General features: G+C 34.8%; 2 protein-coding genes and 2 non-coding genes across 8 annotated transcripts; 1 reads left to right on the forward strand and 3 right to left on the reverse strand.

The window, feature by feature from the left end:
- The first annotated feature begins 12,256 nt into the window (after positions 1-12,256).
- LOC103490198 (PHD finger protein EHD3) lies at positions 12,257-28,139 on the forward strand. Its single transcript, XM_017044993.2, has 8 exons — positions 12,257-12,369; positions 12,596-12,642; positions 12,839-13,000; positions 17,095-17,313; positions 17,416-17,748; positions 18,471-18,560; positions 18,742-18,786; positions 26,836-28,139. Exons 3-8 carry the CDS (start codon positions 12,860-12,862, stop codon positions 27,736-27,738), a joined length of 1,731 nt encoding a protein of 576 aa, XP_016900482.1. The 5' UTR covers positions 12,257-12,369; positions 12,596-12,642; positions 12,839-12,859; the 3' UTR covers positions 27,739-28,139.
- A 2,673-nt stretch (positions 28,140-30,812) lies between these two features.
- Positions 30,813-30,896, reverse strand: LOC127144335 (small nucleolar RNA Z159/U59). Its single transcript, XR_007815989.1, has one exon. It is a non-coding gene; the product is annotated as a small nucleolar RNA Z159/U59 (small nucleolar RNA).
- A 185-nt stretch (positions 30,897-31,081) lies between these two features.
- Positions 31,082-31,168, reverse strand: LOC127144334 (small nucleolar RNA Z159/U59). The gene has a single exon (XR_007815988.1). It is a non-coding gene; the product is annotated as a small nucleolar RNA Z159/U59 (small nucleolar RNA).
- A 15,982-nt stretch (positions 31,169-47,150) lies between these two features.
- On the reverse strand, positions 47,151-58,077 carry LOC103490200 (protein POLLEN DEFECTIVE IN GUIDANCE 1). Of its 5 annotated transcripts, none has more exons than XM_051089850.1 (12): positions 57,096-58,077; positions 54,384-54,535; positions 53,931-54,034; positions 53,181-53,269; positions 52,391-52,464; positions 51,652-51,802; positions 51,401-51,568; positions 51,104-51,201; positions 50,888-51,010; positions 50,695-50,763; positions 48,586-49,679; positions 47,151-47,505 (listed from the first exon to the last, which is right to left on the reverse strand). In XM_051089850.1, the coding sequence occupies exons 1-11, from the start codon at positions 57,784-57,786 to the stop codon at positions 49,473-49,475; spliced, it is 1,926 nt and encodes a 641-aa protein (XP_050945807.1). In that variant the 5' UTR covers positions 57,787-58,077; the 3' UTR covers positions 47,151-47,505; positions 48,586-49,472. The 5 variants fall into 5 exon arrangements, with proteins under 5 accessions (XP_050945807.1, XP_050945804.1, XP_008447821.1 ...); XM_051089847.1 differs by having other exon boundaries at positions 48,565-49,679; XM_008449599.3 differs by having other exon boundaries at positions 48,565-49,679; positions 54,384-54,520; positions 57,096-58,073.
- Positions 58,078-72,089: the final 14,012 nt, after the last annotated feature.

Below are 72,089 nucleotides of genomic sequence, written 5' to 3' on the forward strand. Positions count from 1 at the left end.
ATCAATCTAAGAAAACCTATCCATATTTGGAGTTTGGGGTGTTTCGAATCCTATAATACAACCCTCTAAAGAAAACGTTGCTCTAGGGCAAACAAGCAGACACATTATAGGAATCTCACAGTGCGACCTAATGTAAGAGGTCGTGGAATGTGTTGTCACATATCCCTCACCTACTTACTATGAACTAGTTCCCATATTCACCTTGATATTGATCCATGCAAACACTCTCCAAAGGGAGTTCACTCATATGCACGACAAAAAGTCTTGCATGGACCTCATGGTGTGAACTTTAAGGACGCTAAAGCTAAAAGTATGTACTTTTCTCACGATGAAGTGTTCTATGATGATTTTTTTAAGGGTATAATAAAATTAGGATCATATTTAGGCTAACTCATATATATCCTAAGTCTAGGAGAAACATCCGAGCATAACTATTATACCGGATTTTAACCTACGATGTCTAGGTGATATACCAATTTTATTACCTTACATCTCTTATGCATGCTCATAAAATTAGGTTAACCAGGCTCAAGAACGGATTACGATCTTCAAGTAGCAGATGTTCCGTTAAACCGTCAATTTAAGAACCTCCAACCTTAGTCATTTTATTTGACTTGTTGACAAGACCGAATGAGGTGAGCCTCTCGTAACCAGTTTTACAAGTTATTGACCTAATTTGACTAAAAATTGGTTGATATGATTTTAGCCTAGTCGAGCATGCAACTTATCTATGTTATAGATTTTAAATATCTAATTCATTTTATAACATTTATAAAAGAACTAGGCAATACTATAACATTAATCCAACATCCATTATATAACCATTATATAAAAAAATCAGTTAATATGGATCATAATTTATTTAACTTCTAAATAAATCATTTTAAATTAAATTAAATTAAATTAATCATTAATTAATTAAGAAAATTTTTCATAAATATAACAAACTGGTAAAATATTTACGGCACGTGTAACAAAGCCCATGAAGTTAGCTATTTTTTAAATATTCCAGGTTTGTCCTTCCCTGTTATCATCTTTCTTCTTCTCTTCGTCTACGATAGATTTTTTTCTTCCCATCGTTTTTCTTCTTTTCCTCTTCTTTTTTTCCAAATTGTTATCGTGTATCAAATATAAAAGATCTTTTTTTCAAACTATTATTTGGTTGTTCAAGATCGTGTACTAAATATAAAAAACTTGAAAAAATGTCATTTAGATTTAAGTAGCTAAATCTAAACGATCGTGTACAAAGAATACTAAAAAAAATCATTTAGATTGGGGTGCAAAATCTAAACGATCGTGTAAAAAAAATTAATTTGTAAACAAATCTAAACAACCGTGTACTAAAAGAATCTTAAAAAAAAATTGTTTAGCCAAATCTAAACGATTGTGTACCAAATAATCTTGAAAAAATAAACGATCGTGTACCACAAGAATCTTAAAAAAAATCGTTTAGCCAAATCTAGACGATCGTATACCAAATCTTAAAAAAATTGTTTAACCAAATCTAAACGATCGTGTAACCAAATTAAACGACTGTGTACCATATATATTACACACATTGTTGACGACGTGGTTGACGGGACATTTTTAGTATTTTTTTATGGTGGACCTGTGGGCTTTTTCCATTTTTGGAATTGTTCTATATAGTGTAAATATTTTTCCGCTTTGTTATATTTTTTAAAAGACCCCATTAATTAATTAATTTCATTAAATCATATTTAATCAATATTAATTTAATTAATTAAACATTTAATTAAGGGTTTTTTTCAAGAATAATAAAAAATACAAACTATTTATATTTTATCGCAATAAACCACTAGAAGACAAAACTCATTCCACTTGATTTTGTTATAAAGTGTAAATATTTTGTCTATTTTCTCATTTTTAACAATTCTCCATTAATTAACCTTATTAATTAATTAACATGCATATTATACCTTATAACCATTATAACATACTTTCAATACATGAACATGTTAACATATGGAGGGACTTTAAATCAAAATGACATACTTTATGCACATACAATTTTAATTTTAATTTAAACATACATCACATGCATAATTATAAAAAGATCCTAAATGGACTGATTTTGGCCCCTAAATTAAGCTAAATACTAAATTATTACATTAATAATTTGGTGTAGTACATAATTGTTCCCAAGCTACTTGAACCGACCCAAAATTAGGTGAATCGACCCAAAATTCACTAATTGTCTTTACTAGTCGTGTGGGTCACTAGAATGGGTTGAATCTAGTCATGGAGCAAAAACCGAGTGCGGACAAGTGGCAGATGACCATGTAAAGATAAGCGGCCATGATGTGGGCAAGAAGGTTGTGTGCAAGAAGGGTCTTGTGGTCATGTAAAGAGGTTAGCATGATGTTTTGGGTGTTTTGCTTGAGATTTGGGCATTTTGCTTGAATTAGGCGAGGTTGTAAGGCTTGTAGTTGACCTAGGCGAGTTGATTTAGTATTTTCCAGGTGACCACCGCATTCATAAGTCATTTTTATGGCAAGCAGGAGGTGTTAAGAGGGTTGCATGCATAACTCACTATAAATAGGTAACTTCAGCAGAGCAATGCTCACAATTTATGCGTGTGTTTTTCCTCAAACCGCTTGAAAAGGTTCATATTTTTAGTCTAGCTTTCAAATAAGGTTCTCAATCAAGTTTGAGGTGAGGAAGATTTAGTTTGAGTTAAAGAAAGAGAGAAAGGGCATTTTTAGAGCAAACTAAGTAATGTGCACACTTAGCAGAAGCCACCTAACACATCTCTTGCAGTTTTGAGCCGAAAGTTTTAGGTAAGTAAGTTAAGATAATTATGAGCAACTTTGTAGAAGAAAATGTTCTAAAAAAGTTATGGATTTTTAGTTATGAATTTTCAAAGTGAAGTTGAGTTTTTGGACAAAAAATCAATTCTGGGCAATACTGGAGGTTCCTTAAAAGTATTGGTTCAAGCATGATTGCTAAAAATTGTTTATGGCTTTCAAGGAGAAATGAGGTTGAAAAGACATGGTTATGGTTTATGGTTTGCTTTATGCAAAAGATTCTTTAACGTATTGAGATATTGTTTGCAAAGCTTATGATTTTAAAATATTTTGTCTAATCGAAATTATCTAAAAAATAATCCTATGGGGTAGATGGGTAGATCATGGGGCGCCATAGAGGTAAGGGCACTTATCATCGAGGAACATAGTTAGGGATGCGTAATTCTGAAGAATAGAGTTGGGAATGTCCTTCTTTGAGGTTTGGATTTGGTATTGATTAGCTCTGTCATCTCCCGAGGAGTAGATTCTTGGTCCTAGACAAGGAAAAACCAATACCTGCATATTGACTTCTAAAATGTTTGTCAAGCTAATGTATTTATGATATCGTTTATGATTAGTGTTTAAATATTTATGAAATGTTGTTTAAAAACTATCACTCACTGGGCTCGTTTAACTCATATTTTCAAAACTTTTTCCATTTTTCAGGTAGAGTTTGTGTTCTCAAAATTTGAATTCGTTGTTGTCTGTCTACTGAAGGGTTTTGTCTTTTCATTCATATGTGTCTATTGTTTTAAAATCATGTACATTTGGTCTTTTATGTATGCCGACTTAGGTTTGAGTCGGAGTTTATTTCCATGTAAATTTGGATATGTTAAATGTTTGTATAAGACTTATGTTGAAGTTTGTTTAATAAATGGGTTGCATTGCAGTTTTGTTTACTCATTGTGTCACTGGCGTCCTTTTGCATTTTGTTTAAAAGTTAGTGGTTAATAGTCAAATCGTGCCATTAAGGAGAGAAGAAATATCGGTTGATTTCATGTCGTCTCTCGAGTCAAGGGTATAACAAGAGCTCAAAATACTTTCTTCACTCAGAAGAAGTTAAACAATTGACATCAAAGGTGGCTTGAGTTAGTTAAGGACTATGATTGTGGAATCTTATACCACCCAAGTTTTGGATCTAGAATAGCACAACTATTTCATGTCTAATTTCTTTACCATAGCATGCATACACTTATTTTCTTTATATTTTATGCATATTATGAAACTAGGCCCGATACAAGAGCAATGTAATGAAAACTAGCTAAAACGAAACTCAAACAAAGGAAAGTAGGCAAATTGAAGATCAAGGGCAAACTTGTAAATAATTAAAAGGTTTGAATTACAGAAAATGTGTCCAAGGGTAGTTATGTGTCCAACCCAAGCCATGAGGTGTAGTAGAAGCATGCAACCAATTATAATGCTTGAGTAGAAGTCTATGCTTTTCAAATAAACTGTGTAATTAGTATACTTATAGCCAAAAGAAGAGTGACACATTCAATTAAAACCAAGCATGAGCCATCCATTGAAGCCATGAGTCCATTATACAGTCACACATAGGTGTGTTATGAAGCATAAAGGTGTTATATGCATCCAATTAAGCTATGCGTCCAAATGTGTTATGCACCCAACATTTCCTATGCGTTAACATTATTTAAACGTGGTAACTTTTGTGAAACCCCAAACTTTCTAAAGTCATTGGAATATTTTAAGAATTGCTAAAATTTAGGGAAATAAGTTTTTAAAGGAAAATGTTAGATTCCATGTAAAGAAGGAAAGGAATTGAGGAAAATTTGGCTAGCTATCAAAGAAGCTTAAGCTAGGCGGTTGGAGGTTAGCGTGGTGGTCAAAAACACATGAAAAAACCTCTAAATGACACTCATTATGCGGTCAAAGAGAAAGAAATAATCTGAAAAGAGGTTAGTGGAGGTTTAAGATTAAGCGAAGATACATTAGGTGTTAAGGACTCCTAAGGAGTGTCATGAGGTGTTTAAAGCATGTGCAAGGCATTTTGAGAGATATGCTAGGCGGTTAAGCATGGAAAATAACCTCCAAGGAAGTGTTGTGGCGTTTTGGTTGGCTTCGGCATGCTAGGCGAGATGAAGTCTTAGAAGTTAGCAAGGGTTGGTCTTGATGGCCATGTGCTAGACGAGAAGAATGACATGTGTAAGTGCTAAGCGAAAAAACATTGTGAGGTTAGCAAGCGTAGGGATTGGGCGGCCAAGGCTAGGTGAGAAGGAGTAAAGAGGTTATCTATACGAGAAGGCTTTAGAGGTTATCTTTGACAAGACTAGGCGTTTTGAGCAAGCAACGTGGCAAGGTAAGAGCATTTGGTTCTAATGCTACTTTAGGTGTCTTAAGTATATTACATACATTTTGTGGTCAAGGAGGTGCTGGAGTAGAAGTAGGAGACGTCTCAAGGAGAAATAAGGCTGGACTAAGCAAGGTATAGGTGTCAATTAATTTTCATGCAAGGCTTTCTATAAATAAGCAACTTTACACAAGGTTTTCTCACTACTCACTCATGAAATTCCTCTTAAATCACTTTTAAAAGTTCAATAATTGGGCCTAGATTTTTATAGAAGGCTGCTATTAAAATTGAAGGCGAGAAGCTAGGCGTTTTGGTCAAGAAAAGGCGAGAAGATCATTTTAGAATAAAATCTAAGCAAGGTGCACTTCAAGAAGGATATAGAGCACGTCTATTAGAATTTGGTTATAAAATTTTGAGTTAAGAAAGCTAAGATGTTTTAGAGTAATATTGTAGAAGGAAGTTTTTCCAAAAAAGATATAGATTTAAAGTTATAAGCGTTCAAAGAGTCATGTTTCTAGGTGAAAAACAATGTTTTAGGTAGTGGTCAAGTGACATATAGGTGTGGCCAAGATGGACGTGGCTTTTTGGTCATAGAGGTCAGTTGGCATGTGCAAAGCCATGGTACAGTCGAGTGGCAAGGCGTGCGTACAAGGGCATGTGACAAGCTCTGGTGTGCGGCCATGTGCGTGTGTTGTCCCTCACTGTGAGGTTAGCGTGCAGCGTGCGCCCCTCATTATGAGGTTAGCACATAAGGCTCCCAGACCAAGCGCGCACGCCAAGGCCCATCCACCATGTCAGTGAACACCGATGAGCTATTTTTTAGCTGTTTTTGTCTATTTTGGTTTTTTTTGGGAATTTAAAAGAAAGTTTTGGATATTTTCATAATCAAGGAATTAATTGAGGATAAAATATGGATTTTTCAAGTCAAGGAGGCTGAAAAGGAATTTTCCACCCAAGGATCCGTGCAAGTACAATGAGTAACACATTGTTTTAAAAACTATTTTTAACCATGATTTCAAGCTATTCAAGTTATTTCTAAGTTAGTGATCAAGAAATGCTTTATGATAAATGTTTATTGAACTGATTTCTCAAAGTTATGCTATATTGAATGATTTATTGACATGTTATGAAAGCAAAGAAAATGTTTCTATGATTTTAATTGTTTTCTCCTAGCTCAAATATTCCATTAGACCTATAATATACATGTGGTTAACTCCATACTGATGGTAGGATTGACGAGCCTATAGTTTATGCTCCTCAGGAAGGGTATATTTTTATGCTTTAAAGGAGAAGGATTACAGCGAAAGTTGTTTCCTATCAACTGTTCAATCTTCGGACGAAGAGGTTTAATGTTGCTTGTAGCTATGGAAGATTGTCTTACAAAAGCTATGGAAATGTTCAAATATCATGTTATGAAATGATTATTTATTGATAAATGTATTTAAGCTTCAGTTTTATGTAAACTATTTATGAAAACTAGTTTTATAAAACCGTTGCTCACTAAGTCTTTCCAACTTACCCTTTCAAAATGTTTTCCCTCTTTTCAAGTACAGATTGTAAACCTCTGTGTGCTGAGCATACTGTTACCAAACCACTTTAGTTTTCAATCATGAAAGGAATAGATTTGTTAAAAGTGTTTCTATGTTTATTTGAAAGTTTATATCTCCATGTTTATACATCTTACTTGATATTTATAAAAGGCGTTTTCAAATGGGTTACACTACAGTTTTAAAGTAGTTTCCGTTATTTTAAATATTAAAGACTTCAATTGGCAAAGGTTTCATGCTTTCATGTCAAAGGCTAGTTGGAATCATCTCAGAGGTGGATGGTTTTGGTTGACATCGTGCCACCTCTCAGATTGAAGTAGGTGATCTGGGAGGGGGTGTGACATCTTTTGAGGTTTTAGACTGTTTAAGTATAATTTAAGTTTAAGAGAACTAATTAAGGATCCATTGTTATATTTCGATCCAAATTGGACGAGTTTACAAACTCAATAAGACTTTTGTCATGCCCTACCCCAAAACACCTCATTCTTGTATTCCTAGGCGCGAACATGACTTGGGCTGTCCTAACACTCCTAAATGAAGTGTATGAACGTCCAAACTTAAACCTTAAACTCAAAACTTTAACTAAACATGCTACGTGATATGGACACAATACTTCAAGTTTTGTACTTTTATTCATTCCTTAACGCAACTTAGTACAAATACAAGACAAAACTTTAGAAATTTAAAGACTAAATTTAATGTTTAATGCCTTGTCCAACTCTTAAAGTCTATCACTATACAGTGGCAACCTTCAAATGGCGATCTCTGTTGGGTTTTATGTCCTAAAACTAGTAGATAGTAAATATAATTCATCGATCGTTATTAATAAAGTGTTATGATTATAATTTCAATAAGTGTTATTGATTATATTATTAGTTTTGTCTTAATAACCTAAATCCAATAAACTAACATCTAAGTTGTTTGATGAGTCTTGAACAGTATGTAGAGACATACAGAGATCAATGTTTGAGATACAACTTAAAGAGTCTATAGCATAGGGATAAGTTCGGGTACCGGTACCTTATCTTGGTAACACTATGGATACGGCTCACTTTGTATTTGATACAAACGCAATGATCAAACGCGTTCCTGTAGGTGACATACAAGTGAGGGTATCCTATGCAATGAGTTTAACCAAAACTGGACCACGAAATAGTAACCACTAGATGTAACTCCATCTTATTCCTGAGTGTATTATGAACTCTTATTCACGAGAGATTGTCTTTTGATTTGTACAAGTGAGAGTGGCCAGATTGCCGACTCAATATGCTTATTAGTTTAGGGACACGACCGAGTGGGGAGTTGAAAACATAATTACCCGAGATGGAATTTCCTTTAATGGTGTCTTCGGGACTTGAACAAAGGGCCCTACTCTTTTTATGGTACGAGAAGGGTTTCTGTTTAGTGGTTGGACCATAAACAGGTTGTTCATTAGATGAGCACTGATATTTAAGGACTATAAGTAACTTAAGGGTAAAACGGTAATTTGACCCAGTTGGTGTTACGAACACTTGTCAATGACTAACTTACTGGTATTGGTCTATATTTGTGGATACATAAATATATCTATAGTGCGAATAGTTTAGTTGTGAGTCTTTAGTGGCGTGTACACACAATTAACGAATATTGATTAATATGGTTAATGAGTTTAGCAATTAATCTTATATCGTTGTAACTTCTGATTTGTAGGTCCATTAGGTCCCCTTCCTAGCTCGTAAAGGATAATGAGATTTATTTATATTGGTTGTAATTTGAAATGTTCAAATTTACTTTGAGAATTAATATAATGTATGCATTATAATACAAAGTTTAAATTTTAATTAAACTTTATTATATAAATTTAATTTTAGATATGATTCAAAAATAATTTATGAGAGACAAAATATTTGAATGAGTTTAAATATTAATTTAATGTGAATTAGATTCATATTAAAACTAAATGTTAAAATTTAATATGTATATGATACACATTAAAACTATAGATTATGAGATAAATTTATATTTTTTAACTTGATTCAAATTTGGATTAAATTAAATATATATTTAATTTAGCAATTAATTTAATTAATAGTCTAGTTTAATTTAATTAATTATTATTAAATTACTAAGGAACGTGGGAAAGAACGTGAGTGGTTTTCTCACGTTCCCATTTTTCTCTCAACTTCTAAGAAGATAGAGATATTAGTGTAACATCTCAAAACAATTATGCGATTTTTTATGCGTACTGCAATTCTCTCCAAAAGAAATTCTCTTTAAAAAATTTTCTTTTCCAATTTTGGTTCCCACAAACCAAAATCTCAACCTAGAGAATAGGTTTCCCAGTGGTGGTGTCCCTAATTTGGCGTTTAGAATATTTGACTCATCAACGTGCGTAAATTTCATGTTTTATTTTCTCTATAATCTCTATATGTAATTTTTAGCATGCTTAGCCTTATAATAAGTAAATTAGTTTTTACCAATGTACTAGTATTTTTAGGTTTCTAAATTAATTTGAGTTATGGTCTCTGTTATTTATTTCGCTGTGTAGGGCTATTATCCCTTCAGCCTCAACACCTTGCTTACCTAGGGAAGGAAAAAACTAAAACATAAGCCTAAGGCTTAGTGGGTGACAATTTAAGCAAACCTTTGGGGAATTACAAATACATGCATACATTCATTTTGTAAGAACACTTCTTGTGCCTCATCATTCGCAAAAACACTAAACACACATTAGCCTCTACTTATTCCTTTCACTATGACATTGAATCATTTTCACTCATAGACTACTGTTGCGACTTGTATCGTCATCAACATCCCTTGGAGAAGTCTAGGTTTTATTCTTATTGCCCAAGTGGTCGGCTTGAATGCAAACATCTCAACACATCCAACCACCTTCTCATAACTATGTAGTCCTTTCACTGCATGGTTGCCTTGTCTTTTATGTGCCATAACAGCTAGCTCATGACATGAATAAAGCTAATAGTTTACTACATACAAGTATTTTTTACAAGCATCATAAAATTAAATACTTTAACTTGGAATATTTCAACTTGGAAAACATTCTTCAAAAAGTCCTACTTTTAAGATAAATCATAAGATTGCATCATCTAATATATTATATACAATATGACATGATTTGAAAGAAACTTAGGAAAACTTTATCCTTTTCTTTGAAGAGTCACTCACAAAATCTAAGCTCTTATTTCCTTTCTATTTTCCTCTTATCGCCTAACTTCAAGATCTCCTTTTCTTGCCTAATATTCCTTTTACAGAGTTTCAACACTTCAAATTTCTTATGGCTTTCTCTAAACTCTCAAGACCTACTTATACTGATCCTAAACTAGATTAGTCATCTTTAAGCTCTTCTTAGTTTGCCAGCCAACTTACACGTGTAGGTTTTATATTTTCTTTAAGCATGTTTAATTTTAACCTTACACGTAACTTATTAACTAACATGGATTAGTAAGTTCTCTTAATTTTTCTATCTCAATCACCTGGCCCTTCTTCACTTTACTCGAAATACAAACTTCCCTCGCATCACTTAGCTAGAATGCATAGTTCTTCCTCATAACGTGTCATTCTCATACACAATCATTTTAATTCCCTTTTTCCTTAGAACATTTCCATTGTGAGGAAGAACAAAATGATAACTGGAAGAGGAAGAAGAAACCATTAACATAGGAATAAAAAGAGAAGCTAAGGGGAGGAAGATATGAAGAGGAGTGCCTCCAGCTTCTCTCGTGCTGACCACTATGACTACCAAAATCGTCGCTCCGACCACCATGGCTACGGAAGGAAAGATCAACTGACCATGGAAAATCTGACTATCATAATAATTGGAACTTGGATTTTAAATCTCTAAGTTGTAGTCTTGATTCATGTTGTTTGAGATATGTTTTTCTTAGTTATTCTAATGTCAAAGGTCTGTTTAGTTTCAATATAATCTTAACAAAAATTTTAGGAGCAAATAGTTTTGGGTCTAGTTTCTATTAATACTAATAATAATTATTTGGGTGAATGTAGTGTGCTCAACGTAATTTTAACTAGGTGAATGTGGTTGAACTAATAATTACTTAGCACAGACTTTAAAAAAAGAGCGAAGGAATGTCCCTTTTAAGCAAGATAGTTATGAACTAAAAAAAACTTATCTTCTTTAAAACGAGAATAAGCATCACACTTAACTTTTTTTAGAACAAGCAACTTCTCAACGCCTAATGTCACACATATTCACATCTCTGGATATATATGTTGAAGTTAAAGTACTATTTTTTTATCTAAGTAAACACAAATCATGGGTTCATATTTCAATCTTTAGTTAAGACAAGTTACCACTTGGCGTCTTAATGTCACAAGCATTCTCATCTATAGGTATGCATGCTAAGGTTCAAACCAAATACTTAACTTTATTTTTAAAGGCAACTCTTTACTTGTTTCATGTGATCTAAGTCACTTGCTCTCTTGAGTAGTTGACTATCAATTTTTAATTCAATCTCTTGATTAGATTAAACATTTAATATTGAATATAGCACAAATTAAACAAGTTATTTTTCATATGCACTCTTTGAAGAAATCTCTTATCTTTTTACTTCATTTTTAAAACTTTAATAACTCACAATATAAAAAGTAAAGAGATGAAAGATGGATCATGAAGAGTGCTTCTATTCATATGATTTGTTAGTGTTTTGACCGTTGAGTTCAAAATACAAATAGAAACAAAATCAAAATACAAGTTGAAGAAAAGGAAGTTGCCTCGAGCTGCAAGATGCAATCTCTTGCATCCTTTGGCACCATTATAGTAAGTTCTAAGTGATATTAGGTGAATGAAATAGATGGACTTCATCTTTGTTTCCAAAGATAAACTAAGCTTTCACCTAGAATTTTAATGAAGCTAAAGAGGAAGGGGGATGGATTGACGAAGTGGCAGAGCTTCAACTTGGAAAAGTTTCTTCGATCTAAAGTTTGTGTATAACACTAAGCTCTTGTGGGTTATTTATAGATGTTGAACTAAAATATCCCTAGCAACTTCGTCTGATTTTGTTTAACACCAAGCTTAAATTTCATGCTTTGCTGCATTATTCATCTTGTCACAAATCCATTGGATCTGGCATAATCTAGATTTAGTGTCTACCAACTTATTGATTGGATGGTTACTAACCATACTTGTCGTCTTATGGTTTCATCTCATTGCTTGTTCATTTTGTGGTCTTGTAGTTCATCGTTTGATGTGTTGATCAAGTGAAAGTATTGATTAACGATTTTTCTTCATATTTCTTTTGACATTTCTAATCTCTTCGTCTTTTCTCTTCCTTGATCATATTCCTACATTCAAAATGTTAAAACTCATAATAAACAAACATTGTAATCTTTTATACACTTGTGTTGGCATAGTAAAAATTTTGATATAAATTCATCACATTTTAATGTTTTAAATCTCAATTTAGTTTCATTGGTGTTTAGTTTTGCTTGTGTAGATCGTAAGCACCCTCCATATCCGAACCGCTTAAAACGGTCTGGTCCGAAGAATAAACCGCGTCGTTGGCACAAAGAGGCTGAAAAATGAAGAATTTTTTGGAAAAAAAGGGACCAATTTAGACCGCTGGTGTAGCAACAAAAAAAGGCAAAAAAAAGGCCAAAAAAAAAAACCTTCTTCTACTGCCCTCCCGCCTCTTGGATTTTGGAGTTTCCATTTCGGTTGCATTTTCTCTACACCACATTTTCTTTCTTTGCTCAAGTATGTTTCTCTCTCTCTCTCTTAATCTCTTGTTTCTCTTCATTATGTTTATTCACTTTTAAATTCATTTTTCTTTGAAATCTGTTTGGTTGCTGAGAAAACTGTGCTGGGAAACTTAGAAGCATCGAGTGTTTTCGAATTCTGTAGTTCGTTTTCAGCATTTTGTTTAGGAACTACTGGATTGGTTTGAATTAACTGCTTATTTGTTTACTATGTTGAACTTAAGGTATTTATCAGACACCGGAAGTTGAAGAGAGGATTTTAGTTCCAGTGGTATATATTTTTTTGGTTTTTTTTTTTTAATTTTGTTTTTCTTATCAAATGGAACATACGTCTCCAAGTGAACATACTGTGCTTTTCGGTTCCTATCATTAGTTTTGAGAAGCTTGGGTGTGTGGATTTGACGAGAATTTTGCAGAATCTAGTAACACATGCCACCATCGGAACCCTAATTATATCCGGAATTTAGGGTTTTTATCGTGCCGGGCAGATGGTTATTGAAGACGGGAAAAGCAATGGCGATGGCTTTCGAACTTACAAGAGGCGGAAGCAAACTAGGTTGACTTCTGGGAGTGAATGCGATGAAGATAGAAAGACTCACGTTGAAGCTGCTGGTCAACTTGTGGTTCGGGTTTCTCTCTTCCTTTCAATTAATTATGTGCACCTATTCCATTTCTCTCCAAATTAGTTTATCCTTGTGTTTCTTTACTACTTTTTGTTGGATTTAAAGTTGGTCTCGTACTTGTACTAAATAGACTGTAAGTTCTATGAGATGTAACTAAACGTGAAACCTGTTAAATTCTTAAAAGTATCAAGGAAAAGTCGGAACTTGAAATTTTGGGTTCGGCATACAGAATTTAACCTTTGAACAACTTATAAAACTTAAGGACGTCTAAACCTACTTTAAGTGCATTTGTTCCAAAGGAATAATGAGGGTGGTTGGGGAAAGCTGTTCATCCACTTTCAAATTTTCATTGTCGTACGACTTCATACTAGGTAAAGAACTTTTAGGAACCAGGGTAGTTATGAGATGCCTTTATCCCACATTGGATAGAATGAGATGCCCAATATGGTACTTAAGTGGCTTGGCTCTCCCATCTCAATAGCTGACTTTTGAGATGTGGTTCTCCAAGGTGCTTAAGTACCTAACAATGGTATCAAAGTCGATTGTTGACGTTTTGGAGTGGAACCGGCAAAGTGTTTGGACTGGGTGTGGCCCCGAGTGAAGTACCATCGGAGTAGCCATTGGGATGTTGACTTTCGTGGATGGTATATTGTTAGGAACCAAGGTAGTTATGTTATGACATTTGGCCCACATTGGTTGAAATGTGATGACCAATGTGGTACCTAAGTGGCTTGCTCTTCCATCCTAATAGCTGACTTTTGGGGTGTGGTTCTCCAAGGTGCTTAAGTACCTAACAAATTATTGTCAGATGGTAGGATACTTGGAATGTAGAGTTGCTGAAACCATATTCGATATGATGACACCCTTCAAGATTTATGACATTCTTTTGCATTAGGAATTTGTAAGAAAGAATTAATGCATTGATTGTTTTTTAGTGGAAGGAAAGGTTTAGTTGTCATCTAGTTTCAAGTATACTAGGGATTGTACATATGTGGAGCCCTTGCTCTTATGTTTTTGTAGGTATTTGGTGGATTTTTTTTATCTAAGTCATTATAATTTTGTATTATATATATATATATATATATATATATATTGTTAGATGGTATATAATTAAATTCACCTTCACCCACTAGCTTTAGCTTTTGGGTTTATTGGTCACTAAAAATGATATTAGAGCAGGTGGTCTAGAGAGGTCCTATGTTCAAATCCCTATATTGTTGTTTCGTCTCCATTTAATATTGATTTCCAGTTGTTGGACCTTCTTCATATTTCAAGTTCACAAGTAAGGGTGAGCGTTAGATGATATATAATTAAATTTACCTTCACCCACTTGCTTAAGCTTTTGAGTTTTTTTTTTGGTGATTTAAGATATATATATTCCAATAAATCTTGCATCCTTCCTTTAGCTAGACGAACCCTCTTCCCCCTGAAGGTTAAGGGCTTTCTAGTTGTCCTCCCAAAGATTCCCAGAACTCTTTTTTTGTTTCTTCTGGAACGAGTCGGCTAATATATAGGATGAAAGTATGATATTCAAGTCATAAAAAGAAGACGAAGACAAGAACAACAAGAAGAAGATAAGATTGCTCCTACAGAGCCGGAGTGGTCCAAAATATAAGTCCTACGCCTTCTATGCGGTAAAGCTTCTTCTACTTATGCCTTTTTTCGTGCTTCTTCTTCTTGCCCAGCCTTGGAATAAATATAGAAAGAGAGCCTACCATCAAGTTGCCTTATAAAAGAGGGTAGATTGACAATATAGGATAAAGAAAAGAGATAGGGGGCAGAGGCAAGTGTATTCCATCGTCTTGCTCTAAGCATTGATTCCGGGCTAGCGGGAGAAGCTAGCTTACTAAGAAACTGTATGTTCAGCAATAAAATACAGTTGTGATGAGTTAAGCACTGAATATTTGTTTCTAATTGCCATTTACAAAGTGATTATGGAAGTTGAGTTTTGGGATAGGATCAAGTTGTTTGCCACTAGATTAGGCATGCCAAGATTTTTGTGGTTTTTTCTTTAGAATTTTATTTTGCTGAAATTTTTCCGCAAGTTTCTTCTTCATTTCCCAACGAAGTGAAAAGTTCACATTTGTGACGGTTGACTCATGGATTTTCTTCTGTAACATTTGATAAATAATTTCTCATAGGTTTTCTTTTCTCTTAAGTGACTCTGCATTTCTTTCTTTTGAAAAGGATACCGAAACTTTTCATGAAATTAATGAAAAGAGACCAATGCTCAAGAAATGAGATAGAAGAAGCTAAAAGCAGAAAAAGAAAAGAAAACATCAAACCTTAGAGGAAGTGAAAGTTGATTCAGTTCCTCAAAGTCCTAAAAGACAGCAAAGGGTTGCCTTCAATAATTTGTAATTCGGAGCATTGAGACCTTCTTATCTTTGTTGAAAGAAAACTTTGTCCTGAACATTCTGCAACCACTTCTTGAAATAAGACTTCAAAATTTTGAGTTTCGAGAAAAAGACAAAACCCGGCTGACCTCTCAAAATATCATTGAAAGAAAAAAAGATCAATCGATGACTTCTAGTCTCTCTTTAGAAGACCAAACATATAAAAATAAAATTTCCATCAATGCACCAAGAAACATCTTAATAGAAAGAATGTACCCTCCTTTTGAACTTCTGCGGTTGTTTTTTATCACCTTGTATTCTTGAGATGATTAACATTTCTTTCATGTTTGTTTGAAAAGCTAAGGGTCTATTTAGTATCTCATCAAGAGGCAATTTTGTTTTCTGACTCATAAACATCGAGTAAAATGAATTCATTGAACCTTGTTTGGTGGATTTATTCCTGAAAATGATATTTGAACTCTATGACTTAGAGAGTAGAAATTTTGAGAACTTCATTTATTTCTAGTATTGTCCGATACCGAATCTGCTACTAAAAAATAGAGTGATGGAATACAACTGTCTTCCATTATGTCTCTTATTTTCAATACCTCTATCAGCCTTGGGACTAAGCTCAAGTGTAGTATGTTCTTGTTAGTTTAAATCCCTTTATTTTCAAATTTATGTTGTTTTAGTCCCTAAATGAACGTGCCATAGGTTAGGTAGAAGTTCCATTGTTTTCTTCCTTGATGGTGTTTGGGAAAATTATTTCATTTATTGCATTCTAAGGAGAAAGCTTGCAATGGTGCTTCCAACTACCACAGTGTTATTTGTGAAGACGTGGCTAAGGATGTATTCTCTTCCATTATTTTGGAGCCTAGTTCTTTTAAAGTTTTGATGCTTATTGGGTGCATGCTAAGACCGAATTATTTCAACTTGTTGTTATTAGATACTTATGTTTAGGGTGGGATAGGAACATTGTTTAGATAGGAGTTCAGACATGCTTGACAATGAAATAGGAACCTATATGAATGACTTTAATTGACCGGCACATTATTGTAGGAAAATGAGGACCTTGTCAAACTGAAGGACATTAAAATAGAGTATTTTTTATTTATATATCTATAAGAAGATTTACACATGGTTTATATTCATTTATATATGACAGTGATTTTCTTAATGAGATTATCTGTTCGTCTTATTGCACCTATTTCCTAAACACTTCACTGCCGCTGTTGTTAGTATTCAAAAGCATTACAGTTTTTTGTTGTTTGAAGTTTTGGTTCTGGGCCCACTTTGTTTTGATATGGGGAGACTTTGCACGCCTCTATACTTGCTTCAGGGACGTCAAGAACTTTCCTTTATTAGATTTCCATTTGGAGGCTTGAACTAAAGACGTTGCTAACCTTTCTTAAACATCCCAAATTTTTGCTCATGGGTTTCCTCCTTGGCCTTGGGATTATTGTGCAGTTTATTACACATTCTTTAGGGGGTTCACAATTTGAGGACAGAAGAGAAGTTATTTCCTTTGTGATGTTTTTCTTATTTTATGGGAACTTGGGAAGTTTGATTGAAGATAAATAGATCAGTTTTCATACAGTTATTGTAATCATACAAATAAAACAAAGAACCATCTGCTTTACATAGATTCATCTGACGCAATGGACTAAAAACATATAATTTTTCTCTATATGCATGTATGTTTAGATGCTCTGGTGTAGAGTGTGTTGGTTTTCTCTCTTCTCAGTCTACTTACGTTTGTGGCAGGCTGTTGAAGAAACTTTACACACGCTAAGAGGCATTGGCTCATGTGAGCATGTCCATTCTCCAATGGTCAATTTAGATGAGTCCCCTGAGGACCTCTGGAGATCTGTTTGGTTACAGCAGATATGCCAGTCATCAGGTGTCATTGGTGGAAATGTACCAACGTGTGTCCAGGATGGCCTTGCTTCTCATTCAGGAACCAATGACCGCTCAAGATTTAGGGTTAGCTCCAAATATGTTTTCAAGTAGATCTTGTGATGGGATCTTCTTCTTTTGGTTCGGTTTTTAAATCACTCTTGGTCACCTCCTGTAATTGTTGTGCAGAAATTTGATGCTCAAGATGCAAACAGCAATAATGACCTTGCACATACTGGATCAGTGTCTAGCACAGTTCAGATGGCATCTCATAGAGAAAATGGTGATGTATCAAATGGATCATTAGAAAATTCAAACAGATGTAGTGTTAATGAGAGTTGCCGGCGAGCTTTCCGTAGTATTATCGATTCACAGAAGTTCGTCTCATTGTGTAAGCTTCTATCTGAAAATTTCCGGGGAATCAAGGCTGATAATGTTTTTGACTTTAGTCTTGTAAACTCGAGGATCAAAGAAGGGGCTTATGAAAATTCATCTGCGCTCTTCCTCTCTGACATACAACAGGCAATGTTTGATTATCTTGCTTCACTTTTTATTATTACTTTATTTTACATTTTTGCTGAAATTCTTGTGAAACATTTTATTAATCATAATTGCTTATAAAATGAATAGATATTAATTTCTAATGCGAATCAGCTTAATGTTTTTCTTCTCCCATTTTCTCATGGGTAATGCCTGCTTTTTTTTTTCCCTATTCCTGTCAGTCCCTAATATCTACTTCAGCAGACAATCAAGCATAGTGTTTCCTTCTTACTGTATTTTATTTGTTCATATTGAAAAAGCTTGTGTAAAGTTTCATTTTGGAGATGATGGTGGTGTATGGGGTGTCAACCTAGTTGAGATGTCCGGGTGCACCTCTTGATTCGTAGCTTTATGTTTGTTGTTTTCAATTGTACTTTGAGCTTTAGTTCATTTCATTATCTTGATGAAGAGGCTTGTTTCTTGTTGAAAAGAAAATATTGAAAAAACTTGTATAAAATTGTTTGTTTTCCTTATTGCACTTTTCTTTCTTCAGGACTCTCTTAGACTGTGTCTGGATTGTTGCTCAAAATATGCTATTTCCCATTTCCCATTTCCCATTTCCCATTTCCCATTTCCCATTTTCTAAACTTACGGAAGTTTGTATAGTATTTGTTGGTGTTGGAATTGTATTTTCGACTATAGCTGTACTTCATTACTTGTCTTGATTTGGCATTATATAACAGTTAATGTTTGATTTTCTTTAGATATGGAGAAAGTTTCAAGCAATTGGCACTGAACTGGTATCACTGGCAGAAAGCCTCTCAGACTTTTCCAGAACTACCTATCGGGAAAAGGTGAAAACAAGTTTCTTCAGCGGTTGATATGATGCTATATGAATTGTAGACTATATGTTTTAATCATCTCTATCCTATTTTCTTTTAAGAATGCTGAGTGGTCTGGTCTGCAATCTATTGTGGTTTCTATTAGTTTTCAACCCTTTCATCTTGGATTTTCTTATAGCTTCAAACCTTGCAGGTGGGAGTTTCAGGGCGCAATGTATTTGAAGATGGAAAGCACGAGGTAAAAAGAGTTTGTATTATGTCGCATTTTATATTATCCTATTAAATATTTGTACAAAAATTTATTAACTATGTTGCCTTATACCAATATGTGAGAAAAGGAGGATTAAAAGGTATCGACACCACATAGTCGGGTGTTGTTTAATTAGACCGTATTTAAATTTATAACTTTTTTTTATTCAAATTAAGTTCTGTAATTGTAGGTCAAATTTTAGACTGTTTGTACATTCGCCGAATTCTCCTTGGTTAGCTTCATCCTCAATAGTCACAACTGTCATTTACCACTTTTTTCAACTGTTCCAATACTCCACTATATGACATCTCATTTGGGTCTTGGGATCTTGGCTCTATAGGTCTCTACCTTTTTTTTTTTTTTTTTTTTATATATCCGTAAGTGTTCAAGCTTGCTTACATCCAATAATCTTACGAGGCAACCTACTTGATCCTATAACATTTGGGTCTTATAGATCTCTATCTTTTGAGTTATCGACCTCATCTATTTGGTGCTGTTTCATGCATGTATACTCTTTCGTGCTCATCCATGTTTTTTCTTTAAAGGGAAACAAGCCTCTTTTATTAGATAAAAATGAGACTAAAGCTCATAGTACAAAAGAGTTTTACAATGAGCAAAATAATCTAAGGACTACATATCCAATATAAAAAATATTGTTCTTGATCAGAAACATCCTTTTGATTTACAATATGTCTATCTTCCAAATGCCTAGACCAGTGGCATGATGTTTTATTATTATTATTATTATTATCATCAGGGCAAATTGCAAAAATCACCCCTAAAGTAAAGTATGATGGTAGTTGCATTTATACCCTTAAACTTTCAAAATTAAAAATTGAGACCTCAAATTTCTCCAAATTTAAAAATTGGACCTTCAAACTTGGGTATTTTATAAATTGTACTGATTATATAAGTTTTAGAATTCAATTTTTATCATTTTTAGGTCCAATTTTATAATTATTTTAAGCTTGAGGGTTCAATTTTAATTCTCTTATACATTTAGGGGCCTACTTGTTATTATTGATAGTTTGATGGTGTAATTGCAACCACCACTATACTCTAGGGTGGTTTTTGTAATTTTCTCTTATTATTTCTTTTTTTATAAGAAAGAGAGCATATATGGAGGGTTGAGGGGGACGAGGTCCCCTCCAGGAAGGCCAAAGGGCTACAAAAGGAGGCTCAAGTTGATGTTGTGTTAGATAGAAAAGTTAGACTTTTTGTTGGAATGCTACAAGAAAGGGAAGTTGGTTAATATATTTAACAAACAGCCATTACAACACTTGATAATAATGCACGGAAAACAAACGAGACTATCCTTGGTAGATAGAACTAATAAGACTGAAAAGTGACAACAAAAGCTAGCTAGAAAATCATCCAGCACCACTCCATAATTATGTTGAAGAAATAAAAGCACTCCAATTCTAGTTGAACTCTGAGATGCTGCAATTCCATAATTATGTTGAAGAATTAAAAGCACTCCAATTCAAGTTGAACTCTGAGATGCTGTAACTATGAAACTCCTTAGAGAGAATGCAGAGAGAATGCACCATGATGAAGCATTTCTGTGAGCAACTTTGAAATGATCTAGCAATTTGATAGATTTGTCATGAAAGACCCTTTAATTTCTTTCAAACCATAACTCCTGATTATCCTTGAGGTCTTATTAAGATAAGGACGTCCTAAAAACTGTCTTATAGTTTCTCTACAGTCCTCAATGAAAACCCAAGACATATTATAAGGCAGGTGTTCAACTTTACACTTCAAGCTTGCAGCCGTGGCAACTACTTCTCTTCCAAATTAATGCCACATAATGCCGATTTATCCCAATTAACCTTCTGACATGAGCACCATTTGTAAAATTCTCTGACATGAGCGCCATTTGTAAAATTCTCTGACCCGAGCACCATTTGTAAAATTCTACAACTTCCTTTAACTTTGTAAGCATGAGGCTGCCATACTTGCAAAATAAAAGCGTGTCATCTGTGAACTGATGAATGGAAACATGAATTTTTCTTTACCAACAAAAAATCCTTCTTAGAGCCCATTCTGATGAAGTCTATCAACTAGTGCTCCCAAATTCACTCACAGGGAGGAAAAAAATGGGGATAAAGGATCTCCTTGCTGAATACCCCTCGAAGCCAAAACTCTCCCTCTCGGCCTTCCATTGATGAAGATGGAATATCTTGGGTTCTTTACACAACCCATTTATGCTTACACTGTTTGCTTCACAAGATTTTTTCTAAGAAGTCCCAATCAACACGATCAAATGCTTTCTCAAGGTCTAGTTTAAGCATCCACCCTTTCTTCTTTTTAGCCCTATACTCCTTTACCACCTCGTTAGCAATAAGGATTGGATCCAAAATTTGTCTTCCTTCTAAGAATGAACTGTGAGTCTGAGTGATAATGGATAGCATTACCTTCTTGAATTTCTCAGCTAAATCCTTGGCAATTACCTTGTAAGACAAGGTAATTAAGCTGATGGGTCTATAATCCTTCACTGCTACTGCTACTTCCTTTTTTTGAATTAAACAAATGAAGTTCTCTTGGATGCATGCATTCAACCTTCCATACTTATAGAGCTCTTCGAAAAGAGATAAAAAGTTCGCCTTCAAGAGTCCCAAAATTTCTATAGGAACTCAGCTGTAAATCTGTTTGGGCCTCGGGCTTTACTTTTACCAAGCATCTTGATAACTGCCTTGATCTCCCATTCTGAAAATGAAGCAGTGAGAGCTAAATTCTGCCTTGGGGAAACGCCAGCCCATTCAAAATTCAATGGTAGGTGTCTCAAGTCCAGGCTTTTGGTGTAAAGATTTTCGTAAAAATTCAAAATTAAACCTTCAATTTCTCTAAATGATTTCGTTGACACACCCCGTTCATTAACCAATTCATTGATCAAGTTCTTCCTTTTTCTTGCCGCCAAGGATCTACGGAAAAGAGAGCTCGTGTTGGTTCAAAAAATTTAAGTCTCTTCAAACAATGTGAAACCTACGGTGTGAAATTTAGGAGAAAGCAACCATGAATTTAAAAAAAGTAGAAAACTAAAAACAAGATCAATAGTAATTAGGAACCATTTATCAGTCAGTTGGTTCGAACATAATTTTGGTTGCTGAACGTGAGGAAGGTTCTTGAATGCCTATGGGAAGAGATAAACCCCGCAGCAAAGTTTCTAGTAGCATGAGAATACGGATACTTCTTCTGTTCACTACCTGCTACAGTAGTGTCACTTTGAAAATGATGGGAGGTCTATCAGCAATAACGAGTTATTTATAAAAGCAAAACTATAGTGTGAATAATGAATTGAAATGACAATTGATGAAGCACTCTGTTTGGGAAGGAAGAAACTTGACAAGGAGTTGAAAAAATGGCCAGTCCTAACCATGAAGTTGAAGGCTACTGTTCGTAGTTAAAGGGAGGAATGTTCAGTGTGGAATACAAAAGGTAACTTAAGGGCTCATAACAAATCCGTCCACACTTTAAGGCATTAAGGTCACTATGAGAAAATATAGGCCACTCCCTTTTGAATGGATTTTGGGTGAGGTTAAAGACACTTCTGGAAAGTACTGGAAGAGCATCCCAGGACTTTCTTTTCTCCTTTTGCCCATTACTTGGTAGGGAATGGGAGGGTTCTTTTTTGCTTGGAGGATAAGCTGGGGATAGACTCCTCTGCTCTTTGTTTCCTTGTTTAGTCCATTTACCTTTGATGAGGTATCATTCTGTGGTTGATGTTATGTCTCATGCTATGACCTCTCCTTCACCCTTTTTGGAGTTCATCATCCTTTGTTGGATAGGGAAATAATCCATATCTGAAGGACTTGTTGACAGTAGGAGCTTCTCCTTTTGATCCATCCGCTTGAATTCGTAGAAGAACTGGAAAGTCGTATTGCCGTGGACATCCCAAAAAAATATGACAAATGTCCATAAGAATATCACAAAAAAGTTGATCTTTATAAAAACTACCAACAAAGGGGAATTGTACGAGTGGAACTTATCTGTGCTTCACACCCTTGTTGATCCAACTTACTCTGTGTAGGTATGTGGCTGTGGATCTAATTTGAGATTGAGAGTTTGCACAAGTTTTGATGACACTATATTCTCGCTAGTCTCGCTATCAATAATGACTTTGCACATTTTACCATTAGTTGTACAACCGGGAAAGTGAATGTCTTTGTGGATGAACTTATGTTTTTGGATTGAGTAGAAGCCTTTGAACAACACAAGAAAGTTGGTCACCCTCATTCAGTTCTAACTCATTAATATCTTCTTTGGAATTTTGCTCAATTTCTTTTTCTTGGCTTTCCTCACCTTCAACATATGCTATTGTTTATCTTTTGGGACTTTCAATGAACAAATACCTTTTTGGCCGCAATGGGAACACGTGCCAAAATTCAGTCTTTGATGGGGGTTGGATCCTCCTTGTTTATAATTTCTTGGTTTCTTAAATTTTTGTTTGTCTTTTGTGGTTGATCCTCTTTAGACCATCTGGAATTGGAGCTTGGATCTTGTTTGCTAAACTATTGGTAAGAAGTAAAATATTTGTCCCATGTATGCTTCTTGGAGCTACTTCCCTTCTGTCTCTTATCCAACTTGATTTTGGCTTTGTAAGCCATATAGATGGCTGCTCAAAGTGTGCTAATGAGTTGAAGATCCATTTGCTCTTGAATGTCATCCTTCATTTCGCCTACAAAGTGTGCAATTTGATAATTTTCACTTTCGTTGGTTCGTGTTCTTGCGCTTAATCAATGGAATTTCTCTGTGTAATCAGCCATACTTCTATTTTCTTGTTTGCACTTTTGCAATGGTTGGTAAAGAATTTGTTCAATATCGGCCGGCAAAAATCGTTTTTTCATCATCTTCACCATTTGTGGGCAACTCTTGATTGGATTCTTGCCCATTCAATGCTGGTTGATTTGAATTTGATCCCACCACGTCGAAGCGTTGGAATTCAATTTTCATGCTACTAATTTTACTTTTGTTGTTATCGAGGGTCTTCAGATACTCAAAGAAATTTTCAACGTTTTTGACCCAATCAAGAAAAGCTTCTACATCAAGTTTATCGTTCAATGTAGGTAGGTCCACTTTCATTTTGAAGTCATGATGATCTATTCTCTTGTTTTGGCTAACTTTGTTTTGAAATCAGTTTCTTACTTCTTGGTTCCTTCGAAGTTGTCGTCCGTCAAGTGGGCGTTGTCAGAAACGTTTGTATCAAAGGTGGCGTTGGATTGTGAGTCAGCTTTGTTGGGTTCTTGCAATCAGAGAGGTCTGAACAAATTTTGAGTTTCCTCGGTCGATTTCTAGTTATCTTTTTCGTTTCTTGGTTCTTGAAGTTGACCGGCTATTTGTGCACCTTCATTGCCGACTTGTCTGCGACTTCCTCTTGCCGGGAAGGTTAAACGTTAACCCATGCTTCCAATTGACGAGCAATACATTCTATGGTGAGTTGTAGATTTGCTACTCAAGTGTTGATCTCCTCCACAGTTTCTTTGATGGTCAACGATCAAATAGTCGATGTTTGAGGTGAGACGTCAATACATTCTATGGTGAGTTGTAGGTTTGCTACTCAAGTGTTGATCTCCTCCACAGTTTCTTTGATGGTCAACGATCAAATAGTCGTTGTTTAAGGTGAGACATCAATACATTCTATGGTGAGTTGTAGATTTGCTACTCAAGTGTTGATCTCCTCCACAGTTTCTTTGATGGTCAACGATCAAATAGTCGTTGTTTAAGGTGAGACATCAATACATTCTATGGTGAGTTGTAGATTTGCTACTCAAGTGTTGATCTCCTCTTTGATGGTCAACGATCAAATAGTCGATGTTTGAGGTGAGAGGATTTCTGGGTCTTCAGATTGAATCTCTGCGTTATTCCCTTTGTTTGAGTTAGTGGTGTTTCTACCAGCCATGAGTCCCTATGTCGAAGGTTGCTCGGATACCAATTATGATGGTCCTCAAATCTTGTAAATTTGTTTCTTTTAAAAAATTACTTCTATTTTGAATTAATTGAAAAGGATGGAGAAGATGCCTTTTTATAGCCTAATTCCATTGGTTACAAGTCTAAAACTAAAAAGGAAACTAAACCTTTAACTAGGACACTTAGAAAACTAAACCTTAACAATTAAAAAATCTAATTACATCAATTTTGACTCTTTGGATTTGTGGTTCAACTTAGGTAGTTTGGAGTCATTTCTTCACGGAGTTCGATTCATGCTTGGCTATGAAAAGTGGATGGTTGGAAAGAGATGTCTGAGGAGTTCCTTGTCCATCCTCTCTTTCGTAAGTCAGGAAAGTTTTTTGTGGCAAGCCAAGGTGTGTTCTATGAGGGCTTTAGGGAGAGGAACCTAGAATCTTTGATAGGTAATTGGGTAACATTCTAGGTTAATTTCCTTTTTATCCCCACTTGTATTAACACTCTATAAGTAGGACTGTAGGAGTCTTCCCCCTCATGTATGGACAGTTATTGAATAATACTTATACTCCAAGAATTCTCCAAGATTCGTAGTCTACATCAACTTGGTTCCAGAGTGCCTTCCTGAAAGGGCCTGATGGTTATTGGGAACACCAACAAGCTTCCCGACCTCTCTAGTGATGTAGAAGCATCCTTCACCACATTTCAAATCGTGAACCGAAGACATGGCATACTGGAAACCTCTGTAAGTGGTTTATTGGATTAGATGATTGCAATGCAAACTTCAATGGCTATTATGACACAATCAATTGTGGAAGATAGCCAATAATCAACCAAGAATCCAAGATTATCCTATCCACAATCAAGAAAACCTGAAAAATGAAGGGCATATTCTTCAAAAACATCAAGCCAGTCAACCTCATGTCCAAGAATGTGTAAGCAATTTGCAAGATCTTCAAGATGGAAGAAGGCAACCTAGACGGCGAAGGATTCATTTCATCCTACGAATGCGGCAAGAAACCTAGAAGTTGGGCATTCCCATCCAAGAGTAGCCAATTTTGATTTTTCATGAGGCTCTCCACATGAACTTAAAACGTGGTACAGGGTTCAAAATCAACTTCCAGCCCATCCCATGTGCCAACAGGCAACAACCTAACTTTCCCTTCAATCTTTTGGGATTTTATTCAAATTCTTCAGATAATGATGTAAGAAGAGTGAGTTAATTGGATAATTGAGTAATATTCTATGTTAATACCCTTTTTACCCACTGTATTAAAAATCTATAAATAGTAGTTTTCCCCTTATGTATGGACAATTATTGAATAATGATTCTAGTCCAAGAATTTTCCAAGATTTGTAGTCTACGTCGATTCAATGTTTCTCTGTGGTCCTCGGTGATGAAACTTTTCTTATTTACCCTTTAGGTTTTGTTTTAATTGATTAGGGGTCTGAAAGTTCAGTTATTCATGAAAAAGGAAATAGACTCTTTGGGTACTGTTTCCGTACAAGCCCACCTACTTTTATTATTTAAAAATTGTACATCACATATCTGTGCCCGTGCCATGTTTGAGATACAGATATTCAGATAATGATATTTATTATAATTTACTGCATTGTCTGGTTGGCTTATTTTCTCTTGTAGGTTCCTTTTTCTCTATGGGATGTACAGTAGAAGGTTCTGATTTTTTGCATCTTGAATCTCTTTTTTATATTCTGTATGAAGGGCCTTCAAAGTTTGGGCAACATGAAAATTTCTTCTTCCCCGAAAGGTATTTCCCCACAAGTACTAAAATATAAGGATAAGGCAACTGTAAGGAAAATATCCGTAGTATATCAGAGTTTAGTGGATAGGGCCCACCTCAAAGATAGATAGTTCGATTTCAGGTTGGCCTAAACAATTTCAGCCTTTCAGGGGTATATCCCAATTGGATATGAATGTGGCACGATTAGGAATGCATCTAAAGTCTAAACCATGTCCTAGTTATGATTTCATATTTTTGATCCCATTTGCATTAATTTGTTGAGAGGTTTGTAACATCATCAAAGCTAAATTATTAATTGTCTTCTCATGCCTCTGTATAGAGTTGGATTTTTAAAATGATTTGGTTTTTTTCTGCTGATTTCTTGTCCACTTAGGACTCTATTTGGGATTCACCCTCTCATGCTAAAGCAGAACATATGGATGGTTATGGAGCGTATAAAGTTTGTGCCTGCAGAAGTTGTGGAGAGAAAGCAGAAGGAATTGATTGTCTGGTTTGTGACTCATGCGAGGAAATTTACCATATTTCCTGCATCAAACCTCCCGTCAAAGAGATTCCCCTTAAGAGTTGGTACTGTGCTACTTGCATTGCAAGTGGATTTAGTTTGCGTCATGACAACTGTGTAGTGTGTGACAGGTTGAATACACCCACGACGCTAGCCAATGGAGTTAATGGAATTCTGGAAACAAGTGAACACAATCATTTTCATGGGGACGCGAATCCGAAGTATTGTATGGATGATGGTACTGAACAACTGAAGGACGGAAAAGATTTGGGCCCTTGCAAAATTTGTGGAAATGAAGTAGAAGGTGATGAGAAATATATAGTATGCAGCCACCTGTTCTGCCCTCATAAATGCTATCACACCAGGTGCTTGACTAAGAAGCAGTTAAAATCTTACGATGCATGTTGGTATTGCCCTTCTTGTCTTTGCAGAGCATGCCTCATAAATCAAGACGATGACAAGATTGTTTTATGTGATGGCTGTGATCACGGATTCCACATTTATTGTATGAGACCCCCTCTTGCTGCAATTCCTAAAGGAAAATGGTTTTGTAGCAAATGTGCAGCTGGAATCCAGGCAATACGCAGCGTGAAAATGGCATATGAGAATTTTGAAAACAAGCAAAGTAAGAGAGGTAAAGATACATTTGGAAATTTGGGCAAGAAACGGACAAATGGAGGTGAGGAGGAATCGGATACAGGAGGGGGAGGAATGGATATGCTTCTTACTGCAGCCAAGACTCTAAATTATGAAGAGGGTTTGGCTAACCTTTGATATAAATATTTGATTCGACAGATGGTCCTGAAGCACCAAAATTCCATGCAACTGATTGCACATCTTAATTTCGTAGAATTTTGTTTCATTATGTTTTCATCGACGTAAATTTCATTAGGTTTTGGACACTTAGATATGCTGACTTTTCAAAAGTTGTTACTTGGAATGATGTAGGGCTGTGTAAAAGAAACTTGGCACATCTTAAAATGAAGAATCTGAAAAACCAGGATGCTGTTTGAGGAAAAGGAGAACCAGGTGAAAATTAACCTTGTATTGTTTTACTCATTTTGTACCATGAAGTATATAATCTTCGGGAATCATGAGAATGTCGATGTTTCAACTCTGTTGTAAAATCCATCTAACACATGACAGTCAAAGGAAATGTTGCCTTTTTGTACGTATTCTTAGGCATTCTTTATTTCTTAATTAGCATTTGATATTTTAGATATATATTTATTTTATCATTTTTTGTAATGTATGTTATATTTTGAGATTCTATATCCATTGCTGAATTCCTTCCACATATTTTGTGCCTTAGTACATTAACCGTTTATTTTCTTAAGTAGTTCCTACTTCACAGGTTTTTTGTTCACATTTTAAAGATCAGCTTTGAAACCCATCGGATCATGCTGTACTTTGGAAAAAGTAGATATAAATATTACTGGAAAAACAGGTTTTCCATAGCTATCAATGACTGCCCATTTAGTTAAGTGGGCAAATTCAAAAACGCCAAGGTAAAATGATTTAAGTTAGGCTCTGGCTGGCATTGATGGATATGAGGAAAGTCTGACGTAAACATTGATCTTAATCTATCTTTCATGAAATTGATTTGGGAATATGTTAGAGGTGTTAAACTCTTCATAGTATCTAAGTATACTAGAAAGGGCAATAGTGTGAATTCTTGCCTTAAATTGGCACGTGCTTAGTCGTTTTGAATTTATGTGTTAAGAAGCGTGTGAGAGAGATTATGACATTCCTTCAATAGAAGATCAATATCTGAATGCGAGAGAGAAGATAAGTTTCAACAACTCCTATTGACTACTACTGAATGTCATCACAATCTCAACGCCAATGCGATTTGTTAAAGTAGTAGAGGTCATTTTGGTGTACATTGCCTCAAAACGGGTTGGGTATATTTTTCAATTGGGGATTGGAGACAAAAATTAGGTTGTAAGTTGTTCCACTCCCACCCCATTCTTTGAGCTCTACTAGGATTTTAACTTTCGACATTATGATTCAAGAAATTCACCAAAAGAAATGTATTTCAATTGGGAGTTTGGAGACAATTCACCAAGAAATTCACACGATCAAGATATGATGCATTGGGTTACACAGCAGGCAAATAAGAATTATGTGGAAAACAGTTTATTCACATTCATCTCAATTTTTTTATGGGATATTCATTTACAATCTATAGTAAAGTTTTGGATTATATCAATGACAATTTCTATCACTGTCTATTAATGTCACTATGCATATAATAGAGTATGTTGTAACTATTTTGTCAAATTTGTTTTTGTTTTTTTACAATTCTCCTTTTTTAGGAAGAAAAAAACATATATCAAAGTTCAAACCTAAAGATAAATCAAAATCATTTTTCATCACTTCGAATTACCCTTCCTGTGTGTTTTTACGTTGGCATTTAATTTTATAAATCCAAATAGAATAGAATCTCATATTGTGTAATTGGAATAGTCGTTGAATCCAGAACATATATAATTTGTATGAATATAACACATGATAATATATTAGCCAAACATAGTTTTTCTCATATCCATTGTTTAACTATTAGATGAGTTTATAATTTAAATGATTCAAAATACATATATAACTAAATTAATTTATAGTTAATTGGCTAGGGGTGAATTAGAATCACGCTATATTTCTCATCTCAAATAAGAATAAACAATGGAACTTGATGTATATGATAGAACTTCATTTTCAATTTCTTCACAACACTCTCCACTCTTGACATCCCCTTCAGACACCTTCAAATTTGTTATAATGTCACCCTTCCCCACCTACCTTTCTCATGAAAGAGATATAAATTAGGAAATAAGAGTACCTCGTAAACTTGAAAAAGAACACATCCTTCCGTAATTCCGAACATTTCTACACCTAATTGCTTTATGTTATTTTTAAGATTATTTGATTTATGAATCCAACGATGTATATGTTTTGATCTGAGTTGGAATCTGAATAGGTTATTATTTTACATTAATGAGAATAATTGGTTTTGTAACTTCATTATTAAATAAATAACATAAAAACCTTAACATCTGATTAATGAATGACAAAATTGCCATTGACAAAGCTAAAATAAACAATAAAAATTTCTACATATGAATGGATTTGAGAGTGGAAGTGTGATATAATATGCTAAGCATTGCGTAAATATTGCATGCTTGTAGCAGATCATAAAATTTAGACTAAAAAATCTATAAAGATCGATCAATAAAATTCTATAAAAATAGATATCAGAATGGGTAAAATACATTTGGACTTCTCAATCCCTAGTTTGAATTGAGTTTATGTTTGGTCTAGTGAGAATTTAGAAGTAATTTTTAGCTTGATCAATCACCAAGGGCTTGTTTGATGACATTAAATCTTTAGCTCTGTGAATTTACGATTATTGTTGCAATTGAAAGTCACTTCCAAATTCATTTCTATTCCTAGGGAGTATCGTCACCTAAATTCCAAGAAGCACATCTGGTAGAAATATATCAACTTCTTCGAGGACTTGAGATAATGAAAACGACATGATTACTGAGCTATGTCATGAGGACTTGATATTCATATAGCTATGTCATGAGTAAAGACAAATATACACTTCCTATCCTTATTTAAACAATCAACTCAATTCAATCAAGGTATAAACAAAAACAAAAACAAAATCAAAAGCAATACACCTTTAACATGTCTAAATACCCAAGATAATGTGTCCGTGGAAAAGTGATAAATCCCTCACAATTGTGGAAAAGTATGATTCAATTGAAGTTGTGAATAGCCAGACATTGAAGAAAAATATATGAAAATTTTGAACATTCTTCACGAGAGAACACGAAAACAATCTTAACCCTTCAGTTCAGGTCTCCAATGATTATCAGCATTCATAGCCTCAGGAGAACGAAAGTTTTATGTTCATCATCATCAGGGTCCGTCTAGTAGATTTAAACATATTAAAAAAAGAACAAAGAACAGGAGAGAGATCTTTGTAAGTTAAACAAATAAGATTGAAAGAGAAAATCATATACCTAACAGTGACATTGAAAAAAAATTAAAAAAAAAGGCAAGGCAACTAAAAGTTATCAAAATCAAGACAGGAAAAAGAAGTGCAGTTACAGCCTCTTCAGTTCAGGTCTCCAAATTGTTTCCGCATGGAGAATCTCGGAAGAACGAAAGTTAAATTCTTTTAATCATCCTTAGAGGCAGAATAACAAAAAACGGAAGAATACAAATTCAAACCCAAAACTCATCGTCAAACTGAATAACAACGAGAAATTGAAGACAACAGAAACCACATTCTTCGATTACAATAAACGAAAAGATGAATTTAAAACAGTTGCAAATCAGATTAAGTCTCCAACTATGAAATAAGTACCACGGAGGGAAAAGCCACAGATCTGAGACCTATGGCTTTGAAGTGGAAGATCCAAGGGGAATTTATAGAGGCAAAGTAGTAAAGTAATATTGTGGAGCCGCAAAAACCCTAGCGCCCGAATTGGGGTTTATTGGAAGCAAGCAAGCCCACCATTATCCAGCGGGCTCTTAATGAGCCTCGCTCTCGCCGTTGGCCCAAATTTTTTAGCCATACAAAAAACGAATATTTGTTTAAATTTGACTATTATGTACACGATCTTCCATATTGTTATTTAAATCTGGAATATTTGAAATCGTTTTGTAACGGCTAAATATTTTATTGGTTTGTTATATTTTTAAAAATTCTGTTTTTTTTTTATTTTATTTTATGGAGGAACTTCTATGTTGGTCATCTTCTTTAATTTATGACTAATATTTTTTCCTAACAATGACTAAAAAGTGTATAGATCTTAGTTTTTAGTTTCCATTTCTGCTTTTGTTTTTAATCTTGGGGACATCTCGGGGCAACCTTAGCCCGAGATTATATTACATAAATGCTTTTGTTCTTTAGCTCGAGTCTAGGGACAACTTTGGCCCGGATCAATGACATAATTACTTCTGATTTTAAACTCGAGGACATCTCGGAACAATCTTAGCCTGAGATTATATTACATAAATCTCAGGATAACCTTAGCCCCGAGCTGAATTAGTATGGTTCTAAATGTCGGAACATCTTGAAACTTGATGGCACGCTTCTAAGTAAAGCCCACACTTGAAGAAGAAATTGTTAGATTGCAGTCTAAAGATCCACAGTTGAGAAAGTTAGCTGAGGAAATGAGATGTGAGAAACGAACAGAATACACATTCAGAAAGGATGACGCGTTGATAAAAGACAAGGACTATGCATCCAGGCATGGAAGGATAGCATCTTAAAGGAAGCCCATAGTTCGGCCTATCTATTGCACCCTGGGAGTACTAAGATGTACAAGACTTTGAAAGCGTATTATTGGTGGTCAAGCATGATGTGAGAGATAGCCAAGTTCGTAACCAAATGCATAATTTATCAACAAAAGTCAAACCTTAGCTACAAAAGACTAGTGAGTTGCTATGTCTTTGTCGAGTCCTGAAGGAAAATGGGAACACATAACTACGAATTTCTTGTTTGGATTGCCTAGAATGCCAAGTGGCTACAATGGGATTTGGGTAGTTGTGGATCGATTCATTAAGACAACACGTGTCATCCTTATTAAACAATCCCTTCCGTTGGACAAATTGGCTACGTTATATATTGACAAAATTGTAAGCCAATACAGGACTCCAATGTTTATAGTGTCGGAACGAGATTCTTGATTTAGTTCCTAGTTTTTGCCAAAATTGTAAGACACGTTGGAAACTAAGTTATGTTTCAGTATTGCGTTCCACCCACAAAAGGATGGTCAATTTGAAAGAACCATTCGAACACTGAAAGACATATTGAAAACCTGCATTCTACAATTCAAAGGAAGTTGAGACGAGCGTTTTCCTTTAATTGAATTTGCCTTTAACAACAATTATCATTCTAGCATTGGAATGGCTCCCTTTAAGGCATTATATGGGAGGTGTTGCAGAATGTTAGTTTGCTAGGAGAAAGTCGGCTAGAGAAAATTATATGAGCCAAAGTTAGTCCAGGTGACGACAGAGAAGATAAAAATAATCGAGGATAGTTTGAAGACCGTTCACAATAGGCAAAAAAGTTGCAAGACAATCGTCGCAGAGTACTAGAATTTGAGGTAGAAGACAAAGTTTTCTTGAAACTATCACCAAGGAAAGGAGTGATTAGATTTGGGAGAAAAGGGAAACTAAAGCCATGATACACAAGACCCTATGAGATTCTAGGACGCGTGGGGCCAGTAGCTTATAAGTTAATGTTGCTCGCAGAACTGTCTAGAATCTATAACGTGTTTCCTTGTTGAGGAAGTTATGCTAGACTTATCACATTTTTTCCAAGATCAACCCCTAGAAGTACAAGAAAACATGACTTATGAAGAGAGACCTTTACGCCTCCTAGACAGAAAAGAGTAAGTACTAAGGACGAAGGTGATTCCTATGGTCAAGATTCTAAGGAACAATCATGGCATTGAGGAAGCCACTTGGGAGAATGAAGGACTGATAAGAGCTAAGTAACCTCAAACGTTTTCATCTGATTTTTGAATTTCGGGGACATAATTCCAATAAAGAGATAGTAGTTGTTAGTCCTTGATCGCGTATCGCCAACACGATGAAGATCTTGTGGTAAGGATATTGTGCGAAGGGAATACTGGTGGAAGAATGCATTTCGCAAAGGGATTACGTGATGAAAGGTCTCTACGCGAAGAAAATTACACAGTAGAACAACTGGGCAAGTTGAGCCACTTCATTTAGAAATAGTAATGTGACAGAGTTGTCAATAGGTCGATGATTGATTAGAACTTACTACCTAATCCGAGTTTAGAATAAGTGTTAATAGAGACACATGGTGTTTTAAGTTTGAACCACTTCTTGCCGCCAACAAAAGAAATCATTCCAGCATGGGAAAACTCACTAGAGAGATCTATAAATAGAGGAATTCAGGTCATTTGGAAGAGTATAAATAGAGGAATTCAGGTCATTTTGAAGTTTCTTTTTACTCTGAATTTGCTAAGTAAAAATTAGGGGTGTATCTAAGGATTCAAGACGAACGAACTCATTTCTGGTAAGGATTCCAAGAAGTGTAAAGGAGGCTCTTGACCGAGGAAGCTAGGCTAAGAAGCTAGTTGACTCTAACTGTGAGTGGTCACTATAAGAAGAAGAGGGTATGCCGACGTAGAGACGCGTCAATAGAAGCTAGGAACACATTGGGAGAGGCTATGTCGATGTAGAAACGAACGTTGGCACGAACGTCATGAGAAAAGCATCGTTAGAGTTTCTCCCGACACACTAACTGGCCGACATCGACAAAGGGTTACTATCGACGAAGTGTTTGTTGACATTGTCAACACGTTGGCATTAGGAAACTATAGACGAAGTACGTTGGCGTACATGAATCATCGACGCGGCGTTGGTTGACCTTCTGATGACGTCGCTTCGTCAGAACGACCAATTGCAACGCATAATGTCTGTTGCAGAATCCTTGTTATAATATATATATTTTTTAATTTTCTTTTATTTAATTTAATTTTTTTGTTTTCAAAGTGAAATTGAATTCGATTGAAATTCATTCAAATACTAAAAACAATAAACGTAAATATAATGAAATACCAAATGAAATAATTTATATTAAAAATAATTCAAAAATAGATGTTTGTAGTTCATAAATTACATACATAATGAAAATGAAAAACATAAACTAGAAATAGAAAACTAAACACATAATCTACGCCGGTGTCCCATGAAAGTTCCTTACGCCTTCGAACCTACAATGACACAAAATTAAGTTTAAATATATATCACTAATAATATGAAATTAAAGAACATAAAATTCGAAAATTACGTACCTCAACGAAATCAAGGTTCTCTCAAAGACCGGGAGAGGTCTTTAATCATTTTCCTCATTTCTTCCATCTGCCGAGTCTGTACTTCTATCAAGTGAATACTTTCTTCGTGCTTCCTGTTACTCTCTTCTTCTACAACCTCAAGATGAGTTTTTAACTCCTCATTAACCTTTTTGATGTGGGCCAGCTCTCGCTTGACATATGTAGATGAAGAACTGCAAGCAGCGTGTCGAGACTTTGGCTTAGGGCCCAACCCAGACATTTTGAGTAGCCCGATTGTCTACCCAAAACGGTCTCACATATCTCGTCCCTAGAGAGTGGTTGAGAACCCTCTGAGGTAGGCTGGAACTGGAGTTTCAACATTTTATTCTGCAAATAAAATTTTTGTTAATTAAGTAAAATGTGTAAATCAATTATTGTGTGAAATAAGACAAATGACAGCTTATAAACTTACATGCGCATCCGCAGTCGCTTGCGAAACAAACAAACCATCTCGAGCATGTGTTTTCTTCAATAACTTCACATGATCAATCAGATGATCCCGTTGTTCAGTGAGCTTGTGTTGTCGTTGTAGAAGCGACTTGGCACTGCTGTTGTGGTTGTAGGGCTACTTTGCTTTAGCAGTCATATCATCGACGATTGCTTCTACATGCAAACAATCAAAATGTTACATAAAAAAATAAATGAAGTGCCACTTGAGAACATTAAAAGTACTAAATCATCTGAAATTATCGAGTGTGGTAGTGGTCACAAAGGAAGTGCCAATCTTGCTCCCGATTGCTCAATCTAGGGGTGGATTGACACGAGCCTGTTCAGGATCATTGAACTTCTTGAAATGACGGTGGTTCTGTCCCCTGAACTTCTTCCACACGGTGAGCATTTAATGCTCAACAAACCGAGTAAATGTTGGATCAGTGAAATCTAGCACGAACCATTGTTGTAAAAGAAAAGTACACATGAATTAGGATTGAGTATATGTATATACGTAAAAGTAACACGTCGAACGACTTGGTACTCCAATCATTAAGAACCTTGACGTGCATCAGTGTGACAAAAAAGTTAAGGGATGAAAATTTCGAACAGTCAGGGTATAGCTCATGACAAGCTTGGTTTAATAACTTCTCAAATATATTCGTTGTCATCTCTTCTACACCATTATTGAATGACATGTCATTCTCCAGACCTTTTCTCCTCCACTGTTTCTTCTTCATGTTCGATTGGACCTCGTAAATCATGCAATATTTCCAACATTTAATTATCTTTAGAAAATAGATTACTAGTGGTTCCTTCAATATGGAAGAGGTCACTACTAGTTCCTTCATAAAAAGGGTCACAATTAGTTCCTCCATCAAATCTTTCTATACCTCTATACAAGTTCACTGGCTCTCCATGATACACCAATCCTGTATAGGAGGGGCACATTTCAATGGTTAATAAATGTCTCTCCACACCCTCTAATGAGTCCCAATTAGAATTCATACATCTCTTGTATGAACACCTTATCCGTTCGTAGTCATCGATGTGATACTTCACAACGTCTAAGAATTTGAAAACTCCCTCTCTATACTCAATTAATAACTTATTTCTAATGTTCATCCAACTCTTGTCCATCGTTAAACACCTAGAACATAAATACGTACAATCATCTTGTACTGAGGGCAACCATAATTCTAACTAAATAAACGTACCCCTACTTCTAACAAACAACTTGTATTCAAAAATAATAAAATACAGACTACCATAATTGCAGGATAATCACATCACATCAATAAAAAGTTTCAAATTCTTCAATTTAATCAATAACATACATTTAAAAATTTCATCAATATCACAATTTTAATAATAATCATTCCCTAACATATTACAATTGGTAAAATTTCATTCACATGTAGAATTTGGTTCTTAAACAATTAAATATACATTATAACTAAAAAACTCTAACAATTTCAATTTACAATTTAAATTACAAAGATATTTACTTATTCAATCTACTAAATTTTATACATTCTACAATATACATTATTCCCTAACATACACATATAATATTTATACAATATACATTTTTCCTTAATATACACAAAAAAAAGAATAAAATGCACTGTTTTTACCAGTAGAGACAAACCAAATAGATGACGAGACGAGAATGGTGGGTGGCAATCGGTGACGACAACGGACGCAGAACAACGAACGACAGACGGCGACGACAGTGACAGCAGCGATCCTCTCCTCTTTTTTCTTTCTTTCTCTTCTCTCTTTTCTGTTTTCTTCTTTGCGGGCATCTGTGTGTTCTATGAGTGCAGAACTAAATTGAGAGGGGATCTCTCGACGTAGCTAAAAAACATTAAAAGATCCATTAACTCGTGATGTCGTCACTTACGGTGTCGTGGGTTCGTAACGAACTGACAATGAAGTCACTTATGGTGTCATGAGAATTTTATCAAAAGCAGTCAAAACGTCACACATCTCGTGACACTAACTACCACATGTCGATAGAGGTTTGACTTCTCACGACACCATGTAACCCAACATCGTGCTATAGTTGTCAGAAATTTTTAAATGTTCAACCTTTGTAGACGCGATCAAAGCAACGTCGGTAAAAGGTCGACCTCTTACGATGCATTGCATGCAATGCTGGCAGTTAGGAGGAAAACGGCGACGCGTATGTGCATGACATCGTGAAAAAGTCTATATTATTATTATTTAGATTAAACATTTTCGCGACTTCTTCTCGCTCAACATCGTGGAAGCCGCACCCTCTGCCGACGTTATTTGTGCGACGTTGCAATAACTTCCTACTTTCGATGTGTTCTTCACGGCATCGCAAAAATGTTCTTACAACATCACTTTTTTCGATTTTTTGTAGTGGGTTCTCCTTACAAATGTTTCTAAAAGGGAAAAGAATTTCTAATAGATATTTGAATTTTTAACCCTATTTCTATGGAAAACATGATGATGTGAATTTCCTCTTGTCGTCAAATTTTCAAAATATGTACATGAATGAATAGAAAATCTCAAATGAGGTAGTAAGTTAGTCATGCAGTTATGTGAACTTCTAAGAGAAAGATAGGTTTGAAAACCAATTCCTCTTGACCTTATATGGTAAATATGTTGTAACATGTGACTTGTGATGTACATTATTGATGAGGTTAGTATTATTCCGAAAAATAAAAATGCTTGTAAGATATTAAAAAGCTAAAATGAGAATATCTTTGTACTCTATGCGATGTAATGCCTTATCCATGCTGTGTAATCTAGGATAAGATGCTCTATTCTTGCTGTGTGATCTAGAATAAAATGCTCTATTGATGTTGTGTGATTTAGAATAAAATGCTCTATTGATGTTGTGTGATCTTGAATAGGATGACATCATACTTGCTGTATGATCTGGTATGAGATGTCTTTTGCTTATTGTGCGATCTGGCATTGAAAGACACTTTATGCATGAGGGAATTGATGGTATTTGTCAAATGCGTTGATATTTAATCGTTCGACCATAATCTAGCAAAAGAGTGCATGTGGTAAATGATTGAGCTAAGGAGAGGGTACAAAGACGTAATTGAATATGAAGAATAAATATGCGAGAGGCATATGTGTGCTAAATATTGTGAAAATTTATTTACTTTTTCTATAATGCTTGACTTGGCAATTGGTTATGTTAAAATAAACCAAACTTGATTTATTTAAGTTGTTTGATAAAAGATCCCATTCACTAGGCGTTTTTGTCTAACCTTTCAAATGTTTTGTTTTATCTCTGCCCTAATAACGAAGGACATCCAACGTTGAACTTGTAGTCTTGATCTGCCTACCGTGCCTCCTCAGCCCATCATTTTGGTAATTGCCACTATCTACTCGCATAACAACGTTTGAAGAAAGAACGTCGAGACAGATGGCTATTTCTGATGTTGTTTTTCATACGTCGGAACATGGTGAAACCAATGATTTAACATTATCTTTTCCTGACGTCTCATAAAGGGCATCGGAAAACAAGAAGCCATTCTTGATGTCTGGGTCTAAGACATCGAGAATAGTTCACAATTAAAATAAATATATAATATTTTCCAACATCCCATGAATAGCATCGAGAATGGAGACACCTATTCCCGACGGTTCTCGTCTGGCATCAGAAATAGGTAACATAGTGCCCGATGGCTTGTATGGGGTGTCAAGAAAAACTCAAACATTAATTACGTTTGAGCAAGATTCCCGATGCCACATGCATGACGTCGGGAATGACTATACCTGTTCTCGATGCCATTAGTGATTCGAAGGGAATGTTTCAAACTATTCCCGACTAATCGATAATGACATCGAGAATAGGGAGGAACTTCTGATGTCTTCGTGGTGTGTCAAGAGTTCCCTTATATATTTTGTTTCAGTTCTGCGAAAGACAGAACTGAAATTTGAAGAGAAGGAGAGGAGAAGAAGGAGAAGAAAATGACTTCACCGCCCGCTGTGACTTGCCCTCGTCGTCGCCCTGGCAGTCTTTCCATTTTGGTATGTTTCAAACCATTTCTTGTAAAGTTTTGAAGTTAGTTTATGTTAAGTTTAAGTTAGTTAGTTTATGCTTATAGTTTTGTTTTTTTTTTTTTTTAAGTTAGTTTTTGAATTAGTTTTAGGGTATTATTTGATTTTAGTTTTTGAATTAAAATTTTGGAATGTGGGTTGAAAATTTGAAGGGGGGTTATTTGAGAAAATGGGTTGGGAAATTTAAAATTTGAGTTAAAAATTTGAAAATTTGAGGAGGAAGAGGATTTAATTGAATATTTGAGAGGGGGGACGAGGGCTATTATTGTTTTAAAAATTCTGTAATTTGTGTTGAGAATCGTTTTGACGATCTTGTAGTTTTGGTAGGCTTTAGCTCAATTTTAGTTGTTTATTTCTTAGTAGTTTAGAATAACTTTGTTGCAGATTTGAGACGGTTATCCTGCAATTATGGTAGCCTTTTTAGTTTTGAATTTATTTGTATTTTTTAGAGTTTGAAGATGTAGTAGTAATGTAGCTTCTAAGGTAGCGTTGTTGGAAGGAGTGGATAGTATGCGAAGAATGAAGTTGTTTGTGGTTAATTAGGTTATGGTGGCTATCCTGCACTTATGGTAGCCTCTGGAGTTTGAAGTTAATTTTAGTAAAAAAATTTGGAGATTGTTTATTCATGGGATTAAGTTTAAGATGTGAGAGGAGGAATATACTTCTAATCAAACCTATTTATGTGTTAAGGGCTTTAACGATGGACAAGGGTTGGATGAAACTTAAGAATAAGTTTTTCATTGAGTATAGAGAGGGAGTGACCCAATTTTTAGAAGCTTTCAAGTTTCACGTTGATGCCTACAGACGAATAAGGTGCCCATGCAAGAGATGTATGAATTCAAATTGAAACTCATTAGAGGGTATGGAACGACATCTACTTACTATTGGAATATCCCCTTACTACACAGAATGAGTGTATCATAGAGAGTCAGTTAGCTTTAGAAGTACAAAAAACTTGATGAAGGAACTAGTAGTAACCTTTTTTATGAAGGAACTGGTAGTAGCAATTTCATGAAGAAGATGATATGTTTGATATGTTGAATCATTTACAAGCCCCGATTGAATAGGAATAGGAAACATAGGAAAGTCATTTGGAGGATGAAATACCAAGGAATATTAGGATAGATATAGAACAAGATACAACAAACATATTTTATGACTTATTGAATGAAGCACGTAATAAGTTCTACCCCAATTGTTCTGAACTTTTCTTCTTGAATTTTTTGGTTAAGTTGATGCACGTCAAAGTTTTAAACGGTTGGAGTAACAAGTCCTTTGACATGTTGTTAGAACTCTTAAGAGCAACATTTCCAATGTGTAGTAGTACTCTCTCTAGTTCATTTTATGAAGCCAAACAAAAACTTCGTGACTTAGGCTTGGGATAAAAGACTATTCATGTGTGTAAGTACGACTATGTATTGTATTGGAAAGAGTTTGTCGATTTGTAACATTATCCGACATGTGGCGAGACTCGGTATAAGGTTAATCATAACAGATAGAAAATTTTTTCATATAAAGTAATGCGTCGCTTTCCTTTGGTACCGAGATTATAATGCTTGTTTATCTCGCAGAAAGGGTCCATTGACATGAGATGACATGGGGATAAACGTGTAGAAACAGATGATGTGTTGAGACATCCAACTGTGCAGAAGGATGGAAGCACTTTGGTTGTGAATTTTCTGATTTTGCTTCTAATCCACGGAATGTATGTTTGGGGTTAGCTTCAAATGGGTTTAATCAACTTGGTCATATGAGTACCTCATATAGTATGTGGCTTGTTGTGTTACTTCCTTACAATTTGCCACCATGGAAATGCACGATAGAGACAAATTTCTTTATATCATTGCTTATACCCGATTCTAAATCTCTTGGTAGGGAAATCGATGTGTATCTCCAACCATTGATTGAGTAACTGAAAGAGTTATGAAATTTTGGGGTGCGTACGTATGACTCTCTTACTGGTCAGTTCTTTCAGCTACATGCAACCTTGTTGCGGATGATTAATGACTTCCTGAGTATGATGACTTATCAGGGTGGAGTACAAAGTGGTATTAGGCATGTCCCATATGCATGGGTGGTAGATCATCGTTCGAGGGTATGGGGTAGAATATCTTTCATGGGACATTGACATTATCTTTCAGAGAACCACGTGCAGTGTAGAAGTAGGCTACACGATGGAAAGGTAGAGCGTAGGCTACACGATGAAAAGATAGATCGTAGGCCTCCTCTAATGGTGATGAATAGGCAAGAAATCTTAGAACAGCTAGATCAATTGGAGTTTTCAGTTATGAGTAAACATCCTTCAATAAAGGATAAGAAAAGAAAGAGAGCTCTTGATTGGACAAAGATAAGTATTTTTTTCAAACTTCCTTACTAGTCGAGACTATTGTTACGTCACAAACTTAACGTAATGAATATTGAAAAGAATGTTTGCAACAATTTGGTTGATACAGTGTTGAATATCGAAGGAAAAACTAGGGATACCACGAATGGTCAGTTGGACCTATAGGATCTGAAGATAAGAAAGGATTTACACCTTATAGAAGTTGGTAATTGATTGGTCAAGCCACACACGAGCTACACGTTGACTAGTAGCAAGCGAGTTGAGTTTTGCAAGTTCCTGAAATCAGTTAAGTTTCTTGATGGATTTGTTTTTAATATATCACGATGTGTGAATGAAAAAGAGGGGAAAATATCAAGTTTCAAAATACACGATTATCATGTTTTATTACATCTACTGCTACCTATTGGTATTCGAGCATTCTTACCAAAATACGTGTACACTGCTATTACCAAACTATGTAGCTTTTTCTGTAATTTGTGCGCCAGAACCATAAGAGTAAGTGAGTTGAACAGGTTGCAAGTAGATATCATAATCATACTTTATAAGTTGGAAAGAATATTTCCATCTGCCTTTTTCAATGTTATGGTACACCTTGTCGTTCACTTACCATATGAAACCAAAGTTACTGGTCCAATTTCTTACAATTGGATATATCTCATTGAAAGAAGTCTAAGTACTTTGAAATAGTATGTCTAGAACAAAGCACGTCCCGAGGGGTCCATTGAAGAAGCATATGTGATGAATGGATCGAGCACCTTTTGTTTGCGTTACCTAAGTGGTATTGAGACTCGATTCACTAGAGATGAGTGAAATGATGATACCATTCCAGAGGACAAGGTGATTGGTAAATTTAAAATTTTCAAGCAAAAAGTACGACCATTAGGTGCGTCAAGTCTTCGAACTCTATCACAGGAAGAGAAATGTCTCTTCCGTTGGTATATCCTCAACAATGTAGACGAAATATCGAAGTATTGCAAGTAAGCATTTCTTATCTTCGTATTTCTTAGGTATAGTTGTTCAGTATTTGTTATACATTGTTGTTATATAAATTAAACGCATAATCATCCTCATCATGAAACATTTGGGTTAATACATCGGTAAGCTCAAAATGTTATCGATTGTACAAAAGACATCAACGATGATTCCCTAAATGGTTTCGAACACAGGTATATAGCGTGCACGTATGACATGTATGCACTAACGTATTTGCACGTGAACGTATATATTCATTGTCACATGAATTTCAGATTATAGAATTGCGTGAGACATAAAACCTATCTCACGATTTCTTCTCACTTGCGATGGGACCATCACTTAACATTCATTGTTATAATGGATGCATTGTGGGTGGGGTGAGATTTCATACGTCAGATCGTGATTCTTGGTGCACTACATAAAACAGTGGAGTTATGGCAATTGGTGAAAGCAATGTAAGTGGAAGTGCTGACAATAATTTCTACAGTGTTTTGGACGAAGTGTTGCACGGTCAATATTCGATGGAGAGAAGTTTTGGCTATTTAAGTGTCGGTGATATGACATCGACGTCAACAAAAGTCAAAGGACACATGTGGAATTAGGGTACAAAGCTATTAACACGTCCCATTTTTGGTTCGTCGAGGAATGATAATTCTTGCAACGGAAACACATCAAGTATTTTACCTAGATGTCCCAAAAATGGTAGTAATTGAAAAGTTGTCCAAGTGGTCTAGAATAAGCATATATGGGACGTGTCCGAAGTGGATGATGTTGAGAATGAGTAACTAAATATACTCGAAAGCGTTGTCGGTCATCGAGTGGATGAACATATTGAGGATGACACTCTGTGTAGAAATGACATCCCACAATTGTTGAAAGATCGATTGTGCGTCATGTTGTTAATGACTTCATAGGCGATGGGGATTTACAATTGTCACATCAAAGCAGAACAAGCGATGATGAATGGTAGTGATGAACCACGTACCCACATATTTATTTAGGTTATATTTCAAATTTGATTACGTGTTTGTATTTGCTTAATAGATGTTTGTTTTCTATGTCCACATGCACTATGTCATCACTCCCGAGCAGTTTCAACGAGACAGATGCGATGTTCCTCGAGTTCATAGAGGATCTAAATAACCCTGATGGAGGGTCGTCATCGGTGGGAGACAATTTGGGTGTGTCTAATGGTACGTTAACTCACAATTATTTGAAGTTCTTTCTCACATTAACTTGATGTTTTAATTTATTCAACAAATATTCTCAACCATCTTCGACTCCGACTCCTAGGAGACGTACGCAGTCTCAACTCCTAGAGTTGGAGTGCTACGTTCACGCCAATGGGAGGATTTTGATGTCGATAGCCCTTGGCGTGGAGAAGCCTATTTCGCCATACACTGTTCGATTCAACCAGGCGATAGGCATATGTAGAAAGACATTTCTAGTTCACAGCCTTAGGTAGGCGAATATAAAAAGAGAATACATTGAGGTCATCAAGGGTGACCTACAGGTACGTCCATTACACATTTCTGTTTTCATTTGAAACATATTTATGTTAACCAAGCTAATGTGTTGTTTTTTGTAATGTGTAGCATTTTTTCATTCTTGATTTCAACAATTAAGCAATGAATAGGTTTATTGAGCATCACATGCTTAGTACCTTTAAAGAGTTCAAGGGCGACTGTCACAAGCACTTCAAAAAGTACACGAACCTGAGAATGCACATGCCAACCCACCACACATATTGGTAAGATGTATGAAGGATTGACACTACCTCTATGATCATTACATGAGCCGTGCATTTTAGGTGAACAACGATACACTTTGTAATGGTTAATTATGTTTTCAACTTTTATATGTATAAGAAATAGACAATATAATTGTTTTCATGCAGGAGAAATCATGGACCAACAAGGTTGCTAAACAGAAGCAACCTTACAATCATAGCAACGGGTCGAAGTCGTTTCTACAACGATAACACGAGCTCTCTGAGCAAAGAGGTGAGTCGATCGATCCTGTGGAGTTGTTCCAGCAAACACACGTTTGAGACCGGACTTTTGTATTGCAGGCCGCAGAAGATGCGCATGTAAGTTATTCAAGTAATACTTCTACCCTTATTTGTCATCTTTAATTTATTTGTGATTTACTAACTTAGTTTCTAAATTTGTTGCAGAATCAAATGCTGGAAGTCTAGTTCCAGCCTATCCCAGATGGTTCTTAGCCACTCTCTAAAGACGAGATATGTGATGCTGTGTTGGGTAGACGACCGGGCTACTTTAAAGGCCTTAGCTAGGGACCCAAGCCTAAGTCCCGCAAAACGACTAGTGTGACCAGTGCCTCAACCTCGTGTTTGCAATCCATGGTAGAGCTCTAATTACAAGTCAAGCTTGATGAAGCTAAGCGAGTGATTGAAGAACAGAGAAAGACACAAGAGATGTTAGCTTCACAAGTGGAACATATGCGAAAGCTCATAGAAGACATGAGTCGGGCACAATAAGGACCGCCACATGATCCCTAGCTTTGCGATATGTATATATGTTTCAATTCCATTATTCTTAAGTTTTTGAAATTACATTATTCAATGATGATATGCATATGTACTAAACTTAGGCACTTTTATATCATTGTGGGTCTCAAGGTGTAGAATGGCGTACGGGACTTGTTAGGAGACGTACGTAGTTTTTATAGCTTTCTGTGTATTTTTTAATATTTACTATTTTTTATTTGTATTTTGAACCTTGTTTAATCATATTTAAATTTTGTTCAATTTGATATTTTACATCGAAATTTACTAATTTATTGTTTATTTTCTGTAATTTATTATTGCATAAATCAGACTATTGAATAAAAACATTTTAAAAAATATATTTAAAATATTTTTCGACACACCACACACGTCAAAAATAGGGTATATCTTCCGATACACCCAAGAAAGTATTGGGAACATGGTTCCCAACGTCATGTCGGGGATAGTTATTTTCAACGTACAGCCGACGACGGTATTTAGTGACTTTGATATCAGTGATTCATGTGAGTCTTTTGATGTATAACAATGACATTAAAATCTTCATTCATTAGACAAATTGCTTTTCTTACAATAAGTCATATCGGTGTGTAACAATAAGTTGATTATTCTGTAATTTGAAGGTATTGATTTTCATATTGCAAATCCCACAATAATATAGTGAATTTTTGTTTTATGCTTTGGTTATTTTTTTAATTTCGCAAACCTATCACAAGCATCTTGCAGAGTTTCACTATGTGTTTCAAACATCTCACACATTGCAAACTTTCACTATGCATTTCAAAATCAAATTTCTACCTCTCTTAAGTCATTTGGAGTGCTTTTACGCATGTTTAGAAAGCCTTTTAGGTACTTATATATTATCTTTCACATTCCAAACTTTTACTATGTATTCCAAAATGAAATTTCTTCCTCTCTTAAGTTCTTTATAGTGATTTTAAACTTGTGTAGCAAGTTTTTAGTTACAATTTTTTATCTTGCAAGCAACAAAAAAAATTAGTAAATAACACTTTAAAATACAACAAAAATCAATAAACATTTTATTGTAAAAGATGTATCACAACTTTTCTTTCTTATTCTACTCATACCAAATTTTGGCAACCAAGATCAATTTACAAATTATAAAATTTAATTAAAAAACCAAAAACTCAGAAGAAAAAAAATAGTAGAAATCAAAGAAAAGTTTCTACACAAAGAACAATTAAAAAAAAAAACTCAACAAAGAATAATTCACTACAATGGTTGGAGTTTAAGAAAATTTTCTAATTTGTAAGAGAAAATAATGCCCACTCCCAACCAAGTCGCCATTGTCACCGTTATCCACTGTCCGATCATGTCGCCATCATTCGATGGAAGCAGTTTTCATCGTTGTTGCTGAGTAGCAGTGTACGAGGGGTATGTTTGTGTAAAATCCTCATAAATCATTTAAAATGAGTATATAATTAGTTTGGAGTTGAACAAAAAAAATTCACTATATTTTTTCCATACTCCACTATATAACGAACAATCGAACATAGGTCATCCTTAAATTATTAACAGACTTGCGATATGAAAATCAATACGCCTTCAAATTACAAGACAATCAACTTATTGTTGAATAAACTAGATTGAATATCTCAACAACAATCAAGTTAGCCAACAAAGCAGTAAAAAAGCACAAACAATAACACCCAAATCAGCCAGTAATTAGAGGCAAAAAAGAAATCATCAAGCAAGTCATGACAAGAAATTCTCAAAGAATATCAACCCTAATTGATTAAACACAAGAATTAAGGTTTCAAATGGAAGCAAATTTTGCAAATCAAATGAAAACCACCGTTAAAATTGTAGTTTACTGTTGTAAGCAACCAATATTTATTTTATGCTAAATGCATAATTTGCCATTCAGCAATTGACAAAAAAATCTAAATGAGACAATCTATCTCTTAAAGAACTTTTTTTCAAAAAAAAAATCTAGATATAGACAACAACAGAATGATCAAATGGGAAAATAAATTTCTCACAAATTTTCACACAAAATCTAGATCTAGACAACAATGGAGCAAAAATCAATAAACAATATTTTCACACCAACTAAAAATTTATCACCTACTAAGAAGTTTAGTAACCAAACGAAAGTCGCCTTGCCACGTTGTTCGAACTCTCTCGCCATATTGTACAGCCTCTGTCTGACTCCCTTCACCTTTCGTTCAAAGATGTTGCGGCAAAATAAGAAAGATAGAGAGAAGATTGCATAGAAGATGGGATCACGTGAAGAATGAAGTTGCTCGTGTTCGTGGTCCGCAGTCAGATCTTTCGTCGAGTCAACGTCCAAGCCATTCCTTTACCATCTGCCAAGGAAAAAATAGTGGGGAGGGAAAAAAAGAAGGCAAGAATAGGAAGCACGAAATTGGAGGGAAAGAATGAGAAGCATGAAATTAGGGTTTTTTTTATGAGGGTAACTATGACATTTCACATCAAATTTGTCCTAAAACTCTTCTTAAAAAAAAGTAATCCAAAAAATCCCTATTGTTGGACCAATATGGCAACACTAGAGGGAGGTGAATAGGGTTTAATTAAATTTTTTAACAAATAAGCCTAAATTAAACTAATTAGATAATTTTAAATTAAATAAAAATAGCTAAATTATGTTAAATTACAAGATTGATAAACAAATAGTATGTAATAAAGTATAAAATCAATCTCAACTAACAAAAATATGCAACTAAAATTAAATGCAAAAGTAATTAGAAAAGAGTTAGAGAAAAAGACACCACATAATTTTATAGTGGTTCGTTCAAACTCAACCTACATCCACTCCGTTTGAACTCCGATTTTGGTGATTAAAATGGAATCGTTGCTCCAAACTTTACGTTATGGACTATTCAAAATAATAAAATAGTCAATAAAAAAATTCATATTTGTTATCGTCGAAACATTAATTAATTTGCGACTATGGACCAAAAAGCTAATGCTTAACACCCTAAAATGTGTCCCATTCTTACTAATCTCGAAAGAGAACTGAATACAAGACAGTTCAAATTTAACAAAGTTAACAAGAACTACAACTCAAGAAGCCAAGAGAAACAAACCCCAAATCCCAGTACCAATAGAGTAACCTAATCCCTAAAAAGTTGAAAACAAATTCAAATATTCACCCAAATCCCAAATTCCAAAAACACTGATAATTATCAATTGGAAGAATAAGAAGGAGAAAATGGAAAATATATCTAACAAACAACAAAGTCTACATAACTCATTGAATTGGAAAGTTCAAACGAACAATTAAAAATCATTAAAAAGCACAAACTAAAGATGTACAAAAGAACCCTAAAGCCAGAAATAGAGAATAACAAACCATGAGAGGCAGAGAACGATAAAGAACCCAAAAGAATGTAAAGAGAGTTTACCGAAGAAGGCAAAAACCTAACCACAACTGCTTCGACGGAGAATGGCAAGAGCTTCAATGGAGAACAGCAAATGATAGAGAACGATGATGGAGCAACATAGGCAGAGGGATATCGATCGAATGGTAGAGACTAAAGAGGGAGAAGAATAAAATAAAAATATAAATATCTAATCTAATCGCAAATCGAAAACCAAACCGAACCGAATCGAGCCTGTTCAGTTAAGTACTATTATGCTTATAAACCGATCCAACCAAACCGAACCAAATCAGTCCGGTTCGGTCTGGTTTTTTACACTCCTAATTTATATTACAACTTTGCCACATCTATTGTTAGGGCTCAGTTTAAAAATTTTGAAAATGAAGACTCATCATATCATGCAAAAGTTCACATCACCTCTCCAAGTGTACTTGTACAAATATTCTAATCTCAAGATATTCAATCTTCAAAATTTCAAAATTTATAGTTTTTTCTCCTAAAAATACCAATAGGGGAAAGCATATGTGAAGAGCTTTTCTATTATTTTTTTATTATTTAATGATACAATTTCTTTGTGTGAACCATATTGTGTGTAACTCATGATTGCTAATTCCTAAAGCCAAAACCTCTATAAAGATGGTGGTAGATAGCATAGATCGGAAAGTTCATTTTTCTTCTCTCCTTTGTATTCACATTTTGCATTTCAATACTAAAAAATATAATGACAACCCAAAAACCTGTGGCAAAAAGGCCTCTTCTTTTACAGCCTCGTTGACGAACGAAAGAAAGTAAGTTACAGAACGGGGCAAGTTTGCTGCTTCGACTCACAGCATGAGCAAGGTCAGTCGTCCTCTTTGCACCTGGGCGACTACTTGAAGCAGCAATGTCATTTGATCATAATGAAGTGCCAAGCTTAATACACATCCTTCTGATCAGTCAGCGTGTAGATGATGCTTCCTCTTTCGGCATCGGTCAATATACCAAGTTGCATACTTCTGCAGACTTATGCCAACCAATATCTTGAGGCTCACGAGCATCACATAGGTAACACCCAAGAGGAGTGGAACCGAAACAAACCTCCATGGGAGGGGATTGAAAGGAAGAAGGGCAGCATATACTGGAGTTAGCACACGAATGACCTACATTGAATGTACAACAATACTTCATGCATCAATTTTTTTTTTTTTAACTTAACTACCATAAATGTTCATTAATCCGCAAGTAAAGATATATTTTGGGCATTCTGAAGTTCTTATTGGATAAATGTTGCCGAATATTTAGTTCACACAAAATAGCAACATGGATGCATTCAAAAAACTAAACTCGAGCTACAAAAATATCATAATCTGCAGGAAAAGATCCCTTCCGGACAATTCAAGAGATCTGTTGCTTAAATGTTCTTGAATCTGTAAATTGTATACAGTGGTGGAAACATTTTGTTCTGTTTTGTTGGATAAGATAGTGGCAAACACATTTTAAATCTAAACATTTGGGCAGTTGGCCCAACTCAATTGAACATAGGTTTGCACATTTATCGAGTTATTCAACTTTTCCCCTCTATTTTGCACATTTATGGATCTTACAACTTTGCACCCCAAATACCTTTCTAACTCCAATATATTAATTTCAGACTTCATAACTCAACCCACACCCCCTTAACGTGCATATCATGAGGCAAGAGACTCCTTTCTCAGGACAGATTTACGGTTCCTAGAAGCATATTTCCTACATTAATTATCAAGGTTTGCCTAAAGTAATAGAAGGGAATTAGATTTAGTTCATAATTGGAGGCTTCTACTTTATTACGGTATTCTTTTAACTCCTCGCCACCAAGCGTTCTTTTTTTGGGCCTCTTTGGCACGAAAGGAAGGGACGAATCTTCAATGCTAAGCACTCATCTCTTGACACTTTTATGGATTAGGTTTTATTTAACGCCCTCTTCTCGTGTAAATATACTCACCCTATCAAATATAATATAACCTTTCTGCTTTAAATTACAGTTGGAGTTCATTTTAGTCATTCGCCACTGGTGGTCATTTCATTCATCAATGAATTTCTTGTTTCTTTTCTTCAAAGACAGACTTTTCCATCATCAATGGAGAATTTATTTTTCCATTCAGAGAAAGATAGCTAAATTATAAAACAAATCCATACCACACATGCTGGCGCAACGGGAATAAATGTCAAATTTTTCTTTGCATCTTCATCTTGCATATTTAGAGCCTAAGGATGGATGCAACAACAATTAGAAAAAAAAGGTTTAGAATCAGATTGTGGATATACAAGATAAAATTGACAGATGCATTAACGAATGAAGGAAAAAAGCAAAAATGAGAAAGTCATGAACCTGTTTGCAAAGATCTTCAAGAAACTCTGAGTATGCAATAGGCTTTATGTCGTTAAATTTAGCTAAGAATGAGTGCTTAATGATATCAATGAGCATTTCACAGATGAAAACCATGAGAGCGTTCTACAGCCACCAAATAAAAATTATTAGAAAAGAAATTCTACTAATTAATTTTCTTAACAAAGTCTTTCAAGTAAAGATGTCGAGAGAACTTACATATAGAAAACTCCCAAACCAAGGACCCTCTGCCTCCAAAATGTTTTGAGCCAAAACAAACAAGAGAAATGCCAAAATGTGGAATCTTTCGATTGAATCTATCAAAATCAACAGCATCAATAGTGCAAGGTTATATTTAGGATGCAAATGTTATGTTTCAATTTTACTTCAAAGTTTTATTACTTAAAAATCTTATTTGGTAGGATTTGGTAGAAGTTTTAGATTATTTTGATTGACTAGTGTTCATTTTCTTTTAAAACTCCTGATTGCCATTGTGCAACAAAGAAGCTGACGTACCAAAATAAACCAAATTGTGGATATTGCCTTTGCTATAACGCTTAAACACGTTGCTTTTTATCTCTGCAAAGTTGTTAGACACCAGCAAAGCAAGCAAGGCGTTGTTATGGGCCACAATACAGGTTGACAAGGTAATTGCCTGAGCTAATAATATAAAAGAATGAATAAGTATGAAAATAGTCAAGGAGCCAAAGGAGAACCAAAATATCTATAACAATGAGAAAGATTTCATTATTCAAAGAGAAGGATATTTGAAGCAGCCACAGCTAAAACTTGATCAGAAATGAATCTTCCGATCCAGAAGCCCACATTCTCAGGTGGACAATTTGCAAGTCCCTCTGCCGAGTTAAATAAAGTTTGCAACACATCTCCACCAAAACTTTGAAAAAGTTTATCAAATATCTGAAAAAGGGAACAAGGATTAAAAAAAATATTAATATTCTAAAACAATGAACTTTTACATTAATCAATAGTGTACAGGAGCACAATACTACAGGAAATCATCCCAGAGATACAAAATAATAGAATTTTGACAAATATAGATCAAATTGCAAAAGAATTCAACCTTTTTGCTCAATCATCAAACTAAAACAACAAGTATACTAATTCGATGGTGTACAATCTATAAGAAACTCTTGTGACTAGCCTCCTTATCATTCTTTTAACAAGTATACTAATTCCCTCACCACCCTTGTTGTACAAAAGGGGCGAGGGAATTCGAACCAGACCTTTTGGTTGCTAAAACCTCTATAACCTCCTTATAAATTGTGTATGATTGAGAGGCTCTTACGGGGAGAGATTCTCACCACCCCGTCCCTCTAACCGTTCTTTGCATATTGTGAAATATAGTTGTTTTTCATCAAACATCTATCTCTTAATATTGAGAACATAATGAAAAAAATTCCATAAAAATAAAGATCAATGCATTTGAAATCTATCAATTTGAACACAAGATTAGGAGTTGGATTATTCTACACCTGATTGACTAACCTCGAGTACATTGTAAACAACATATAGTTTAATTGTTCCTTGACCACGAATCATGTGATAAATTAAGCTGATATCTGAAAAAGGTTTACAATATAAAATAAATATTAGCTTCTTTCTCATTAAAATAAATATTAGCAAATTCTTCATGGTTGCGGAACAAAGTTATACTCTAGCTCATAGACACAATTTCTTGCAAAGAAACAATGTGGTGCACTGCTATCACATGCCAAAAAAGCATACTGAAGAGATTCTCAGATGTACTTAACATCTTAGGAGGAGAAGAAAAACCTATGACTTTCTATGCCAAACATACAGGAAAAAAGGGGGACAATGAGCAAAGGAGTTTCTCTGTCTCACTTGGTCTCATCAGAAACAAAGATAGAAGGATTAAGTTGAAAGAGGCTTCACACTGCAACACAAGGCTGCTTCTGTTTGGAGTGTTGGCAACAACAAATTTCAGCCAAGTTATGAAGGGATCAAAATTTTCTTTCAAAATCAAAATTGCAATAAAATAAAAATTGGGATTGGCATACATGATGTAACTACAAGTAAAACTTTATAAACACAACATAATTGATAAACTTTGGAAGCACTGAAGCACATTAGAAGTATTCAATCTAAAAGTATATTTAATGTGCCTCTAATCTTTATGTCTGAAATTGTTCCATATTAGTGTCCCAATCTACATAACACTTATTTTTCAAATGACACTGTACACTGAGTTTATTTTGCACTTTCTCAGATGCGCCACTAGTCAAAGAAAACTAGAATCTGAAGACATATGCCTTACCTGTCCATTCTAAGAGAGCAACACCGCATGCCATTATTAAAAAACAACCAAAATCAGATAACTCTGCTGAAGAAGGTCTTTTGAACTTCCTGTTATGAAGGTGACTACGTCAACTTTTTAAACATCATTGATTACCTTAAGATAAAATAAATTCTACAGGCAGGGAGCTAATCAAAGTATCTTGTTCAAGAACATGATGCATGTACAATTGAGAGATATCAAGCAAAAGCTCAGCAAGGTCACCAATTATAGGCTTCAAACATCTTCAACATTATTTCTAGAACAGATTAAACAAGTAACAAAGCACAACAAATACCTCATTCACACACCAAAAAGCAATCAACATGTAACTTTTTTGAACTTAAATAAATACAGAAAGAGAAACGAAAGGCGTGATTTTTCTCTAAATATTAGCATGAATTGTTTACTTCCCACTACCAAGGGTAGCTTTCTGGGTACACGGAGCCAAAATTTCTAATTGTATGAACATGATAGTATTGGGAACACAATAAGATAGGACCTCCTCCACCCTGCTCCTGCCATATATTATAAAATAAGAATTGCTTTTGAGCAAGGATCAGTCTTTGGCCATCCAAATATCTTATAACAAACTTAATCATTGTTATCTACCAGTACATAGTTGCACTAAAAGGCAAGATTCCTGAATGACTTGACATTTCAAAGGCATATGCAGAATCTGCAGTTTCATATTAACTTCATCAAGAAAGGATGTTGAAGCCGATAACTAACCTTGTAATAACAAGCCTCCAAAGAGTTATCATCATCCGTGTTGGCATAACGGTTAACAATGAAAGAAATGAATCAAGGCAGACAAAGAAGCCGACATCTATGAGCTGCAACAAGTTGAAATTTAGGAGTAACCATTGGAAACATAACTGTTCAAACTGAAAACTCTCGCCCTCAAACCCCCAGCCCTACACCCCTAAAGAAATGGATGGGGGTAATTTTTTCCTTTTAAAGATAAGAGTAAGCTTAAACTTATTTATCAACAGGGTATAAACCAACTCACAGTTACAAAACAATGCACAATATTGACAATACTTGTCAGGGTCATAACTGTCAAGTAATTGGTTTGATCAAAATGATAAAAGAGGCAAGTCCCAATAGAACTAAGACCACACTCATGTACTAAAAAGTTTGCAGCTCTCTAATTGGTAATTATGAAAGGAGAACCAAGGCTACCAATTCACATCTCCAAGGTAAGCGGAAGATAGTATCATAAACTCTTTCTCGTTCTTTCTCATTGCCAAAAGTGGTAGTGATCCGTAATGAATTTCCACTAAACATTTCCTCCATGTAGCATTTGAACGGTGACTTATCTGCAGAAAACATATCTGGAGCGAAGGATTAGTAATAAGAAGAGAGCAACAGATGATAAAAATTGGGCAACATTGGAACTAGTTAGACTCTGCTTTCATCTACTTTAACCCCATTTACTTTATGTGAAAAAGAATAAGAGAGAACAAGATGAAAATCAATAATAATAATAATAATAAATTGTGAAATGAGAATAAAATTTCTTATTGCTTGTTTGGCCAAAAATTACAAATCAACAAAATTGAACACCAAAATTGTCGAGAGCATAGATCATCTAGTTAAGGTATCATTTCCTCAATCAAGATTCAAATTCTCACCCCATGTTACACTAAAAAAACCTAAACTATACAAAAAAAAAAAAAAAAAGATATTAATCAAATAAAACATTAAACACCACAAGAGCAAAAAAACAAGACCACAACCCCGAGATAACAAAGAGAAATTTCAACAGTTACTTTCACGGGCATTTTAATGAACTTCTAGCAGTGTTTGGGGCAAGGAGTAGAATAGTGTGCTCCAAGGAGTTATGAAATCTAGGAAGTTGTGAATTTCTAGAACACACAATGTAAGGAGTTGATAAGTTATAAAATTGATGTTTTTATTTGTGGGACCCACAAACTCCTAGTCCTAGGTCTAAATAGGGGGTGGATTTCACAACTCCTACTACTTCCCAACTCTTGGCTAAACACATCCCTAGAGAATTGATACTTGACTACCACCGGTTCAAGCAAATCATTTATTCCTCATATGCACTGCATTTTTAATAGCAATTTATCCAAATGGAAGCGAGAAAAGAAAAAAAGATGAAAGTATGGTCTTCTTGAATATCACCAAATGTGGTACCAATCATTATAGATGCATTTTTTATCTAATGAAAAGAACTACTTTTATCGAGAAAAAAATGAAAGAATATAAAGGCATACAAAAAGCAAGCCCACAAAAACCCATGAGAAAAAGAGGGTCCAATTAAGTATAATATTCCTTACGTAAGCTGGTTGGACACTCACGAATATCAAAAAAATAATAATAATAAGTACAATATTGCTTAGAGAGTAATTACAAAGGGTCTTCCAAATTGAAGTACAAAGAGAAACATCAAATGTCACCGAGAACCAAACTTCACTAGGGTCCCTCTCCACACCTCTAAACACTTTGTTGTTCCTCTCCCCTAAAAACCCACAACAAAACACACACCTCGCTCAAGAAACCACAAGACATGGACTCTCTTTGAAAGGCGGATGGAGGAGCGATTCCCCAACCATCAAATAGACATCTCACTGATGAGCTAATACAAGATCAAATGCCTCAAATAAACAAGCCTAAACAGACTTTGCAAACTGACAGCTCTAGAGAATGTGATCCAGGTCTTCCTTTTCCTTCCAACAAAAAGTACAACAAAATGAACCCATTAACAAGCCCATCCTTCTCGAAAGCTTATCCAAAGTGAACAATCATCATTATAGAAGCACAACCACATCACCACAATGAAGTCTTCCCTCCCATTTTTTCAATATTATCTTCTACAAAAGAACACCCCTATGTCATCTTATCCACAACAACAAAAGATGAGCAATGATAAGACCAACTAATTGATGAGTTTTCATAGAAATAGCAGATGAATTGCTATGGAAGCTCCTAATCCTCCCAACTCCACTTTCACAAGAACTCATTATTCTCCTCTCCACATTGTTTCCTAGGACAAATACCCTCATGAAACATCCTCCTCCGAGTGAAAGTTCTTTCTGCCTAAAAGGTTCCATTCTCCACTTCTCCTTACCTACAGACTTTTTAAGTTCTATGGGGGCTTGTACTAAATCCAACAACATACCATCCAACTAAACAACTCTTACAGGAGAATGCAAACCACACGTAATCTTAACCTTCCTTCTCAACTAATCTCTTATATACAAGGAAATTTCTTTTGCATCCAATCTACCGTGAACAGTGAACACCTTCTGCACCATACCATACAATACTTAATACTCACTTCCTTATTTAGTATAGTCTGATATTGTTAAGAAATATGGAAAAAGGAAAAAGAGACTGGTTATCTTGGTTCTACTAATGTAACAATGAATAACTGACAAGCTCATTTTAAACAACATACATAAGAATTGGAAGGGATACGCCCTCTCTCTTCCAGGAAATTATATCATATCAGAAAGAATTGGCAATGAATTTCCAATTTACAATAATTTGTCAATGATATTATTTGGTAAGCTCTGGTCTACAGAGTTAGAAAAGATTCAGATGTACACCATAATGGAAGGGAACGGTCAGAATTATTTTCTAAAACAATTTTCTGCTCTTGCCAAGCATGAAAACACAAGCAGAGTAACTTTCGGTAGCTTTTGGTTGATTTAGTTTAAATGCAAACGTGAAACTGTGTCCACTATCATCTTCTCTGTTGATGGATCATTTGTTCCATAACGAAAAGACTAAAATTTCCAGTCAAATATTTTCCTATATCGAAAGTAAATCAAACTATTCCAACAATAGACCACGTCCTGACTATCTCAAAAGAAAGTGGTAAGAGAATTGAAGAAAAATCATAATTAATAAGGAAAGTTAACTTACAATTAGGATCCTCAGCCATGAGCCGCTTCCAGTCCAACGACCCTGCGGTCTCCAATCTTGGCACCACGTTTCCATTTGGCTCACTTTTTTGCTTCACTCCAGAGTTTGCTTCCACGCAATTTTCCACATTCCTATCATCGCCAAACCTTGACGATGCATCATCTCCATTCACAGTCCTTTGCCTCAACTCACCGAAACTAAACCGATCATTGCGAAGATTTTGACAATCCACCTCTGATCCTTGCGTCAAAATCGACATGCTCCCTCTACTCTCATCGGGAACAGTCAACTCCTGATAAAACACAGTCCCAGTAGAACAGCTACGGTAATTCAGTCCAAACTCCAATCGATTCGTACAAGTACCATCTCTATTCACGGAGAGCCGCCCCAAGTCTTCGGGCTTGTCGACGACGGAATTAGAGATCATGCATTTTTCAGCGATCGGGTCCTCCGGAATAGAGCAATTTGAAGGTGCCGTTGTGGTTGCCGCCGCCTTGTTCTTCTTCGAACCACGATGCCGCCTCTTTCTTCGATTGGGCTTCTCAATCGAATGTTGCGCCCCGGATTCTTCGACCCCATTTAAAACTGGATCGGAGTTTGAGCCTAAAATTAAGGATCTGTCTTCTTCAGAGGAACCGCTTCCACGAAGCACATCGAAAGACAGCTTTCTACCGCCGGATCTCAACTCCATGACTGATCAATAAAATCGAGAATCAAGGTATGATTCTAGACTAGTTTCACGCATCCCTGTGAGGAAGTGTGATTGTTTTGATCATGTAAATTGATAGCGGGATTAGAAATCTAGGAAATGGAATCAAGAACAAGGACGAAACTTCGATTCGAATTCAAGAATCATCAAAGGAGACCTAAAGGGCGACACGGACTAATCAATTTCAGCCAATGGAGAACGATGGACAACATCCTCCATCCCAATTGAATTGAAGATGTAATTACAAGTAAAAATATGATGCTCAACCAGAAACGGAAATAGCCCAAAATAACCTCATAAGATTTTACGATATAAAATAAATTTAGAGAAGTAGCACACTTAAAAAAGAAAAAACTCATAATTTTGTTTTTCGGTCCATTTCTATAAATCTCAATATCGAAATTCTTCACAAATTTTAAAATATTGTTTCAACATAATTTCTCTGTCCATCTTGGCCAAGATCGACACCAAGATTGTGTGTTTTTTTTAGTTTCAAAATAAAGGGTATTCTCAAATGACTAAAGTACCCTTGAAAACCCGAACATTAAATGTACTCACAAAATCCTAAGCCCAGTGTTCATTTTAGCCTAGACTAAACGAGTTTTCTTTCAAAATCAAAGAAATTTCTATGATTTTTGCTCCTAAAATTTCAATAAGTCATCCTCGAACTTAAATCTCGGAAGGTGAATTATTTTGAACAATTTAATAGTTTAGGGTTGGATTTTAGGTTATGTTATAATGTTTTATATAAAATTTGAGATGGATGGGAAAATTTGTAGTTAGTTTTTTGTTGTAGTTGAATGTACAACTAAATTTTAAGTTAATGCAGGTGGTTTTGTCCGATGAATCTCAGTAAAGTTATGGTGGAGATCCTAATATGTCGGGAAGGGTGTAGCACAATAGACACATAGGGATAGTTTAAAGAAAGAACTTTGTTCGCAGATTTTCCCCGAGAACGTTAAAATCCTTGCTTCACAAAAATTGCGTGAATTAAAACACACCAGCAACATTCAAGAGTATGTGAAACAGTTTGCAGGGCTGAAGTTGGACATATGCGATATGTTAGAGAAAAACAAAGTTTTCTGTTTTGTCGAAGGCCTAAAACTGTGGGCAAAGACCAAGTTGTATGAACAAAGGGTCTAAGACCTCACGCCGGCATATGCAGCGATCGAACAATTGCTTGATCTATCCAACGACTCTCAAGATGTGAGAAGTCACCAAAATCCTCATCTAGAGGAAACAAGAATAACCGAGCAAGTTCTCCCAAAGTTTTCGGGGGAGACACTAATGGGGACTGTAAGCCTTTCTAACAAAATACAGGAAAAACATGGCAAGGATCCAATAATTAGAACTCATATAATCGCCCTCCCATTTATTTCATATGTCATAGACCACATATGGCTAGAGAATGTTCGAAACTGACTTTAATGCCTTTCCAGCCTCTTTAACCTGGGATTCAAATGATAAATCGTGTCAAGTAGAGAACAAAGTTGCTCAGACAGAAGAATGTGATAATTCTAGAATTGGGGCCTTAAAATTCTTATTGTCTCTTCAAAAGAAGGTGGGGGAGACAAGTTGGCCGATAAAAAGGGGTTTAATATACGTTGACACCTGAATCAACCAGAAACCAATCGAGAGTACTATGGTTGATTCCAATGCAACTCATAACTTCATAACAGAGGCAAAAACCAAACGATTAAGTCTTCATTAGGAGAAAGACACATGAAACATGAAGGCCGTAAATTTTGTTGCCCTGCCTATCATCAAAGTTGCGAAATGAATGTTGATAAAGTTGGGAGGATGGAATGACCTTGCAGACTTCGTGGTAGTAAAGATGGATGACTTCGATGTTGTACTTAGAAAGGAATTTCTACTTGAACACCAGATGATACTGATGCCTCTAGTCAAATGTAGTGATTACTTGATCTGCCCCACCGTTGTACAGACAGAAATTCGCTAGCCTAATGGGTTAAAAATGATTTTGGCCCTGTAACTAAAGAATGACCTCACTCACGATGAATCAGCATTCATAGCCATCCCGCTTGAGTCGTTGGAAAACCCAAAAGAGACAGTTTCCAAAGACATTATATGTGTCTTAGAGAAGTATAGTGATGTGATGCCTGACAGTTTACCAAAATCTCTACCTTTGTGCACAATGATTTATCACGAGATCGATTTTTTGCTAGTGGCAAAACTGCTTGCAAAGAATGCTTATCGTATGGCACCACTGAAACTTCGCTTTGTTATGATGTCACTATGCGATATGCATTATGTACAAAGTTCATTCATGGATTTATCATGCGAAGTTCTAATAATGTGACTATCATGGCGTCTATAGGTTAACCTATGCGTTGCTAAGTGCATGATTATGAACGTTAGTACAAATTTTCTCTTTCTCGTCCAAGTGCAAGCGGCGAAAGAGGTTTCTTGGTAAGTCTAGGATCGAACATAGGAAATTATTTTCCTAAATGAATCTATCGTGCGTCACAATCTTATGCGGTGAGTATAGATTATAAAATATGCACTATACGATTTTCCTAATTATTTGCATTAAGGTGCGAATAAGAGCAACAAGGTGGAGGTGGTAATGAAATGTGATAAAACATTAACCCAGTGCTTTGGCATGGAAGTGAAGGAAAATTGAATTAATTATAAGTAAAACATGAGAGTTTAACATTTTGAGGCAATATAAATCATCTATTAACTTCAGAATTAAGGCGAACGATCTCCCGGTGCTTTCACCATACTTGCTCACCTCTCGGGACCAAAAAACTTCAAGTTAATTTATGATTTGTAGCTTTTCTATTTGTTTGAGTTATAAGAAATTTGTTCTTATTAAGGCAAGCAACCTCCTGGCGCTTTCACCACACTTATCATGCATCTCTGATATATGCAAGAAATAAATTTGGCAGTAAGATTGTATAGCTACAATCTTCTCTCTGCATGGTTAGCAAAACGCGGGTCATTACGCGTCAAGTAATGACAGTCAATACTTTATCTTTTCTCTTGAAGGAGATAAGTTATTGATGGTCGTTAAACATAACTTATAATGCATTTAAGCATAATCTCTACGGTTAAAATTAAATAGTTTATTGGAGGTGGTGGTGGAGGATTATTTTGAGGCGGAGGTGAAGTTCTTTTTTTTAGAGGGTAGGAGGAGTGTTATCTTTGTTAGGTGGTGTAGGGGATGAAGGGATGAAAACCCTTTAGTACGGAAGAATTACAGAAACCCAATTTTAATTGGAACTTTAAAAAATACCAATAGATTGGCAAAAATTACAAAATAATTTTTATGGTTAAACATGCTTTGAAGAAAATACAGAGAAGAAGAACTTACTCTCTCGTTGATGACTTTGAATCTACCAAACGCCGGATCTCTCGTTGATGATTAAATTTGTTTTCTTGATGGACTTTTTAGTTTCCTTGATTGGCAAAACACATCAAAGTCTTCTTTCTTGATGGCCAATACCATCAAAGGGTTTTTTATGACATGTTTTGCCCATCAAGAAAACGAATTTCTTGATGGACTTTTTAGTTTCCTTGATGGGCAAAAACATCAAAGTCTTCTTTCTTTATGGTCAATACCATCAAGAAATAGTTTTTTATGGCATGTTTTGGCCATCAAGAAATGATTTTCTTGATAGGCTTTTCAATTTCCTTGATAGGTAAAAAACATCGAAGTTTCCTTTCTTGATGGCCAATACCATCAAGAAAGAACTTTTGATGACATGTTTTAACCATCAAGAAAACTAGTTTTCTTGATGGTCGGACTTTCTTGATGTCTGCCTACATGATGGGCAAAGACCATTAAGGTAGATATTTTTTGACGTGCTTTGCACATCGAAGAAGGCCAAATATGTAGTAGTGGTTAAGCCGTAAAATATGAATGTTCATACATTTTTGCTCTAATTTTTGCCTTTACACGAAGAAGAAATGGATGGGGGAAGTCTCTCTCTCTTTCCCATAATCTAACCTAAAACAGAGAAAGAAATTGAGGAAAGGGTTTTGCTCTCTGCAATTGTGTTTGCCAAAAATTGCACACATCCAATGAAGAAGAAGCATAAATTTATAGGTGAATTGTGATGTGACAGAACGACATGGGCAGTAGGCAACATTGGCTCTGATTAATTATGATAAGCTGAGTCGGCGACACAGAGGTTCATTATCAGTTTTACAGATATTCGTGCCAGCTACAAGTTTTCACACTAACCACTCTTTTGTTTGCTAGTGCTTCATCTCGCCTAGCTTGCTATGATGGTCGCCTTATTGGTTCACTCACATCTTCCTTGCCTAACATTATTTCACCGAACTACTTTTCATCTAGCCTAAAATCCTACAATAAGACAACTAAAACATGATAAACAAGCATAAAGCTCTTTTATGATTCGCAATGCGCAACTTGATTAATTTACTCACTTTCCTAAATATTTTCTTCCAAATTTATGCGTTAAGGATTCATTATTCTACCTAAAAGGCTACAATAACTTGTATTTTTATAAGTTATCGACCACCGAAGTTAGCCAAACTTCAAAAAAAAATTAGGTGAGTTATTGACTACAGGATTTTTTAGACTTGCAAAAGCTCCATATAGGGTCCAGTCCTGTTCTATAAGAAGAAGGATGGAAGCTTACGGTTATGCACTGACTACCATGCCTTGAACAAGCTCACAATTTGCAACAGATATCCACTCTCCATAATCACTAATCTATTTGACCACCTACATGAAGTGCAATATTTCTTGAAGTTAGACTTGCGATCGGGATATTATCAAGTAAGGATTGATGAGGGAGTTGACCCCAAGGCGGCATGTGTCACAAGGTACGAAGCATTCAAATTCCTCATAATGTCTTTTCGTCTTACCAATGACCCTGTAATCTTTTACACACTAATGAACCAGGTCTTCCACGAATATCTTAACAAGTTTCTTGTAGTCTACGTAGACAACATTGTGGTCTATAGCTCAATAATGGAAGAACACAAGGACCACCTTCAAATGGTTTTTCAAAAACTAAAGGAAAAGGAAAACCAGTTGTATATCAAGAGAGGAAAATGCTCCTTGGCGTAGCAACAGATCAATACACTTTTGGACCATGTGATAGAGTGTAAACAAATTGGTATGGAAGAAGGGAAGATTGGGGCGATACATGATTGAGAAATACAAAAATCAGTCACAGAATTACGCTCCTTTCTCAAATTAGCCAATCAAGAAAGGTAAATGGTGGAAGGATTCTCCAAAAGAGCAAGTTCATTAACTAAGTTGTTGAAAAACGACATCCAATGGGGTTAGACCCCTGAATGTCAGCCCACCTTTGATGGCTTGAAGTAAGTCATGATTGAGGGACCAGTTCTTGTGATCAATGATGTGACGAAACCCTTCGAGGTCGAGATTGATGCGTCTAATTATGCGTTAAGGGGTGTTCTCTTGCAGAACAGACACCTTATGGCATATGAAAGTCAAAAACTAAATGCAGCAGAGAATAGGTATACAGTTTCTGAAAAAAAAAAAATGATTGTAGTGTTCATTGTCTACGAGCCTAAAGGCAACATTTATTGGTGTCTACGTTTGTTGTGAAGACGGACAATAGTGTTGCCTGCCAATTCTTTATTTAACCAAAATTGACTTCGAAGCAAGCAATATGGTAAGAATTCCTAGTCGAGTTTGACTTTGAGTTTGAACATAAGAAGGAATCAAACAACCAAACAGCAGATACCCTGAGTCAGAAAAATGAACATGTGGCTATGTACATGTTAGCTCTATTGGGTTTTATGTCCTAAAACTCATAGATAGTAAATGTAATCCATTGATCGATATTAATAAAGTGTTATTATTATGGGATTTTTTAAAAAATATAACAAACCAAAAAAGTATTTACACTGTATAGGACAATTTTGAAAACGAAAAAAAAATCTCATAGGCCTTCGATGGAAAATACCAAATATGTCTTAGTCAACATGCAATTAATCGGTCACATGCGTGCGTGTAATTCTTCTTCTAAACGATCATGATACAAGATCGTGTAGAAAATGATACATGATCATATACTTCTTTTTAATGATGGAAAAAATGCTTTGTATAATTCTTCTTCTAAATGATCATGATACGTTATCGTGTAAGAGATACAACACGATCATTCAATTATTTTTAATAATGAAAAAAAATGCTTCGTGTAATTCTTCTTCTAAACGATCATGATAAGCAATTGTGTAGAAAATGATACACGATCGTGTAGTAAATGCTTCAAATCTAAACGATCGTTTTAGATCATATCAAAGTTGATGGAAAAGCAAGACATGCACAGTAGAAGTACAGATAAAAAATTACTATATATGAAACTAAACTATTTAGTGATTAACATGCTTAATTCTACCATAATAAAAGTTAATTAGGGTTAAAAGAAATATTTACCTTTGAAGCTTCTCAATCCTCAAAATTTCCTTACGATCATGAACCCGAGACTACCACTAGTGTTGACCCACTATTCTCTAGACTTAAAACCAGGTTGTGAGATCTGTTAAGTGAAGGAAAAATGAGATGGGGATGGAAATTAGAAGAGGGGATTAGGTTGAGATTTGAGAGAGAAAAAAATAAATTTATTTAGCAATTCAAAATTACAAAAATGACCAAAATTTTCTTCAATTTGAAAAATACACTTTAAATAGATTAATTACATGCAAAATTACATGTAATTACTTTCTTAAATCTCAACACTTAATAATCCACTAACAATTAGTGGAACTTAGTAGGCTAGTGGGATTATCCAATAAAATGTTGGATTTTTCCACTAACTTAGTTCATGGGCAATATGATCATTTGGCCTTTTAAGTCAAAGTCAAACTTTGATTTTTTTAAGTCGAAAGTCAATTTTTTTTTACTTTTTACCATTTTGTCTATCTTGACTAATTATGACCTCCCGAGCATGAATCCACAATCATTTTTCTAAAATTCAAATCACATTTGAATATAAAGCTGGTCAAAGTTTGACTTTTCAAAATCAAAAGTTAACATTTTGACTTTTCACAAAATTGACCATTCCCATCAATTCCAAGCTTTCAAATATGAATCCGTATTCATATTTTTAATATTTAAATTATATTTAAACATAAAACTCTATAAATGACGGCTATATCACATATATTCGTAGGTTTCTCTCTCTCTACCTAATTCAGACAATTCAAATTATTCCAACATATTGTTCTAAGCTAATTCCATATGAGCTAACAGGGGAACCTAATGAACATATATATTATGGGCTCCAACGATTTGAAATTAACTGACTAAACCCTTTTAGACCGAGCTAATCAACATTTGTTAACTAATGGGTAATTCTACTAATGTTCCGTAGTTGCATTCCCCTCACTATAGATATATTTGTGTCCATTTGATACAACCATGATCAGTAAGTTAATCCTTCACAGGTTGTTCATAACCTCGACTGGGTTAAAATATTGTTTTACCGCAGAGACTACTTCTTGTTCCTTAAGTCCCACTGATCCACTATTAAACAATTGGTTTAAGGTCTAACCTATAGACTAAATCCCTCTCATTGGCATGAGAGGGTGGGACCCCTTGTTCAAAACTTGAATTTAGTCTTTAAAAGAACAACCTATCTACTAATCCTAAAGCGGGTAGGAGTGAATTACATTTTGCACTCTATGTACATAGCCATCCAATCGTCTTACTCCAAAAATGAGAGGCTTATTGAGCCTGCACCGTTGAGCTTCCCTCACCTATGTAAGTCTAAGGATAATTCCGTGTGACCAAAAGTTCTAGTTAGCTCAGAATTAAGATTAGGTTACCTAGGTAATCAGTAATCGAAATAGTCAGTTTTATATAGTCAACAACGTTATAACTTAAAAGTGACTATTTCATGGTTCCATTCTTATGTAAACTCTTTAAATAGGATGCTCCACTCCCATGTCTCTACATGAACGATTCAGAATCACATTGTCTGTACTAACTACAGAGCGATGTGCATCCATAATGTTTCCGAAACAAGGTGCCCAACTTTATTCATGCACTATAGACTGTTTGAGCTATATACTCGAACTTGATCCACGTTTATGTCTCTACATGAACATAAAGTTCAAGTCTACACTAGATAGCCTCAGGATCTTAGTTTATTGGATTCAAGATTATAGTATTATATTTTTACTAATAAGTCCTTAATAATCACTTTATCGAATAAACTATAATTTTAAACTACAAACTACTAGTTTTAGGACATAAATTCCAACAAAAGTGACATTTAAACGATCTAGATATTTTGGAAGAGGAGTTGTAAGAAAGAAAGAAAAAGAAGATGAATAAAAATAGAAGAAAGAAAATCTTAGAAGAGATCTGTATTTTATTTACCAAAAGAAGATGAACGGAGGAGCTAATGAAATCTGGAATAAAAATAAAAATAGAAGAAGAAAGATCTGAAGAAATCTAGAAGAGAAGATGAATAAATCGTAAAGAAGAAGAATAAAGAGAAGTGACAAATCTTCTACAATATCAAGGGGAAATTTGGCATTTATGAAAATTTTCTACCAGCTTCATAGGTTTTTTTTAGTTTTGTTACATGGGTCATAAATATTTGGATGTTTTGTTATATTTATAAAAATTAACCTATTATTATTATATTTTAAATAAAACGTTATTGATTCTATTATTAGTGTTTTCTTAATAACCTAAATCCAATAAACTAACACTCTAAGTTGTTTAATGAGTCTTAAACAGTATGTAGAGACATACATGGATCAATGTTCAAGATACAGTCATAGGGTTTATAGTATAGGGATAAGGTTACATATCTTATCCTAGTAACACTATGAGTATGACCCACGCTTTGTATTAAATACAAACACAATGATTCCAATGCGTTCGGGAGGTGACATGCAAGTAAGGGTATACTATGCAATGAGTTTTCATACGATCGAACCATGAAATAGTAACCAATAGATGTAACTTAGTTAAGTAGTTAGGTTTCTATTTCATTAGGATGACCTAGCTAGGTAACTAGTCTTAATCCCGAGTGTATTATGAACTCCTGTTCGTGAGGGATTGTTCTTTGATTTGTATGAGTAAGAGTTGTCAGTTTGTCGACTCAATATGTTTATGATTTTGGGAACAAGACCGATTGGAGAGCTAGGAGCACAATCACATAAGATGGAACCCACTCCTTCCTGACTTTAGGATAAGTAGATGAGTGTTTTCTTAAATGGTATCTCCGAGACTTGAACAAATGACCCTACCCTCTCTATGGCACAAGAGGGATTTATGTTTATTGGTTGGACCAAAAACAGGTTGTTCATTAGAGAAGCACTGATATTTAAGGACTAGAAATAACCTGGAGGTAAAATGGTAATTTGACCGAGCTAGCGTTACGAACACTTGTGAAGGACTAACTTATTGTTATTGGTCTATATCTTTGAACATAGAAATATATCTACAATGAGAAGAGTTCAGCTGTGAATGTTTAGTGCGAGTGTACTTACAATTAACGAATATTGATTAATATGGTTAATAAGTTATGTCAATTAATCTCATATTTGTAGCTTATGATATGTTGGTCCATTAGGTCCCCTTCCTAACTCGTAAAGGATAACGAGGTTAATATATATTGGATGTAATTTGAAATTTTCATATTTTAATTAAGCTTCATTATATAAATATAATTTTGAATATGATTCAAAATTAATTTATGAGAGAATAAAATATTTGAATGAGTTCAAATATTAATTTAATGTGAATTAGATTCATATAAAAACTATAAGTTAAAATTTAATATGTATATAATACAAATTAAAACTATAGGTTATGAGAGAAATTTATATTTGAATATGATTAAAATTTGGACTAAATTAAATATAAGATATTTAATTAACAATTAATTAATTGGAGAATTAATTAATAGTTTAGTTTAATTTTATTTAATTAAATTAAAACTATAGGTTATGTGAGAGATCATATTCATGTAAATATGATTTAAATGAAATATTAATTAAATATGATTTAATTAATTATTTAAATTAAATTAAATTATTTATTTTAATATTAATTTAGTTTAATTTAATTTAATATTAATTTAAATTAATAAGGAACATGGATGTTTCTCCCACATATCCCAAAATATCTCTAATCCCATCTTCTTCATCGGTAAGGGTACGATAGAAAAAACTGAGGTGCTTCTGTATTCTGCGTTTTCTATCAAAAGACAGAAAAAAATCTCACCCTGCAAAATTCTCATTCCAATTTTGGTTCCCACAAACCAAAATCTTGTTCCCAGAGAATAAAGAAGTGACAAAAGGAGACCAGTTCTTTTGTTTGCGACCCGTCAGGTTAATTTAATAGGCAATGAGCCTATAACTCGTTTTATGGCCTATAAGTCATAATTGGTCTGACAAGATATTATGACTACTCATATTAAATTAAGTCGGTGATCCAACATAACCTAATATAGCTATTGCTTTAATCTTTTTATCACGCAATATCTAAATTGAATATAAGGCATGGACAAAGTCACACCTTATCTAATTCAATTGCTTTCTCATTCAATAATCATATTGAAATAATAAATGACATTAACACCGTTATTAATTCATTTTTAGCATGATCATGCATTTCCATAGTCATGCTTAATCAAGGGGTCGAAAGTTATCTCTCTATAACAAGAGGGATAAATTCCATCTTGATTAATCATTGTCAACTACATAATTCATAAGAGAAATTGATTGCTTTCTATGTACTAATTGTGGCGAATGCATGCAAACCATTAACCTTATTCCTATCAAGTGAGCAGTACTTATGTGGTATGCATATAATGTGAATAGCGTCGTATAGACGTTCGATGCAATAAGAAAGAAGTGAATCATAAAACTTCCTAGAGGCTGTGGATAGAGTGAACATTACAATAATTTAATTGCAAGATACTAGTAAGAGTGAATTGTAGTAGGATTGGTGATGGAAAGGATTCATGTTCTTGGCACAAAGGAATAAGAGGAGCAAATGTGAGATTTCTATGATTTATGATATGAGGCGTTAGAAGACCCGTTTGAGAAAAGAATAAAATGTTTTGTGCTTGACTTGTATTCCCAAAAATGTTTTTTTAAAACCCTTACTCACTAAGTATTTGACTTATATGTTTAAATTTTTCTTCTCTAGATGATTAGGCGTTGAGGCCGAGTAAGAAGAGGTAAGACAAGGTATGACACGAAAAAGCTGATCAAGTTATCCATTTTCAGATGATTTAAAGTTATTGTGTCCAAGGGACGTTGCAGCATAGTTTTGTGCGTAGGCTGAGTCTTGTCTTCGCAAGATGGATTGCTAGGTAAGCAAGGAGAAGGGTAGGAAAGGAGTTCTTATACTCCTAACCATCTTGGCATAAAGAGTAGCAATCTAGTGGGTGAAGGAAGACATGGAGCTTAAGATTTAGGTTTCATCTAAGTGGCTTGCAAGGAAGAGATGTATTTCAAGTGTTAAACCAAGCAATAAAATTGGAGTGTGTTTTCCATATTATTATTTTTCCACTATATTATCTTTATATTCCTTTGGAGCTTATCGCTTAGAAGTTGAGTTAAGAGTTGAAAGCTAGGCATTTAAGCTAAACTGTTCGGACTAGAGTTTTCCACCACGTTAAGTTGAAAAGATATTTCGAGTTCAAGTTGGAACTCTACAATGGAGTAGTGAGAACTCTGCTTACTAGGCATTCAACTGGTTATCTCACGGAGAGATACGTGTTGGATGTCTAGGAGGCACGCCTCCTCCTGGTCACGTGATGTGGTTGGCGCGGCGGGGTGTGACAATGGATGTAAGGCAGAAGAATTGTATTCAGCTACTAGATGTGGCCCAATTTTGTTTCAATGCTCAAATGAGTTTGTTAGTTGGGAGAAGGCTATTCAAGATTGTGCGACAAATAACCCATATTGTCACTCCTTGTTGATTATCCCTATGTAGGAAAGAATCCTTAGGCTTACAACTTTACAAAGGAATGGAAACAAACAACAAATATGCTCGAGCTTTTACTTAGAGAAAGCCTCGAAGTGGATGAAGAAGTGGACAAATAAAAAGCGTCGTCCCCCAGCATTTCGGACAAGAAATCTAATCCTCATCGAGCTACAGTTAGAACAAATATGATTTCGAGGATGCAAAAACCAATGCTTCGTTAGCAAATATGAGAGACTAGTGAAAGTCCTTAAAAGAGTATGAATACATCTTATAGAGTGCGTTGGCCACATAAATGAAAATCTATTCAGTAATTCATGTGAGGAACCTAAAGCCCTCCCATCAAGACCTCGACAACATGCAGTGCAACGTCATCGTTCGACCAAGTATTGATCTGATCAGAAAGAAGATAAAGATGTTGAAGAAATCCTTACCGATTGAGTAAGGAATGGGAGAAGATCAACAAGAAGAATCCATGAATACCTAGTAAAGTGGAAGAACCTTTCTGTGGAAGAAACCGGTTGGGAATGTGTTGAAGACCTAGAAGCCTGGATGCAGAAGATCGAAGAGTTTAAGCTTCATTGGTTGACAGGGACGTCGATTGTTTAAGTGGGGGAGAATGTCATGAGCATGCTTGTCCAAGGTATTATTTGCCTATGGTCGCATGCTCAAACATTCCCAAACCATCTTATCTTTATATTTTATGCTTAATTTAATCTACTGCTTTCTTTTTTATGTCGTTGATCTTGTAATTGACATTTCACACTTTTCATATGCAAGTCTGTCAAACCTAAAAATGTTTAAAAAGTATTTTAGAGAAGACCCACTAGTTGAATCCCCGACCAAGCCTTGTCGTACTCTTTCCAATCTAAGCTTTCTTTGCGATTGACAATTTTCAATATTTTCTTTAATAATGTTTTCAAGCTTTTCTTTCTCTCACACATTTTATAAAATCATTTCCTCTAAAACGTGAAAAGAGGCTATATCATACTGTGAGTTTGCATGCGACTTTCGGATTTAGCATGACTGAGTTAGAACAAGTGTCAAACAATCATCCATCCCATGTTAGAAAGGTTATGATAGTGAGACAATGCATGCCAATATTTTCTAGTATACATAAAAGTTGAAGGAAGAACTTTTTCTCCCTATTTTGCCCATTTGCATGATTTGTTTTGTAGTTTACTATTCTCCTTTTTATTGTAATTTTTTTACCATCTTTTTCTTTTTTTGTATTATGATTAATTATGATTTTTAACAAATAATTAGAAATTAAAATAATTTTAATGACACCTTTAATAATAAAAAAAATTAATTAAGGAGACCATTAAACATCTATTGTGGAGTTTTTTTTTTTTTTTTTTTTTTTTTTTATTCGTTTCGTGCAAAACGATTTACTTTTATTTGTTTTTATTCTTTTTCAATTCCAAATATCATTTAGTGCCATCGTTGAAAATTGCAAGATCAAAACGTTCAACTTTCATTAAAATATCAATTACTTTTCTTTTGATACTCTTTGAAATTTGATTTTGTTAGACTTGCAACTACAAATCGGGTTGAGTTTTTCAAAAAAGAAAATGGGGACACTCCAATTGAGACTGACATGTGCCGATGTCCGGTAAGAACTTTAATTTACTTGCATGAAGATTGGTATATGATTTTCTTTAATTTATTTGGTACTCATGTTTAATTAATTTTTTTTAAAAAAATTTTGATTCAATCGAGAGAGAATGAATGAAGTTTGGTTTTATTTTCTAGGTTTGAAAATGCGTTTGCAGAAAAATATTGAAGAGGAAAAAATGAGAATAAAAATCTCATACCAAGAGAGAAGATATATCGAGAAAGTTGAGATGGAGGAGAAAGTCTATGGTAAAAGGAGATGTTCGCTACGATAGAGAGTCTTGTGCCCCTCCAAATGAATGGGGTGAAGTCATGAAAAAGGATGAGAGATGGCTGCCCATTAGGTTTTCTATTTTATGTGTTTATTTGTTATTTGATAAGATGAGTTACTTTTTTTGGGTTTGATGGAAAGAGCTTCCTTTATTTATTTCACGGAACATTTGAAAAAAAAATAAAAAACAAGTTATAATAATTAAGTTCATAGCACATTTATTTATTGTTTTTAGCCCACTTATTTATTGTTTGCAAAAATAAAGCCCAACTCACATATACAAGATGTAAAATGTCATAAATGCCTTCTCTACTGATACACATTTGATACATTTGATACTTCTTATACACTTGATATACATTTGATATTCTTAATAATCTTTGGACCTTAATACATTTGATGAACCATAATACTCTTTGATACACTCGATACACTTTGATACACCTTAAACACTTTGAAACACCTAATAAATAT

Source organism: Cucumis melo, chromosome 1 (assembly GCF_025177605.1).
Source record: "Cucumis melo cultivar AY chromosome 1, USDA_Cmelo_AY_1.0, whole genome shotgun sequence".
NCBI classification, from domain to species: Eukaryota; Viridiplantae; Streptophyta; class Magnoliopsida; order Cucurbitales; family Cucurbitaceae; genus Cucumis; species Cucumis melo.

What these genes read in the sequence shown, in the direction of transcription:
- LOC103490200 (XM_051089850.1), bottom strand. Translation starts at nt 57,786, where the DNA reads ATGGAGTTGAGATCCGGCGGTAGAAAGCTGTCTTTCGATGTGCTTCGT. An exon ending in TACCTTGGAGATGTGAATTG is followed by an intron (nt 54,035 to 54,383) that starts GTAGCCTTGGTT and finishes AACTTGTTGCAG; the next exon opens with CTCATAGATGTCGGCTTCTT. An exon ending in TTTAGCTGTGGCTGCTTCAA is followed by an intron (nt 51,569 to 51,651) that starts ATATCCTTCTCT and finishes CTATTTTCATAC; the next exon opens with TTATTCATTCTTTTATATTA.
- LOC103490198 (XM_017044993.2), top strand. Translation starts at nt 12,860, where the DNA reads ATGGTTATTGAAGACGGGAAAAGCAATGGCGATGGCTTTCGAACTTAC. An exon ending in CTGGTCAACTTGTGGTTCGG is followed by an intron (nt 13,001 to 17,094) that starts GTTTCTCTCTTC and finishes CGTTTGTGGCAG; the next exon opens with GCTGTTGAAGAAACTTTACA. An exon ending in TTGAAGATGGAAAGCACGAG is followed by an intron (nt 18,787 to 26,835) that starts GTAAAAAGAGTT and finishes TTGTCCACTTAG; the next exon opens with GACTCTATTTGGGATTCACC.